This window comes from Gopherus evgoodei, chromosome 9, assembly GCF_007399415.2.
Source record: "Gopherus evgoodei ecotype Sinaloan lineage chromosome 9, rGopEvg1_v1.p, whole genome shotgun sequence".
NCBI classification, from domain to species: Eukaryota; Metazoa; Chordata; order Testudines; family Testudinidae; genus Gopherus; species Gopherus evgoodei.
In genome coordinates, this window is record NC_044330.1 from 20,722,267 (window position 1) to 20,794,355 (window position 72,089).

Below are 72,089 nucleotides of genomic sequence, written 5' to 3' on the forward strand. Positions count from 1 at the left end.
ACAGATGTTTTGGAGCATAAGCTTTCATGGGTGAATACCCACTTCGTCAGATGCATGTAGTGGAAATTTCCAGGAGCTGGTGTCAAGTCTTTCTAAAAGATAGGAGTTTCTTTGGCCTGAGTTATACAGGAGGTCAGACTGTATTATCATAATGGTCCCTTGTGGCCTTAATAGCTAATATTCTCTTGACTATATGCCATCCCCTGGTGAAGGCCCATGTGGCCAATGTTTGCTATCACATTTTGTAGCTTATTGGAGAGTAACTGAATCTTGGTTTTCCATGCCTAGACAATATTGTTACAGGATAGAGCAGCTCTGAAATGTTAAATATAATGTTTTGCAATCCCTCTCCTCTGCTCATTCCAGTTAATCTGCTCACTTTAGCATTACACAACCAAAGGTAGTTTACCTACTGCAAATGTATCCAGCGTAATACTAATTGCGCGAGAAGCACTTGTGTCAAGGGAAGACTATACAACTGAGCCTCTCACCAAGTTTAAGTATGATCATTACCATTACACACATGAATTCTCACTGGTTTCCATGGTAGTCATGTCCCATAGAAAGGGCTGCCAATGCTGATTGGACGTATTCCTGGAGGTTGCATCACATGACAATATTTAAAGATTAATCTTTAATCCTGGAGTCTTCCAGGACAATCCTGGAGGATGGGCAACCATATGCAGAAATTGGCCAAATGTAATAGACTATACTACAAGGGATTGGCTATATGTATATATAGTATATTTCTAATATATTTTCAGGCATGACAATCTTGAAGTTCTTGTCAGATTTGATATATGTTACATGATTCTTTTTGTTGGGAAAATCAAACACAAAAGGTAGAGTTGGTTGAAATATTTTAATTGAAATTGTTTCATGGTTAAAACAAAAGTTTTCCCAGAAGTTCTGCTTTCTATGAAAAAAATATTTACTCTTCCTCAAAAAATGGTTTTCAGATTTTCATTTTCTGAAACAAATCAAAATTTTCTAGAGGAGGGAAAACTAAAACTAAAACATTTTCAGCTCACTCTGCTAGAAAAGAATGGATCGTTGTACTCTGTTAAGTATTTTTCTCTAGCCTTGCATTTCAATTAAAATTAACATGATCTTGGACCTTCAATTTGGTACTGGTGACCACATTTTCTCTTACGCATGTGGGTAGGACTATATTAGGTTGTACTAACATTTTAAAATGGAATACATGAGAGAGGTCTCATTGAACTGGAGTTTGTTTACTCTTCTTCCCCTACCCCTCGTCACCTTTCTTATCCCTTTCTCCTTGTATTTAAACATATTTCAGTTTTAATAAATCTCCTCTCAAGTCATTTTAAAACTAATTTGCCTCCTTTAAGAACTCCAGTAAAAATATATGTTTTCTTTCATAGCTGCTCTTTTATTGTGTATTAAGTTAGCTCTTTTTGATTGCAACATACTGTCCTTGATAACTATTATATGGTTAGAGATCATTTTTATCACAATACAGTATTTGGTGGAACAATGGTGTATTGTGATTTGACAACTTTAGAAAAAATGTTCTGCTTTCCTCAATGTGCTACATAATTTGTATATTTATCTCCTGGGAAAACATACAACTGGAACTTTACATTTTTTAGTATTAAACATATTGGCTCATTCTAGGGCTTCAGGAATGGCACTTTCAATCCTAACAATATTGGCTGAATGGCTCAATGGCACTAGCAATACAGAGGATGTAGGCCTACATTTTCAAAGGGGCTTGATTTGCAGAACATGCTACTACCACCTGCCCTGTGAAATGTAGCCCCTTCAAGTTGGGCACCCAAGTCCTGAGGCATTCAAAATCAAGTGATAGGCTTTTATGTCAAATGCATTTTAAAAGAGGTAATGTATTATGTATTTACTCATTCTAATCATAATTAGACCGTTTTAAATATTCCATATGTATGAGATATACAGTAAACACAATGCAAAATAGCTAGATCAACACTTAGGCCTGTTTACAATGAGCCTTTAAAAAGGCACTGAAGTTGAGGTCTCATACAACTCTGCAGTTGCATAGAGAAATCTATATTTTCACATGCAAAGTCAGTTGTGTGTGTACAGGATGGGTAAGTAACGGTGTGTACAATTTCCAGTTGTATGTGGCAAAACTGACAAACGCTGGTGCAGATCTAGTTCCCAGATGCTCAGCACAGCATAGCTAAGGGGAGGCATGCATTTATTTCTGATTCTTGTCTGGCCCCAGTTACATCAGCTTCCCATACCCTGAGGAGCTGGGGAGGGAAGCACTAGCTGGGACTTCCTTTCCCCATCTGGGCCTATACACCAGCAGTAGCAATGGCAACCAATGCATTGGCCCCGTGTTAATGGAGAATTACCTTCACTGGCTACAACAGAGCTGCATCCATTTACCCCTGCAAATAAATTGGCACAATATCTAGAGCTATATAAAATAGGCCTGATTCCCAACTGCCTTGCATCTTTTTCAGTCACATACATCCATGCAAACTGAGTGTAAAACATTTCTAAGTCACATTGGAAGCATTCAGCACATGGATAAGGTGAAAGGATTTAAAGAATTAGGCTTGTAGGCTGAAATCCTGGCCTAAATAAAATCAAAGGGATTTTTGCCAATGGGGACAAGATTTCATCTGTAGTTTTTATCAGTGGGGGCTGGATTTCATACAGTTGTTATAATTCAAACAGTATTACAATATATGTCAGCAGTGCAATATATCTGAGATGTAGTAACAAGCAGTGCAGCAGTAGTGCTACACATTGTAACTTTGACCTTTTTAATGCTCAGTATTTTGACTGTATTCTACTTGTTTCTGTAATTACTTAATTTTCTTCATCTGTAGTATATAGGGTCAAGGTCAGATAATTATATTTAGCATACAGAACAGGTCAAACTATCAGACTTTCAAAATGTACAAAACAAGAACAAAACCTTCTTGGACAAAAATTCAGTGACATCATGCCCTTGAGAAAGGTGATAAAAGGAGTATAAAGTCATTCAATAGTGGGATAGTCTTAGCTCCAGGTTTATGACAAAATAGAAAAGAACCAACTTAAATCACTCCCATTTAAATCATAGTACACAATTCTATCCTTCTCCTCAAATGCATTATCGAACATATTAGCAAATGCCACACACAGACACCCTAACGTTTTACCTACACATCTTGATTCACAGCAGAAAGCATGACAAGTCAGAAAGGTTCTGTAATTCATCATGTTGTCACCATCATTTATTATCTTACTTTAATTATATATCAATGGGATTCCCGAGAGAATATATGACAGCCTTAAATTGCAGGAACATTGCCAGTGGTGTTTGACTAACTAGGTTGCTTGCTTGCTCTGTTCTGTCTTGCAGGCTTTCCCATGTGCAAACTATGCCTTCACCATGTGCACTCAACTTCACACACATGCTTAAAAGCAGATAGGTCTGTGATAAGTAAGCTAGATCCTCAATTGGCATAAATTAGCATAACTAATTTACAACAGCTGATTATCTGGGCCACTTTTTTCCCTTCAGTGCATTATTTACATAATAGTACAAAGTTTTTATAATATTCTATTCTAATCTGTGGTATCCATATGATGCTCCAGTTCCACAGCCTTCTTTCTTTACATAAATGTTATATGTAGCACATGCTAGTAGTTTTATATATTTGAAAGTGTAAGTCTGTCAGAGGATCTAATTTAACACATTTCTCCTGTATTCATGTAGGTAATCTGCCGTTTGATCTGCAGTAGCAGTACAAGTGAATCGGTGAATGAGTCCATCGATGAGTCCCTACGCATCACGATAAATGATTAAATGCAGGTGTTAATGGTGCTCACAGCCATTTTCATTGTGACTCTGTCGTCAGCACAGATGAACTCTTATATTTATATTAAAGGGTTCTGAGATAGAAAATGTTTGACCCCAGAATACAAATATCCTGTTTGCCCTTCTCCACCCTGCTTGGGGAACGCATCTCAGAAGGGATGGGCATGCCAGGGAAGTCCACTCTCTCTGAGGCTGTCCCCTAAACTGCCCTTCCAGCCTGCCCCAGCTTCCTGTCTGTTTCTCCCAACCTGCCTTATATTGAGGGGTAGAGGCAGTGACCCTTCATCCCCTTCCTCAGAGTCAGAGTTTAATGCCATAAGGGGACCACTAGATCTAGTCTAACCTCCTATGTATCACAGACTACCAACACTACCCATCATCTGCACACTAAACCCAGCAACTGAAATTAGATCCAAGTATTACAGCTTACAGGAGACTTGTGCCACACACACAGAACCGGAGGGACAAAGGCTAACCAATCCCACAGGCCTCTGCGGAGGCAAGAAATTGGTTAAGTGAGACATACCTAGATGATCCTGCCCAAGGCCTCACGACACAGAGGAAGGTGATATTCTGATGTCTGAGCCGGATGGCTGGTATCCTCGATCTTGAAGGCTCTTACAAAGATGACTGAACCCCCTTCTTTGGAGGGAAAGTATGCCCACCATCCCACCCATTTTAGAAAAGATCTCCAGCACAATACAATTTTTCCCCTTAGAGCCAGAAAACTCTGGAGTGTCCCTATTCTAGGGACAATATAAGGGCCAGCCAGGTCATGGGGACCAGGAGTGTTTCTGTATAGTGAAGCTAAAGGCTACAAGGGGAGCAAGTGGAGTGAGGAGGCATTGCACTTTTTATACAACTAGGGTCTTAATTCTGCAAGCCCCTTCAGCATATGGAACAAGGAGAACAAGACCTATGCTCAGCATGAGACAGAGTGGCTGCAAGTGAAAGAATAAGTACAGTTCCATAAGCTGTGTGGCAGAGATCCTCAAGTCCCTCTTTCACCCACTGTTTCACTCTAGGGATGGTGGCGCAGACGCGGTCAGAGGAAATACGGCTTAATGCAATCTCCAATATACAAATGAGGAATTATACTAGGGCCTTGCTAGTGGGAAGGATTTACTCAACCAGCACACCACACCACTCTTAAGGTAAGATTGAGCCCCCGAGATTCCTGTTTTTGGCCAAAGTTTTCCCCAGGCTATTGCAATATTCTGGGAGCCAGCTGCAGTGTCTCTACCTCTGAGGGGGCTGCTTTTCAGTGAAGAGTGAAGTAATTCTATCACATACGCAGTTTTAAAGTACTTTGGGATCCTTGGTACTGTAGAAATAATAGACAAATTGCACTGTATGCATTCTGAGCTCCTCAGAAGTGCCATAAAAATGGAAAGTATTCTTACATTATAGAACAAAGCTCTGGAAACTGGTCAAAATTTGTTTAAAATTCAGCTGCCTTTCATCTTCCCATGATTAAAATCTTTGTACAAAATAACTGGCACGTTATCTGTAGTCAGCAAGACAGATGCAAACCATACAATGGCTGGAAAAGAGAAATGCAGAGCTCTGCTGAGCTTGGTTTGAAATGTGCATACAAATTTTGCATGGCAGAACCAGTTCACACAGGTTTGTAGTAGGCCCTGAGTTTCAAACTGAAGGGGAAATGGTTTTCTTTGACTCTATCTAATTGTGAGCCAATAGGGCTGAGGTAAAGTGAGTTCACACATACATTTCTTCACGGAATTGCAGCAGCTTCATATAAACCCTATAGGCACTGGTGGTATTCAAATGCAGACCACGGAGCTAAAGGACTAGCAATTGTAATTGGGGCTCAATAGCGAGTTATTTTATTCCAGGTAACTAGATGAAGACATGTTCAGATTATATCTGCATAGAGATTAATAGATTCCTACTAATTCTCATCAGGTTTACTTGACCTAGTAGTTCTATGAGCCATATGGAAAACTTTCGCACAAAATGTGAATTTGGAGTTTGAACCACCAGTGAAAAGCAGTGTCAAAATATGTATGATATTCCAGGTAGGTCAACTACAAATGTGCAAAAAGCTTTGATGGACATTGAGAATACACGATTTTCAGAAAACCCTGGCAGCTTCACAAATGCAAGTCAAACTTGAACGGAAGCTGCTTTCAAGCACTTTTATAATTTGAGCTGCACATCTGACACTAACCAACATGAACACAGAATACAAAAGACCCTGAAAGTCAATAACTTACAGTTACAGTGTACAACCCTTAAAAGGGCCAATAATGAAATCCTTGCGCACGTTTATTTTATTTTACACACGTATAGTATTATCATCAGTATTTTGTTCCCAGTGTCCGTTAGTTGTGACTCAGATGCAGAAGTCAACCATACATTAACACATTGAAGAATGGGACAGAGGGAAGATGGTAGGATAACTAATTGATTCTTTGCTGCATGCAGACAGAGAGACAGACAAGCATCTTGTCTTTACTTGGTTTAGATAAAAGCAGCTATACAAGTGAAAAAGAAATGTATTTTGAACTATTCTTTAGAAAGACGTGATACTCTTGCACAAGAAAGGCACAGGAATCAGAAGAGTTGTAGATTTACATATACCTCTACCTTGATATAATGTGACCCGATATAACATGAATTCAGATATAACACGGTAAAGCAGTGCTCAGGGGGGAGGGGGACTGCACACTCTGTGAATCAAAGCAAGTTCAATATAACGTAGTTTCTCCTATAACACAGTAAGATTTTTTGGCTCCCGAGGACAGCATTATATCTGGGTATAGATACATTATGTTTATTTTTAATTTCAGCATGTATGTTAGCTATGGAACTAGCATGGTGGCTAGCTGATCAGTAAGAAATTAAATGGTTTTCAGAGGTTAATTATTGTACAGAAAAGTATTTGTAATTATTGTATATTGGGCATTGGAAGATTAACAGGCCCAATTCTGAAACTTTTGCTTGATTTCAGGGAAAAAAAACAAATCAACTAAGGGTTCATAGATTGTTACAGATCTATGGTAACAACTATATTCTCTCATTTCTATAGTGGAAGTTCTGTCTGACAGAAGCCAGTGAAGTGCTCAGCATGCATTTATCTGTACACAGGATTTAAATGAGTAGACTCTCAGTTGTGTGGCTACATTACAGGTGCATTCCTCATAAAATGTACTCATGCCTCTACATGCAAATACCACTAGAACTGACCCTCTGTCCCTGAGCCATCCAGTTCTCAGAAAGTGTCTTGGGACTAACTCTATCACCCTTACTCATACTTCAATGGCACAACATGCAGAGTAAGCCATGACCAATGTGAGTAAGCATGGCCCCTTGAAAATATGCAAGTGTTAAAGTACATTACTGTACGCACTTCTGGTAACTTTGCTTCTGTGCTCAATAAAGAAGTTCACTTAATATTGTTTGATTAGAGATTGTGCAAATATTCTAAAATACTTAAGGCATTATATTCAAGGGCTATTTTAAGAAGCCTTACATTGGGAAATTAATAAAACTAATATGTTTATTGCTGATAGCCAATTAGCATGTTGCTTTCTTCAGCAATAGAACAAGATTAAATATTTGTGGTTTTTTGCATTCATTCCCACTATTGATATATCAATGAGTGAAATAGCAACAGGAAGGGGCATAGGGCTGTTTGAAGTCCTCTGTTTACCGTGTTTCTAGCTTACAGCTATGAGTTGTCAAGAGAGAAAGATTTTCTTCATGTGAAAAAAGATACCTTGTATCATCCTCTAGATATATTAAGGCATATGTGTCACCAGGCACAGTAACTGTAACTAGACTGCATTTATCAGTCACCTCCTTGGTGAATATATTTTTATTAGCCAGCCAAAAGATTCAAACTTACCTCCGTGTCCAAACTTGGGGGACAATTACACTAGCTGTATTACGCAGGCCATAACTTAATACCAGGACAGCTATATTAGCTATGGAATACATTGTCAACAGTGGAAACAAGAAAAAAACTTAGTAGCTGAATGAGAAGTTCTGTCAGCAGATGCTTTGTCGTTCATCCCTAAACAAATAAAATGGGCTCGGTGCAGTTTGATAGTAAGCACTGTCAACTCCCATTGCTTCCAGTGGGAATGGAGAGCTCTCTGCTCCTCCCAGGAGATGCTGAACCTTGCAGAATTGGACCCTAAGTAAAACATTTGATTGCATACAAAACAATTTTAAATTGCTCTGTTAGCCTGAAATCCTCAGAAAATCTGCATGTTAGAAGAAGCCATTCATAGGCACTTGTACAACCTTCTGGAAGCAGCTAGTACTTAATATTCTGTCTTCAAACACAGAATGTAAATGTATAGCAAATTTACATGACTATTTTGAAACAATATACTTTTTACTGTAAAAGTGTCTTGTACTGTATGTGTTTCTTGAAATAAATCAACTTAAATGGCTTTTTCTGAAACTAGAGATCAAAATAAAACTACATGCAATTGGGTTTGAGATTGTTTTGTCACATTTTTTGAAAAGTTAACTTGTGCCTGGAAAGCCTATTTACATGAGTAAGTGAATAGCAATCTGTTACATTTTGCAGCAAAGCATTTTAGAAACTGTCAGAAACCCCAATGGCTAAAAGTGATACATAAAATCTCACCTTTTTAGTGCAAAGAACAAAAATTTGTAAAGGAGAGGAAAATTAGGGGCCAGATTTGGGCCCTCACTCACCCCACCCTACCTCCCTTTGTGCAGATTGAACAGTGCAAAGGGGTTGTAAAACTGACTTAAACAGCCACCTTAGATTTCCCCCGGCAAGGGAGCATTTCTGCATAGTCCTCATAGTTGGCTCTAAGATATCTCCAGGGATATGTATGTGTCAGGACATGAGGGTTAGTGTGTTGCTGGCATCTTGCTTCATTGTAACTGTTACCATGGCCCACTATTACCATCCAACTCCTTGATACTTCTCTAACTTGCCAATTAAGTCCCCAGTCAGCCCTATGCTCAGGGAAGAGTCTGAAAAGTGGGAAATCACTTTTGTGCCCTACTCAAATTTAGTGTTGAGCACACAACCTCCAGACCAAGGAAGAGAGTTCTAGATCAACCACTGATTAAGACTAATCTTCACTTCAGGGAGGCCTTGCATGAGCATGTGTGCTTATGTTTGCAAAACAATGCAAAATTTTACATGATTAAAAATGACGCATAAATGCAAGATACAGTATTTTAAAGATTGCCATCTAATTAAACATCACAGCTGAGCAAGATGATGGGGATGGGGCAGATTTTACATATACAACTGCATGCCTAGTATGTATGTTCAAGTATAACAATTACATGCCTAAAATATTTTGGAAATCTCAGTGATAGCTACACCAAAATTCAGGGGAATATTACAGATTGATGATTGCCCACTTTTTCCAATCCTTACCCACATTTCTAAAAATGTAGTTTTACTTTTACACTAAAATGTATGAAATAAACATAAAATTTCATATGCAACGGGCTGTACTAAGTTGGATGCAAAGAAGATAAAAGGTAATTTAATTAAAAGTAAAAATAAGCATCCTTCCTTTTTTCTGTATATGAAGCCAAAATGTAATTATCAAAGACACACTGTACTGGATGTTGTCTTTGCAAATATATGTGCCCAGCATTGCAAACAGTCTGTTTCCTAGTATTGTAGATCTATTTTGGTGTCCATTTGTAAACATTTTATTTAATTGATTTTCAGTCTTCAGAGTCAGTTTCTAAGACTTTTAAATGGAGTTAATTAAAATCCATCAACTTAAAAACAATTATCTTCTGCTCACTTTATAATAATTTTAATGGTAAAATGTTTGGTTTGTTATAATTTCCATGTAACTTTAACATGGCACAAAGTAATTTGGAGAGAAGTTATAGTGGTTTAAACTTACCTCAGAGAAAGTGTACTTTTATTAACACCCTAACATTAGTTTAGGCCAAACTGAAGGCAATTAAGTAATGGTCATTTATGTATATTTTATTGCTTTCATTTACATCAGAATTTTTGCTATTCACACTTTATATACTGCTGTGAATTCAGCACTGAGATACAGTAGGCTGTAGAATAAACTTCCTAAGGAAAGTGTTGGGCATGTCATCATCTGGACACTGAAAATTACAGCGGATAAAACACTAGACAAATTTAGTACTGTGTACTGTCGTACAATGGCAGTGAGAAGGAACAGTCACAACAAGTCTTATCCATTCCTACCTTCTAGGATTCAAACAGAATCCTGTGACAGTTCATTACCATCACAAAGAGCTGACTATAAATAAGTAAAACTGATTGGTCTAATTTCAAATACAATAATAAAAGGTAAATGCTAGCTCAGTTGTTCCCATCTTGTGGAGATGCAAAGCCCAAACTAAAGTGGAACAGAGAAAGTTGTATTGAACTGAAGGGTCTAGGCTTTGAGATTTTAGAACCTCTGTGTTCCACAAAGCACTACTGTAATGTGGCTCTCTGTGATCCTTAACCCCACTAGAGTTTAGGAGAAATGATGAAGCAGGTGCAGTTTGTTGGGGAGATTTCATTCCCCTGCAGCTATTGTGGAAGTCCCCAGAACAAGACTCCTTTCTTCGTCTCTGTATATGGTGGGGGGGCGGGGAAAGAGACTCACATTTGATCATAAATGGTTCAAAAGTAAGTTAGTTTAAGACTATAGTCAGTTTTGAACATGGTAAAAATGTACAGAGTTAAGGAACATTTGTAGAAGTTCATGAATGTGGTTGACACTCTCCCACTGAAGTGAAAATGAATCTACCTATGGAACAAACAATGCAAACAGTCATGAAAGCAAATCAAGATTAAGAAGGTAAAACATTCATTGCTCACAGCTCAGCATCCTCTTTGGCAACACTGTGAAGCTGTAGATAGCCTGTGAAATCAAATCCAACTAGGGAACATGGTGAATACTCAAAACTAAACAAGCAGGCCTGAAGACAAGACTTAAATACATTCAAGTGAGGAGAAAGAGAATCAAAGCTATATCCAATTTACCTCTTCCCCACTCTAAAAATGAAAGTTTTCATGTCATAGAATATCTAGTCTGACCTTTTGTATATCACAGACCACCAATGCCAGCATGTGCACACTAAATCCAACAACCAAATCCTGGAAGGCAGACAGTACTTTTCAAACCTGGGCCTGCATCTCCTTCCATGCAGAAACAGGGCTCAGCCTCCTCTGAGCTCACTATCCCCCTTCTTGTAGACCTTGCAAAGGCCTCTGTTAGTGTAAGTATCTGCATAGGGATAGGAAAACATGGATGAAGCTGGAGGAACGGAGGAATGCATATTATCCACCGTATGGCTTCACAGGAGTTTACACAAGCCTTTTCCACATCCTTTTCCACAAGCAACTTTCCACAGTGAGGATCCCCTTTTAACAGGGTTCCCAGGGCAGCTCTGGCCGGTCCTCATACCACAGATCCAGTGGAGTTGTGCTACAGGACGACAGGACTTCTGTGGAGCCACAGGGTTCCTCATCCAAATATATCAACCTCCCATTGCTGCCCCAGGATCCACATGCATACCAGGAGCTCTGAGCATACCAAAGCCTTGTTATGTGAAGATGCTAACTCTGTCCCACCGCATACCTAACCAATCTGAACATTATGGAGAATGTCTTCAAGTTTCCCCATCAGCTGAGCCTCCTCACGTGTTTAACTGCCAGACAGGGGTGTAGGATACATTGGCCTATCCCACTGCCCTTTCTCATGCAAGGATGCCCATTGGTTTGAGTTTTAGGATTGCATGTTGGGCCCATGGTATTTTTGATCAGATATTGGATCGACTTTGTTTTATACAATGTGTTTGGCTTTTTTTTTGTTTTCTTGTTTTGTTGTTTTTTAAATGTGAATGATTCCTGCACCTACAGTTTGAAGACAGGCACAATCTTTGAATAAAGGGAGTATCTAGATAATTAAATATATGAACATAACAGCTCCTTTTCAAATGGACCTATCTATAAAATCTGGGCTTCAAAAGCAGAGGAGATCCCACAGACAGAGAGCAATACCATGTAAGCAAATGGTAGAATATTTAAATCAATCATTTTCTTTGCACAAAACCAGCCAAGAGATCTCTCAGAGGAGTAACATGATCAGGAATTGTGTTTCTCATGAACAATATGGAACTGAGATACACAGCAGGGCAATCAGTTAAAAAAAAAAAAAAAAGAGTCAGGGTAGAGACCCAAGCAAAATGTAAAATAAAAGTGCACTATTATCCTGGCACTTCTAAGCCTTGGAATTTTTTTCTTTTGAATAAGCCTCATTACTCTAGTTCCACATTGTTTTACAACGTAAAATGCTGCCTTCTTTAGGGAATCAACATATAAGAAACTTTTGTTACAGTAAAAAAAGGCAGTTTGGGAATGCAAAAAAAATTCCTGGCAAATCAGGCTAAAGCCTCTGAAAAAATTAAAAGAAATTAAAAGTCTAATTAAAAGTCTGAACCAAAAATTGGGCTTTGCCCCTAGACAGGCGGCAGCCATTACAGTGGGTGAAGGAGAAAGTTGTATGTACAGCACCCCCAACTGCGAAGAGAGCACCCCATGGGATGATTATGAAGAGGAAAGGGACTAGGAGAGGTAGGGGCTAGCTGAGGAGCCCACTCGCCTTGTTAAATTGGTAGTGGAACAAAGCCTGTGCCCATGAGAAGGGACAGTTCAACCAAAAAAAAAAAAAATCCCACAGAATCAGGCAACAGATAAGAAAACTGAAACACATATTAGAAGCCCTAAGGGCATAGTGGCAGAAGTAAGGAAAGGAGTAGGTACAGACATGGGAAATTCAGATCCCTAAAATAGTACTTAAAATGGTAACGTCTGAGTTAGAGGTGTCATTTTGGAAAATAAGCAAGTAATTTAAGAAAAAGTAAAAAAGTTAACTGCAGAGGCTAAAAAATTAAGCAGTTAAACTTTGTAAAAATGTCCAATAAAGTTATAAAAAAATTTCTTGGTTTCTTTGCAGTCAGTCATTCTAAAGAAAAATGACGCCTATGCCAAAAAAAGTGTCTGTAAATAATCCAGGCAAAGAAACTAATTAAAACTATTTGCTTATGAACAATTTAGTACATTTGCTAAAAGACTGTAAGGGGTTCTATTGAAACTTAACTGCCCCAAATGTATAAAGGAAGGATAATTTATATACGGCTGTGTAAAAACAAAGCAGTGTAAAAGAAATGTGCATTTACCCCAGAACATGTGCAGCGTATATTGTAAAAGGGGTAAAAACATACTTTAAGCAATAATCTGCCATCCCCAAAAGGGTAAACACATGTTTTTTGTCTTTCAAAAAAAAATAAAAACTAATACAGTTAAAAATCAACCCAAAATACCATAAATCTACTGTCACAAAAATTGTGTTGTGTGTTCTGTTTTGTCTCGTGTTTGTCTCGTTGCTAGCACAGTTGGCTACCCCAGACCTCAAGCCAGTGGGCTGGGAAGAATAGTAGTGTTAGCAACCCACTAGTAAATATATGTAAAAGTATGTACTGTGTTTACCAATAATCACATTTACTGTTTGCCACAACCAAAAAAGTCAGCTTTTTCTAAATCTGCACAAAGATATGTAAAACCTGTAAAGTCAAAGAGGCCACTTTATATAAGAAAAAGGCCAATTGTAAGGGATTCGTCATTAAAAGACATCTGAGAGGGCAAACTGAAAATACATTATGTTGCAAAAGCTGGGGAAGAGGGCCCACACTCCGGATGAAAAGTGGGTGGGTCTGTACCCCATTGTAAATCCCATCTCCCTGGTAGTGTACCAGCTTCAGATACCAGGCACACTAAAATGGGTGCATGCCAATCAGCTCAAAACAGGTTTTTCCCTAGGTTTCCGGTCATGGTATCCTGGACCTCAGTTGTGGACCTGCCATCTGCTTTAACTATCCAGGTTTCCATCTGTTCATGGAATTATCTGGATAATTATAATTATGAGGAGGAAAAATACCGCCAAAGGCTCTCCCTGATTCAAGCTGCGGACGGGGCCTGAGCCATAATGTGGCGTAAGGCTGGAGGAATGTAGGCAATGCATAGTCCAAATAAACACAGTAGGGCCACAGCAAAATACCTAGTGGATGGCCCTGGACCTTCCATAAATCCCAGAGGAACAAACCCTCGTCCTCATGTGGTGGCCTGGGGAAGAATGGGAAACCCTTTGGCAAGCAATAGCAGTCCCTGATCCCTGGACGCAATATTGTTTTTGTGACCTCCTAAACCCAGCAAACAACATCCATAACAGAAACCAAAAAGGGCTGTAACAAGACGGCTAATAACAGTTTTTGCATGTGCCTCAGTTTCCCCAATAGGTGCATTTACATTGTTTTTTCTCTCTTTTTTGCTTTAACAGAAAAGGCCCAGGAACACCCCAAACAGAGGTGGTGGGAGTGCTCTTGTTGCTTCAAGCCTACAAAATCCTTTATTTAGTACAATGTATGTCTGGTGGCATATTTTTACGGGACTCCTTTGGTTTCTAATGTTTTTGCCCTCCTTTGTTAATTTTACCATTTTCCAAAATTAGCCATGGTGAAAGAAAAGGTCTATTGTCCATTGGCAAGGGGGCAGTTGTGGCACGTCATCCTGGGAATGTGGTACCGTGTATTACCTGGGTATTTTTCCAGGGGCATATCCCTCCCCACTTGGGTCCCAGATGGGATTAACCCTGAAAACTCCATACCTGGCAAAACAGCACTGCCTAGGACTATATTGTGCCCCATCTCCCTTTAAGCCCCCCTTCCAGAAAATTTGTTTCCACCTGGAAACAATGGCCCCTACCTTTAAAGAAAAAATATCTCTAGCCATACTGCCAGCTATTTATAAATTTATAAATAAATATCTGGAAGCAATGGCTCAAGTAAACCACCAATAAAAAGGTATATGGAATGGTTGTCAATGTCACAAAAAAGTTCAATATGCCATCCGAGTCAATGCTCCACATTGACAACTGGCATCAAAATGTGTATTGGTCCCCAGATGGTATAGGGTTCAAGTTAATCCCCGCAGTTCCAAATGTTGGTATATCACCCACAGATCCACACACACCTCCTGCCAGTGTGGGGAAGTAAATATTACATGCCCCAATTTCAGCATCCCTTTAAAAGTTGTCACCTCCTTCACTGAGCCCTTTGTCTTCAGAAAATAACTTTAAAAAGGCACCTCCACATCTCCCCCCACCAGCGGTGGGAGCAGATTTTAGCAGCCTTCCTTCCCAATTGCACTGGTGGGGAAGGGGACACCCTCCAACTTGCCCTCCTTGCTCAGATGTTGTCCTTGTCCCCCCTGTAAAAGGCAAACCTTAGTAAGCTCCTTGGGGAATGGGGACAATTCAGCAGATAGTATTTAAAATATTCAGCAAGAGGGCCATAAGAGACAAACTGTTGGGACAACTAGGAAAGGCCATGCAACTGGTCACAAACTGGTTACAGTGGCCACCTCTGTCCTCAAACATACTGATGAATTGGCCCTCCACACGTGAAATACCTTGTGGAACTAATTAAGGCTGGGGACCAACTAGCGTGAAATTTGGTGTGCTCTCAGCTCCAACAATATTTGTCCCAACAAGTCCATACCATCCAAAAAATGTGCTCCATAAAGCCTGGACTGGGAAAATATATTCCCATTCAAATTCCCCAGAAGCAGTGGTCTTTTTGCTGTTCTTAAAGCCTCACTAACTGGAAGTGCACAGGCATAGTCTGCTCCTTCACAGCCTTCGTCCCATAAAAGAAGCGTGGGCCTCCGCTATAAAAATCCAACTGGGTCTTTAAAAAGGGCTGCCTCTCAAACTGGATGGTCCATCGTGACGTGTGAAAGGTAGCGTCCCCCGAGACCACAGCTAAGCAGTATGTGCTAACTGCATCCTCCAACTATCAAAACATATGAATTGCAAAGGGCAACACCTGGCAACTATGCCTATGAAACCCCCTCAAATAAGGTGTAAAAAAAGGCAGTGCCGGGCTGCTTTTATAAGTTGGGTCAACACATCTGCTGGAAAGGGAGGCATCAAAATATTCCCTCACTAAGGCACGTATTCACCAATACCTCTGCGTGTGTTTGGAGGACCACCTACCCCAGGGTGCCCCTCAGTTTGCTGTTACACTCAGGTGCAACATTTTTCAAAGCACTGGCTCATGGTTGTGCAAAGTACAGTTAATATTTTAACTATATCATGTTTAATTTTTCATAAATTACGCCCAATGTTTCTCTTCCATTAATGCACATCCGGAAGCAACTCGCTGTATTCCAAACAAATGCCTCCTCCTTTACAGTGTGGCAGCACAGATTCAATTTTAAAAAAAGCTTTCTTTGCCACAGCTATCCAAATGTGGCATGTATGTCAACAAGAAAATGTGTTCTGTGATGTTACTAATAAAGCCAAAAGCCACTACTGGCTTGTGTATGCACTTGTTGCTGCCCTAATAAATTTGATTTTGCTATATTGCCGTTCGTGTAGGAGGCCAATAGTAACACTGGCCACAGTGTCGGAGGGAGGGTAAAACCCAAAGCTGTGACCCCCACAACAGAAAGTTGATTCAAGGTTGGTGGGGGGGAACATCACAGTAAAGTTGTCCCATGGGAATGCCCCCGTCACAGTAAAATTGCCCCCCAGGGGGTTACCTGGGTAAGCACCAGCATTGTGTATAGTGTACCACAAACTAAATATAAATCAACAATTCAATACTTTTGGAAAAAAAATGAACCTCATTCTGGGATGTATTAGCAGGAGGGCTGTAAGCAAGACAAGCAGTAATTCTTCCACTCTAATCAGCAATAAGGCTGCAACTGTAGTATTGTGTTTAGTTCTAGGCACCACACTTCAAAAAAGATGGACAAATTGTAGAAAGTCCAGAGAAGGCAACAAGATTGATTAAAGGTCTAGAAAATATCACCTGTGAAGAAAGATAGGGGGGATGGTTTGTTTAGTCTGGAGAACAGATGACTGCAGGGGGGGGGGACCTGCTAACAGTTTACAAGTACATACAACTTGTTATAAAGAGGATGGTAATAAATTGTTCTTATCCACTGAAGATATGACACGAAGTAATGGGCTTAAATTGAAGCAAGTGAGATTTAGATTAGACACTAGGAAAAACTTCCCAGCTGTAAGGGTAGTAAAGCAGTGGAACAAATTATCTGGGGTGGTTAGGGAATCTGTCATTGGAGGTTTTTAAGAACAGGTTTGACAAACAGGGATGGTCTAGAGAGAATACTTAGTCCTGCCTCAATGCAGGGGGCTAGACTAGATGACCTCAATGTCCCTTCCAATCCCACATTTCTATTATTCTATTCTGTCATATTACACTAAAAACTGCATTAAAAGAATGTTATGGTTGCAAAACCAAGCACTCAAAAGTTAAGAAATGCCACAATTCCCTTTGCCTGCTGAACCTTGATTTGGCCCATGTGCATATCTGGATTATGATACAGTCTTTAAGTATGTGAGCACATACTATTTTTCCCATAATACTCCTACCTCATTCAGTGAATGCATAGTTATTGAATAAAATATCTTTTTATCTACCTGATGCAAGGTTAGGCCCCAGACCCTATTTTATGTAGAAACCTTGCATTGAATGCAAAATTATGAATTTTTTCATGTTGTTTCTATGGTACTCTCAGTGTCTGAATGCTTCTCACAGTTGGTAGGAGACTAGCTTTTGAGACACAAACAAAAATTGGTCCAATAAAACAGTGGTTCTCAAAGCTGGTTCACTGCTTGTTCAGGGAAAACTCCTAGCGGGATGGGCCCGTTCGTTTACATGCTGCATCTGCAGGTTCGGTCGATCGCGGCTTTCACTGGCCACGGTTTGCTGCTCCAGGCCAATGGGGGCTGCAGGAAGAGGCATGGGCCAAGGGATATGCGGGCCGCCCTTTCCGCAGCCCCCATTGGCCTGGAGCAGCGAACCGCGGCCAGCGGTAGCTGTGATCCGCCAAACCTGCAGCCACAGCAGGTAAACAAAGTGGCCCAGCCCACCAAGGGCTTTCCCTGAACAAGTGGCAGACCAGCTTTGAGAACCACTGCAATAAAAGATATTACCTCACCCACCTTGTCTCTCATGCACATGAATTAATTTATCTTCCCCATACCTTTGTGACAATAGGTGATTACTCCTATTTTACAGCTGGGAAACAGACACAGATATACGAAGACTCAAATTGTCAAGAGAGTCTACTAATTTTGGGTGCTCAAATTGAGACATCTATGGGCTGATTTTTCAGAGGGCTCTTCAAGTTAATAGAGCTATCCTGATTTAAACCATCCAAAGATGTGACTCTTAAATGTGTATATATATTAAAGAGGAAGGGGAGAGAAGGTACATGCACAAAGAAAAATGAAACCCCCGCCCTCGTCCACCAAAAAACAAAAACAAGAACATGTCACTCTGCTTATGTTTATCCGTTTCCATCCCTTGTTTATTTAGATTGCAAGATCTTTGGGGCACAGATCTCATATTATATATTTGTACAGCAACTAACATACGCCACCCTGATCATAATTGGGTCCTCTATTCATTACAACAACAAAGATTAACAATAGCAAATGTCACACTAAGCTCAAACAAAGCTATTTCTAAGTTTATGCAGTTTGAAAGTAAGGTCGGAAACCATAATGCATCCATCAAAGTCAATGACATACAAGGAATATAGAGAATGGTAATGAGATATTCCTGTGAGCTAAAATTCATTCTTTTCTGCATATAGAAAGTTAGATTACATCCATTCCAAACCATAATGTCAAAGACAATCATGCAGCAAAGGGAGAGTCAGCACTGGGTCAGTAGGTACTAAAAAATAGATGTGGGAGTTGTCAGCATAAATGGAACACTAAAGCCTATGAGCATGAATAATAGTGCCCTAAAGTAGTATATAAATATGGAATAGAATGGAAACCAAAAGATCCCCGTGTGACTATGAGCAATTTGGGACACACTAGAAGCATAAGGACAAATATTGCATAGTAAGAATTAGCATCTCAAGCAGGATAATGTATTACCAGACTTAATACAAAATCTAACAATGTAGAAACCTCATGGCCAACAGAACAAAATGAACTGGAAAAAAATATATATATACACAAGCACCCCAATTCATGGACACAACATATTCAACTATGGACAGGTTATCATAGTTGATTAAGCACAGCATTGTCTATTAGCAGGCCATATATTCAGCACATTTCTTTACATTTTCAAGGCTGTACAACAAATCCCCCCCAACTCCTTAGTGAAGGACACCTCTCTCTCTCTCATACCTCCCCCTCAAGTTATGTTGCTTACTCAAAGTCACATTGTGAAGCTTCACCGGAAGTCAGAAATTTCTGGCTCCTAGCCTGCTGCTCTGTCCACCAGAATGCCAGTGAATCCATGATTAGGTTTGTGGTATTAAATCTGAGCATTTATTCCCATCATCTGATCAACATCATCCATGACAAATTCTTATTTTAAAGAAGTGTGGGGGTAGCAAGATAAACCCCCAGCAGTTGAACTCCAGAGGGAAAGGCGGCAAAAGGGGCTACAGAGCATACGTAACAGAGAACCCATGGCTCCACAGTTGTTTCCTCTCATGATTCTTCTGAATGTAAAGATGGCAGACTCAGGAAACAGTGCACGATGAAGGTTTTTCTTTGTTGAATGTGAGTGTATGTAAGCTATTTATCATCAGTGAGGCAAAGTAGAAGCACGGCAGGATGGAAAGGAGTGCTTTGGGTTAATGGCCAAGTGTTTGCTATAGATATTTACTGTTTTCTATTTTGCAGAAGCAACCCAATGTTGTTTGAAGAGCACAGATGAATTTTTATCAGGTGAGTGGCACTCAAGATAAGAAAATGAATGGTTCTAAACATAGCATCTTGGCTGGCTTCAGCTCATATCCTTAAGTATAATGCTTACACTGTATTCCACTTAGTTCATCCTTATCCTTGGTTCCTTCAACTGAAAACTGAAGAGATAAGTCCTTTGCCCTTCAGCTGTGTTCTTACCATCTCCACTATGCATCGGCCATCATACATGACAATGCCACCAATAAGATGGTGTTGATCTAATGGATATAAACCAGGTTCAGAGATGGGAGTCCTTTGCAGAAGATGGGTCAAAATGGGTCTGATTCTGATACCCTTATTCAGGCTGAATAGTACTTTACATCAGATATGGTCCCATTGAAGTCAGTGAAACTACTTATGGAAGAAATTGCTACTTGGTCTGATTCAGAGTGTCAGAATCAGACTCAACTACAGAAGAATACTTTGAAATTATTGTAAATGAGGAAAAAAGGACAATAAGACAGAATAAAATTAAATGAGACAGAAGAGGGTGCTAGTGAAAGAAGAGAAGATTCAAGGAGATAACCCTGTCAGAAAAAGGGGACTTGATAGGGATCTGATAGTTAACATGTTGAGTTTAAATACAATTTAAATGCTCTTAAGTGTAATTCATTAGCAAGTGATCAAAGAATCAACATGATGAAAGTCAGTGAAAAGAACACATGCACAGTAGGTAACCAAGTCTGAAGGAAGTTCAAAGAATTCCCAGTGGATTTCAGTAAATTAATAAATAATTTTAAACGGGTGATTAATAAGTGAGAGTAGGAAGACTAAAGGAAATGACATGAGAAGACAGGGTGTTAAAAAAAATAGAGATAAAAGGTCTGTCAAAGACAAAAATGGACAGTCCTAATAACCCTAACAAACAAGAAGCTGAACAGGAATCTACCACAAAAACCTAACAGGAAATCTGTTTAAATTCCCTGTGTGGCAAATTTCAAGACAAATCTCTAGAAATCTGTCTTCGATACTTAGAGACTCTATTACTGTAGAGTATCAGAGGGGTAGCCGTGTTAGTCTGGATCTGTAAAAGCAGCAAAGAATCCTGCGGCACCTTATAGATTAACAGATGTTTTGGAGCATGAGCTTTCGTGGGTGAATACCCACTTCCTCAGATGCATGTAGTGGAAATTTCCAGGGGCAGGTATATATATATGCTAGCAAGCAAGCTAGAGATAACGAGGTCAGTTCAATCAGGGAGGATGAGGCCCTGTTCTAGCAGTTGAGGTGTGAAAACCAAGAGAGGAGAAACTGGTTCTGTAGTTGGGAAGCCATTCACAGTCTTTGTTCAATCCTGAGCTGATGGTGTCAAATTTGCAGATGAACTGAAGCTCAGCAGTTTCTCTTTGAAGTCTGGTCCTGAAGTTTTTTTGCTACAGGATGGCCACCTTAAGGTCTGCTATAGTGTGGCCAGGGAGGTTGAAGTGCTCTCCTACAGGTTTTTGTATATTGCCATTCCTAATGTCTGATTTGTGTCCATTTATCCTTCTCCGTAGAGACTGTCCAGTTTGGCCGATGTACATAGCAGAGGGGCATTGCTGGCATAGGATGGCGTATATTACATTGGTGGATGTGCAGGTGAATGAACCAGTGATGGTGTGACTGATCTGGTTATGTCCTGTGATGGTGTTGCTGGTGTAGATATGTGGGCAGAGTTGGCATCGAGGTTTGTTGCATGGATTGGTTCCTGAGCTAGAGTTGTTATAGTGCGGTGTGCAGTTACTGGTGAGAATATGCTTCAGGTTGGCAGGTTGTCTGTGGGCAAGGACTGGCCTGCCACCCAAGGCTGTGAAAGTGTGGGATCATTGTCCAGGATGGGTTGTAGATCCTTGATGATGCGTTGGAGGGGTTTTAGCTACAACCCATCCTGGACAATGATCCCACACTTTCACAGTCCTTGCCCACAGACAACCTGCCAACCTGAAGCATATTCTCACCAGTAACTGCACACTGCACTATAACAACTCTAGCTCAGGAACCAATCCATGCAACAAACCTCGATGCCAACTCTGCCCACATATCTACACCAGCAACACCATCACAGGACATAACCAGATCAGTCACACCATCACTGGTTCATTCACCTGCACATCCACCAATGTAATATACGCCATCCTATGCCAGCAATGCCCCTCTGCTATGTACATCGGCCAAACTGGACAGTCTCTACGGAAAAGGATAAATGGACACAAATCAGACATTAGGAATGGCAATATACAAAAACCTGTAGGAGAGCACCTCCCTGGCCACACTATAGCAGACCTTAAGGTGGCCATCCTGCAGCAAAAAAACTTCAGGACCAGACTTCAAAGAGAAACTGCTGAGCTTCAGTTCATCTGCAAATTTGACACCATCAGCCCAGGACTGAACAAAGACTGTGAATGGCTTGCCAATTACAGAACCAGTTTCTCCTCTCTTGGTTTTCACACCTCAACTGCTAGAACAGGGCCTCATCCTCCCTGATTGAACTGACCTCGTTATCTCTAGCTTGCTTGCTAGCATATATATATATACCTGCCCCTGGATATTTCCACTACATGCATCTGAGGAAGTGGGTATTCACCCATGAAAGCTCATGCTCCAAAACGTCTGTTAGTCTATAAGGTGCCACAGGATTCTTTGCTCCTATTACTGTAGTGTCCAAGCATTTCACATTTTTATTTTGTATTTATCCTCAATACACCCTTGCAAGGTAGGACATTGTTATTCATCCCACTTTACAGATTGAGGCACAGAGACTAAGTGACTTATCCAAAGTCACAGGAAGTCTGTGGCAGAGTAGGGACTTTAACCTGGGTCTCCGAAGTTCTAGACAAGTGCCCTAACACCATCTTAATATCATAAGAACAAATATACTGGGTCAGACCAAAGGTCCATCTAGCCCAGTATCCTGTCTTCTAAACAGTGGCCAGTGCCAGGTGCCCCAGAACAGAACAGGTAATCAAGTGATCCACCCCAGAGACATCATCCTTGCCCACCCCAGCTAACTTTCTCTCTCAGGGGTCTGAAAAAACACCGAGTGAGGAAAGTTTCATTGCTATAAAGCACCAGTGTAGACAGAGCAAGAGCACACGGCTCCCAGCACTGGTAGCTACACCCCCTGTGGGGTTTTTTTTAAAAAAAAACACACACGTGCTGTGACTACAGAAGCCACGTGACAGCACTTTAACATTGCCAGTCAGACTAGCCCTAAGAAAGATTTCCAACATGGACATTTCTCAAGGACTACTTACTGGTTTTGCCACATGCTAATATGAACTTTGAGTTAGAGCGAGCTTTAAGACAAAATTCTCACCTTATTTGTGTAGGTACATGGTGGGGGCAGTGTTTTAGAACTAGGGTGATCAACAAATATGTCTCTCCATCAGTTCTGTTTCTACCAACATACATTTGTGGTGCCTCCGACATTAGACTGTTAACCTAACTTCAGTCCCAGAAAAGAGAATCATCATTCAAACAATATATTGGGGAAGAGTCACAGTTTTTGTAAAGGGAAATCACATCTCACAAATCTACTCAAATTCTTTGAGGGTGTCAACAAACAGATGGACAAGGGTGAGCCAGTTGCTATACTGTATTTGGACTTTCAGAAACTCTTTGACAAGGTCCCACACCAAAAGGTTCTTAAGCAAATAAGCAGTCAAGGAATCAAAGGGAAGGTCATTTAATGGATCAGTAGCTGGTTAAAAGATAAGAAACAAAGGGTAGAAATAAATGGTCAATTTTCACAATGGAAAGAGGTAAATAGCAGGGTTTCCCAAAGATCTGTACTGTTCAATATTCATAAATGATTAGGAAAACAAGGTGAACAGTGGGGTCATAAAATGTGCAGATGATACAAAATTACCTAAGATAGAATTTCAGGCAGTGCTGGATTTAACTCTCACTAAACTGTGTGACAAAATGGCATACAAAATTCAGTCTTGACAAGCGCAAAGTAATGCACATTGGAAAACAATCCCAAGTACACCTCTACCCCACTATAACGCAACCCGATATAACACAGGTTCGCATATAGCACAGTATCAGCGGGGCTCCGGTGGTCTTTAAAGGGTCCAGGGCTCCAGCTGCTGTGGGGAGCCCCAGACCCTTTAAATTACCGCTGGAGCCCCACCGCCACTACCCCAATATAATGGAGTTTCAGCTATAACGCGGTAGGAATTTTTGGCTCCCCATGACTGCATTATAGTGAGGTAGAGATGTATAGATAGAAAATATAGGGTCTAAATTAGCTGTTACAGCTCAAGAAAGAGATCTTGGATAGTTCTCTGAAAACATGTGCTTAATGTGCAGTGGCAATCAAAAAAGTAACAGAATGTTAGGAATGGGATAGATAAGATGACAGTAAGTATCACTGCCACCATCATATGCCCATACTTTGAATACTGCGTGCAGTTCCAGTTTCCCCATCTCAAAAAAGATACATTAGAAATGGAAAAGATACAGAGACAGACAACAAAAATTATTAGTGTTATAGAACAACTTTTATATCGGGGAGATGAAAATTTAGGTACTATTCAGCTAAGACGACGACTACTAAGGGGAGGAAGTATGATAGAAGTTTATAAAAAACATGTATGGTGCCAAGAAAGTGAATAAGGAAGTGTTATTTACCTCTTCAAACATAAGAACCAGGGGTCACCCAATGCAATAAATAGGCCGCAGGTTTAAAAACATACCTAGGGAAGTGTTTCTTCACACAAGACACAGTCAATCTGTGGAATTTATTGCCAGGGGATGTTGTAAAGGTCCAAAGTACAACTAGATTTAAAAAAAAAGGGTAAATTCACAGAAGATAGCCATTGATGGACCTATTAGCTAAGAGCGCCAGGGATGCAACCCTATGCTCTGGATGTCCCTAAACCTCTGACTGCCAGAAGCTGTGGCTGGACGACAGGGCCTGGTGCAGTCAATAAATGATGTGTTCTGTTCATTCCCTCTGAGGCACCTGGCATTGATGGAAGACAGGATACTGGGCTAGATAGACCATTGGTGGAACTCAATATGGATGTTCAGATTTTCTTATTATTGCTCTCTAAGAGGTGGGTAAGTAGTAACTCCCCAATCCACAATAAAGGAATGAAAATAGAACAAAAGAGTGGAAGCATCAGGAAAGGTAAAAACAGGGCTTGATTAGTGGCATGCACTAATGGGGAAGAAAAAAATCAAAATAGCATAGCAAGAGTATATACAACTAAAATGAACAATTGAAGCAAAATTGCTATAAAATTAATCAAAAGCAACAAATGTTTATTTCCAATAATAATGCTGAAGTCAAATAGCAGCAGTTGTGGCTTCCCTTAATCCCAAGGAGTAATCATTCACACCCCTGAAGAGCAGCATCTCCTCCTGGAAGTAGTAATTTTCACACCTGTAGAATGGCATCTTTCATACGCAGGGGGGCTATAGGTCTCACACACCAGCTGTAAATAAACTGTTCTCACCAGTGGAAACCACTCAAATTAGGATCATGGATTGTCTTACTCACTTGCAGCAGTAGCTCATATCTACTCACTCAGTCGCTGCTTTTCACACAACCCAAGTTTCATATTACTTTTCTCCTTCACACTCCCTACCCCCTACAATGTTTTTTTCTTCCTAGTGGGGATGGTTGCCTCTAAGTGCTAATGCCACAGCCTTCCACCTCTTCTTGTAATGTTTCTGAGAGATTTTAGCACCCAGCTCATAGCACCCTGCCTAAAGCAATTTAGCTGCTCATATGGTGGTTGCACTGAAAAAAATGCATCTCCACTGTGACAAAGAACACTGACAAACAATTGACTGACAGTCAGTGACAATCAGCCTGAAAACAAGCAAAGAAAGCATAGCTCCATGTTAACAAGAACATTCAGAGGCAGCATTGCCAGCCCTTGCTATTGAAAACATCTTACACCAATCTTCCTGTCCAGGTTGCTGCTGCAAGCTTGAGCACTAAATGTCAGTAAAAAGGTGCCAAAGTGTTTTAGGATGTGTGCGGTAAAAACTTCATATCAAATTTTGCGTGAGTGACACTCAGATACCAGAGGGTCTGTAAGAACATTTACAGTAACAACTCACTGTTAAACTTCAGCAACACATCAATCATCCTACAATCAATAGCACAGGTTCTTAGCACATTTTCAGAAAACCTTTTCATATAACTACAGCAACAAACTCCATCTGAGCTGCAATCAATATCACAAGGTTCTACAGCATACACACTGAACTTTTTCAGTGAAAATGCAGCATCATGGTTACCAGGCTTGCTCCACACACCCCCCCCCCCTCTCTCTCTGAGTGCCCCCTCCTCAGGTCTTGGCCCTCTAGCCTGCATCTGTCTCAGGCTGCAATCTCTCTTTCACTTTTGAAGTGCACCTACACTGCAGTCAGTCATGTGATTTGCAACTCAGGCTACACAAGCAAGTATGTACCCATGTGTGCCTGTGGGGGTGTAGCAGGCTTAAATAGCCCATGCCACCACATCCCCACCTGTTTTGAGCAAGCTAGCTAAATTAACAGGGAAAGTGTTGCAACAGAGAGCTTCATTTGCATAGTTGACTTACCCACAATTCCTATAGTGACACAGTGAGTCACCATAACTTAATATGAACTTAGATGGGGAGGTTTGTGGGTTCCCAGAGAGGCTCTAAAAGAAAGACCTCTTACCCTATTTCCTGGCTTATTTCCAAGCAGCCAGGATTCTGCTCAAGGGTCTTAAAGACTCTTGGCTTCCTTCTCATGGGAACTTTGCTTCAAGAGATGATACAGAAGACAGGTGCTGCGTGGGCTTTGGTGAGCTTCCACCTACCCAGCACCATAACACTGAATCTCTCCACTGGATTAGGCAGCAGCACCTCCAAGCAATAGCTCCCTTAAACAAAATCTGTAGAGACACTTGGACTAGTACTACCCACTGATGAAAACTGTGTGGGGGGTATGTCGAGTGGATTAGGTGGTGCGATCACAGGCCTAGGAGTGTAGAGGTTTATTTTACTCTTTATCTGCACATCCATTCTGTTAGGTTTTCCCAAGTTCTGTTTTCCCCAGCAAAGATATCCTTGTACACTCTCAGAGTGCTTGGGAGTAGAGAAATGCTGCCTGTTAAGAGAACCCAGAAGGGAATGATTAGTTTCTGAGGTGGGGGCTTAGAATGGTTTAGCTATTTGTCGAGAGGGACCCTAGATACATTCAACCCATCCATGACTGATGCTGCTAACTGCTTTCCAGAAGGGTGATATGTATAAACCATAACACTACAAAAACAATTGACATATTGTTGCTGCTATTTAACAACAGGAGCTACAAGTATCCTACAGTTGGCATTTGGGGAGAGAATGGGGCCCCAAAGGGACTTTTTTCTTCAGATTTCTAATCTCATCAGAAATTAATCTAAAAAATAAGTTTATGGAATCAATTTTATCCTTATGGAGAAGTCCTATGCAATTCCATAGAAAACTGTTCTACAGATGTTCTTGAACTATCTATAAAATTAAATTAAGAGCCCTATTCCTGCTATATAGAATGGTTCATAAAACCTACAGACAGGGCATCATTGTCTATTAAATTCTTTAGGATTATAGAATACTTTGAGAGAGAGAGACAAGAGAAATGTTCAGGTAATTAAAGAACAAGCACATCTTAAGCTTTCCAGTTAAAAATGTTTTTTAGAAAGAAATACAAAATATGTATCTTGCAGTATTCCCCGTTTTATCACATTAAATAATAGCTAAACACACAATGCCAGGTGCTATACTAGTCATGTTTACATTTAATGGAAAAAAAACACATACAATCAAGATTTTCTATTGTGACCAAGAATGAGGTCATATCTTTTACATACCGAATACATGGATTATAAAGAAAAAAGGTAACAGAAGAAATTTCTTCCCTACAAATTCTGAGAGTAAAATAATATAAGATTGAAACATGGAAACCCATTTTATCCAATATTTGTGGAAAATGACATGGAATTTATTTTGTTTGATTTTTTCCTATTACAAATAATCCATGTTGGATTCCTGGAGGCTTGTTCCAAGTCACAGCTATGTTCCTTCACATCAATCATGAGACAAAATATATACATGCATATATACATAAACACTGAATATGTGTGTGTATATATATACACACACACACACACACAAACCATCTTATTTTTGTCCCCCTTTACCCTTTTAAAATTTTCTAGAACTCTCAGCTGTGGGCACTTTTCACTAGCCACAGAGATAAAATTACTGTAGGTTCGTTATTATGGTATGTGTAGAACACCTCTAGAAACAACCAGAAATGCATGTATGTATTTGCATTGCAAAATCTGGCCCAAAATGTAAGACACTACAGTGGCAATGGCCAATGATGACCAATATAAAAGTGCTAGGTTAGATAGCTACCGCTTCATTTTAATGTAAATGTCAACAAAAGTCGCCATCTAAATATAATGTGTACTGGCTGCTGTAGAAGGAATGGAGGTAAAAAAAGTCCTAAACTGTCAATGATTTGCTTAAACTCAAAGTGGTCTAACATCCTAGGGCCAAACAAATTCACTTCCAAGTTCCACCCATGACCCTGATGGATGTGTTCAGGTCCAGAACACCCAGCCCCATGCAGATTGCTGCTCAAGAAAATCCTGAATCTCATCATGAAACCTCAGACTTTTCTATGAGTCCAATGTCCTAAATACAGAAGATGGAGGTAAGGATTAATTTGCAGGAAAGAACCCTTTTCAAATTTATTTTATAGCCCAACCTTCACCCCCCCACAAGAATTCTAATCCCACAGATAATCAATCCCCTGCTGTCAGAACAAAGCACAAGAAGTGTGTGAAAGAAACTTTCATTGATTTCAACTATGAAAAACACATGAACATTTTGCATTGAGTAGGTCATGTCATGCAGCGCAAACCGTACAATTGCTTCCAAGTCCAAAAAGGTACCTCCATGTTCCAAGAAACCCCATGACATCCTTGTAAACCTCTCTCCCCGAAATAACAGTTGAACTTGGCATTGCATATGCAGTTATTACCCTCTAAAGCAGAGTTGATGAGGTATTTGTAGAGGTATGGCTAGAACATGGAGAGCCATATTTCTGGCCAATGCTGACTTTGAGGCTCTGGGGTTGACTAAAGAAGGACTACCATCAGTTGATGGGCACTGCAACATGTAGCCCATTTTTCTGCCCCTAGATCTACTCCATAATTCATTTTGGCCACAAAGGCCACCGCTCCATTGCACTCTGATGGATTAGAAACTAAAGAGCATATCTACTGACCTGCAGTTTCAGTAGTAACAGACAAAATTCTGGCCCTATATTTTATTCAGAGGGCATTTAATACTTTACTGGGTTAAGTATTTGTTAGGCACAGTTATGGACTTGTTGGGCTCAATTAACCATGTGTGTCTTTTACTGTCTCCTACAATAGACAGACAATACATGCTTCTCCATACATTCTGTTAAGGATAAGGCAATCAGCTCCCATCAATCACAGAAAAATGTGGCTAGCTGTGTAGAACACAAACTAAGCTGATCCCTCATCCCTGAGATGCTGGCAGAATTTCTATATGAAAAAAGTAACTATAGGGCTCTAAATGGACTTTGGATATGGATAGCTGGATGGCAGCATGGTTAGAGTGTAGAAACCCCCAACCCTGAGAGGACTTACAGATTTTCAATAATGCCATTGCTTACAGTCCCTTACAGAGTACTGAACCTGAGACTATTTTTATCTAAAAAGATGAGCCTCTTTCTTCAGCTAAATTATCTAATCTATTAATTTGGAGGAAGTAGCAGACTCATAAGCTTCTTTTCATAGATCATCCATGAGAGGAGGGGAAAACCCACTTCTGCCCCCATAGATCACAAATTAATGTTGACACTATCCGTATAAAAATTATGCTGCTTCTCTCTGCCAAATGAACAATTCTCTATTACCAATTCTGAAGGGAGTAAAGGGGGAGCTCAGGAAACGTCGTTTCTTGCAAGAGCTGTGCTGCTATAGAGCCAGACAGGGGAAAGGAGGCAATCAAGAGGCAACAAGACAACACTCAGATGACCAAACCTGTATTCCCTATTACCAATTCTGAAAGGAGTAAAGGGGGAGCTCAGGAAACGTCGTTTCTTGCAAGAGCTGTGCTGCTATAGAGCCAGACAGGGGAAAGGAGGCAATCAAGAGGCAACAAGACAACACTCAGATGACCAAACCTGTATGAATGGTGTTGCAACAAAAGGAATTGCAGCAGGCCTAATTCCTGCAGATTCACAGAGAAATCCATGAGCTGCTTCACTCTGCTTGGACTTGATGCACATTCTGGCAAAGTTTTTATTCAGAAATATAATTTCAGAGTCCCAACTGGACAGAGATGTATATTTTTCAACCAATGCACCACAAGCAAGGATACAATGTATGAAATGTGTGCTGGAGGGACTTTCCCCACAGAGCCATCTGAGTAAATTACAGAGAAGAAATTGAAGGAGTTGCTGTACACCAAACATTGAACCAATCAATACAGAAACTTTAACACATCTTAATGAAAATGTACCATAAAAGATAACTCTGCAATATTTCAGCTTGAGCTTTTTGCTGCTGTTCCCAACTATTGCCAAAAGTTATCACCTTATGACAAAAAACACTTCCCAAAAGGGCTAGATTGTGTATTTGTGTCTACCTAGTAAGGGCAGAACTAAGCCGGGTCATCCAAGGAAGCCAAGATTTTCAAAAGCAATTAGCGATTTTAGGTGTCACAATTTGTGTGTGCTCTGATTAATGGAGCATGGGTTTCAGAGTGCAGGTGCTCTGCACTTTCTGAAAATCAGGCACCTTGAAAGTCTCTCAGGTTGTGCAACAAAAACCAAGGAATACCAAATCATTAATCACTTAAAATCTGTCAATTTCGTGGAAAGGATAAGGGGTGTGATTTACTTCATCCCATTTCCAGACATATCTTGCTCCACCCTACATAACCAGACAGCTCCAGTGGCCAGTTAATGACCCTTGCATTCTTGAGGACCAGGGCAGCAATCTGCATAGTCCTAATAGGGCCAGAGGGACAGGAGAGGATATTCTAACTCCTCTGCAGACCTATATTAGGACTAGTGACAATCTAGACCATAATAAGTAGTCTACTCTCCTGTCACTGCATATAGATAATCTCCCCATAAAGTCAACAGCAAAACTCCTCCTTCACATCAGTGAGAACGATGTGGCCATTATTTGGCACAGGGCATCTTTGTGCTCCAGTGGTTAGAGCATTGTTTGGATCTGGGAGTTTAGTTCAGCCTATTATAGAAACAGGAATGTTTTTGTGAAATCTGAATCCAAGATCTATTGTCTTCTTCTGACCCTCATCCTCCTGGAGTATTTCTTCAGGCCCCTTTCTATTCCTTATGTGTAACACTGAAAATAGATTTCATTGTGAAACAGAGGATTTGCTGAGTCTGGCTGAACAGGAGGAAAACAAATTAGAAATTGTTAGAAAAGTAATGCAAAAAAGCAAAAAAAGCAAAAAAGAAAAACCCATTTAGAAACCAGCAGGGAACGAGGAGGCAAGACGCCTCGGCTGGCTTCATGCAGGGAGTAGGATACCCCTGTCAACCCCATAGCAAATCATCAGCCTACTTTTTCCTCTTCCTTATCACGCAAATTGATCATAGTATTAGACTTTCAATTGTGATGCAGCACATTTGTCAAGACTAGAATATAGATTTTCTGTATGTGGCAGTTCATGTGTTTCTTTGCCAAATACTTTCACCACTTTCCTTCTTGGTTGTATTATTTAGTTTAATTCTCTCAACAGCCTAACCCTAGCAGCTATGGGTACCATGACAGCAACTACAATATCATCATAAGAATTTCAATAAAAAAATATAAAAAGCCAGTCATATCCAGTCAGCTCAAACCTGCAGCAAAACAATCTGAATAATATAGAGTAAACAAGTCCTCTGTCATAGCTCATATTCACTCCCAAATGCCAGATAAAGAAATAGACTAACAGCATGCTCTGAAGGTCAATAGATATGAGCTATTTTGGCTGAAACTGAGGAAGTGAATTGTTGAGCAGAAGGTCCTTCTTGGATGAAGATTTTCTGCAGCCTCCACTTTTTTAAAATCAAGGTGCACTGGATGAAACAGTAACCATGACTGCACCCGGTGTGACACAGGGAGAGATGCACTGGTGTATCACAAGCCATTTAGGGATATACCACTTAAGAACAAGAACTCTGAATTCTGCACCAGGTTCAGTTTCCAAATGATTTAAGGTGTGGCCTCACCAAGTGCAGCAGAAGTCTAATCACAAAGACTAAGCACTCCACAAAAGAGATCCTTACAACAGATCCTCTGATTCCCTAATACAACCCTATGAGATCTCTCAAACAGGACAAAATAAAACCACTCAAGAATAGACCTGTTCAATCCACATGTGTGCAAAGGAGAGAGTCACCACCACTTTATGGCCAGTGTGAACATATGCAGCCTGCCAGATCTAATATCAGTGGAAATCTGATCATTACCCACCTAAGAGAAGATGAGTGACTGAACCAACATGAACAGGGCCGGCTCCAGGCACCAGCCGACCGAGTACATGCTTGGGGCGGCACCTTGTAAGGGGTGGCCAATCTTGGAGTGGCGGGGAGCACTCGGGGATTTTTGTGAGTTTTTTTTGGTTCGGCTGGGTGACAATTGGGGGGGCGAGGTGTTTTTGTTTCGGCAGGGTGGTCCAGCGGGGAGGGGGAAGGGAGGATTGTTTCAGCAGGGCAGCACTCTTTTGCTTGGGGCACAAAAAAAAAAAAAAAAAAAAAAAAAAAAGTCAGAGCCGGCCCTGAACATGAAATGTTTTGACATCACATTCCCGTATCTGTAACAAAAGTAACAAAGGCCAAGGAAATGTGAGACAGTTCTGTGTCTGGATGTCTCAGCAAAACCTCCTCAATAATCTTATTCTAAAAGGGAAGTTTCAAGACTAGTCGATGCTAGCCTCAGCCTACTAGCTCTTTTCCATGCACCAGTCACCAGCAGGTACTGGGTACTGTATGTGTACGTGTGTGTGCGCACACCTTGTCCAGTACCTGCTGGTGACTGGTGCATGGAAAAGAGCTAGTAGGCTGAGGCTAGCTATTTTTTATGTATTTACACACACACACACACACACACACACACACACACACACACACACACTCTACACCAGCTCTGGAACTAGTACTTTCCCATTGCTCTTCAAAAGCTAGGAGGGACATGGATCCAAATTAGAACTGGTTCTTTGCAATTCACATACCTCCAATATGTAATGTAGTAACAGTAAATGACACTCAAATAGAGAAAATTTAATGTTTCCTCCCTCAAGATATTGCCTTAACCAAATTACCATTAAGATTTTTTTATTTTAATTTAAAATGGAACAATTGACCAGGTATACCAGTGCCTGACCTTGCACTCTTGGATCACACACATCTCAAGCTACATGGAGTTTATCACAGGTGGTAGGGTAAACATTTTTATGGAAAGATCTTGTTTAAAAAGTTGCAGTTCATCACTGGGTTGTTCACTTGAGTGCACCCTCCAGCCTAGCTGGGTTTGCCACAGTTTTGTTGCTCCCTGTGGCTCGTTTGCCAGCCACAAACCTAGAACAGAGGCCATTCTACATCTGCACCCTTATGTTGGGTTTCCTTATCCACTACATAGATCTAATGACCCCACCCTTTGGTAAATCCAAACTGAATTTTTCAAACAATGCAGTCTTGAGTTGATTATTCCTTATATACAGCCTGCCTTTAATTTTTAAGTGATTCACTTCCACTTATCAGATATATACAGATACACCACAGATCTGAAAATACTACTAAAGCTTCTTAAGAGTTGCAGAATGGATTGAAATTGTTATCCCAACGCACTGGCTCTGCTATAATCACTCTGTAGTTCCATACTTCAGCTTGAATGTAACCAAGGCCTAACTTTTAAAATGTTTAGTCCCTTTGAGTTCAAAGGGTGCAGCCATGCTAAACAAAAAGTCTATTCTTGCCTCACTTTAGCTGACAAATGATAACTAATAGGTGGTAAAATCCTAGTGAAGAAAGCAAAGAGTTCATAGATCTCATACAAGTTAGCAGGTTGAGATACAAGACCATGGGCTTGTCTTCCCTACAGGCTAAAATCGGCATCAGTGTGATTGATGCTCTTTGCCAGGTCTGGTGAAGATGCGGTAAGTCAACGGGAGAGCACTCTCCCATCGACTTAATCAGTCTACGTCAGTAAGGTGGAAGCTACGTCCAAGGGAGAGCATCTCCAGCTAATACAGCGCAGCACCAACAGTGCTTTAAGTTGATGTAAACTATGTCCATTTAAGTTATGTAACTTGCATAATGTAACTAGTGTAACTAACTTACAGTGTTAGTGCAGAAAAGGCCTAAGGCAGATCCTAGGGATTTATTAACCTCCTATGCTTATTAGTCCTACAATTGCCTTATCTTCATAAGAATTTTACCTCATGTTAGTTACTACTTGTTAACTAGCATGAGGTAAGCACATACTTTTTTCCTCTACCCAAGACGAAGCCGAAGTGAGTAAAGTCAAGCAAGTTGGAAAGTGTTTGCAAGATAACGCCTCATGAAATGGTGTTCTAGAAGGTCAATTTACAGATACTTTAACCAAAACTCACAGGGTCATCTTATTTGAATGCAATTGTACGAATGCCAGGTATTCCTTTTGCAGACAGAAACAGAGGGTAGGATAACAGATGTGTCATCTTTCCATTTCTGCAGAAACTACCATTCTGCCAAGTGGTTGCAAAAATCATCCTCCCCATCCCAATTCTCAAAATAGCTATGTTTCCCCTCATCCTTCTAAGTCCTGCAGCTGATTCACCTGAGATTCTCTTCCTTGCCTCTATTTCTCAGTAGCTTCTCCACAAGAAAAAATTGCTTTTTCTGTGCTTTTGCAAAGCTATCACCCTTAAAATACAACATGCAAATCAGTGAGGAAGGCTTCTGAATTTGGATTCAGATATTTACAGTTACATGTTTGAAAACAAACAGCCATTTCACTTAATTCTTACAAAAAATGGACTTGGGGTTCTGCACAAGTCTAATCTAAAGCCAGTGAATGTCCTTTTATATCCCTAAATCAAAGTAAAGTCTACTTATGAGAGCAGGTGGCAACTATGTGCCAGATTCTCAAGCTGGTGTAAGTCAGCTTAGCTCCAGGGCCTCTATGTATTTGAGTTTAAAAATCAGTGAATAGATTTTTCAAAACCATTGATTCTCTATGACAACACTGATTCCATATTTTTTACTTGGTATTTTCTCTGTTTTGGAGAGAACTGAGAAGTCTGGTTGCCAATAGTGTGTACTCTCCTCTCTCTCGTCTCACAAGGTGACCATTAACCAGTTCTATAAAATTAACATTCTTTATTCTTGTAGGTGGGCAGTTAATGTGTTGTATAAAGTTAACTGTGTTGCCTTGATTTTCCAGCTAAGTTCATAGGTGTTTTACAGTGATTTGTATACACAGCACCTGATTTGTGAGAGTAGCCTGCTTTAGCAGCTGTTATTAACTTAGAAGCCATGCATCAGTATCTCAAAAGGTCAAAGAAGGACAAACTGCATTGACAGTAAGTCTCAGTGAATGAAGGAGTGTACACATGAGCCACTAGCAATCTCCTATTTTCCCTACTGTGTATATTAAACCTATACCAGAAAAAACACCCATCAGTTTTGTATATCAAAGACTGGAAGTTTATTTACATTAAAATAATAGAAGAAAATACAAGGAACTAGCACTAACAATAGTAATTGCTGAGATTTTTATAGAAATTTCTGTAATAAGTAGAGTGTGCCAGTTACCTTTATCTGAGGACTCATTCCTATCTACAAAATAAGCACCTTTATAGCCTTAATGTAAGTTCATCGAAAAGGAAAGGACCTTATCTCCTATGTATAAGGAAACAATCCCTTAGTTTCCATGTCAAGGCTTCCTTATGATTTATGTGACTTGGTTAAAACAGAGGATAAAAGCTCCTATAACTCCTATCTCAGGTTTACAGGTCTCAGCCACAGAATTGCAATGAAGAATTCACATTATCTCCCAATTCATTCAAAAATTGTCATTAATTTCATGAAGAACAGACCCTTGTTGAAAATCTCTTCAAAAAAAGCTACAGCCCCAAACGGAATCCTCTTAACAGAGCATTATGGACATAGTCCCAGGATGGGTACTGGAATATTAGAGGTATGCTCCTGAACTTTGTTCTTAGCCTTTAGCCATTATCCTCCATTCTTGCTCAGGGAAGGCAGCTGTTCTGCAATATTTTGCCCTTCTAAAATCGGGTATTTTCAACTGGAAAATCCAGAGAGATGACCGGTACTAAGAACAGTTTAGCTTCTATACTGTTTACTTGACTCAGAGAATGCAATAATTTGCAGCTTTAGCTGTACTATCGGTGGCAGCATAGCTAATATCCGAGCCGTACTGTGGTGCAGGAAAGAGAGAATGTTCCAAAATCTGTTACTTTTCCCAGAGATCTAAATGTAGAGTTTTTCCAAGGCTGCACAGTTCCCTGCCCACACAGTGATATTCCGAGCAAGCCAGACTGCCTCAACACACCAGCTTCTATACCTAACTTCTTTCTTGAAGGCTATGAATGTTATTACCAGCAGTTATCTCAACTTCTTATAAGCAAGCACATTTATTCTTAAGAAAATTGCATTATAGAGAAAACATTAAAAATAAAAGTTCATTTACACATACTAAAAGCTTACTGTAGGTCACTCATCAGCCTTATGGAGTCTCAGTAGGCCAAAGTCCTACTGACCCTTCCCAGGAAGAATTGAGCCCCTCCATGGACACACAGCCCTGAGTCAGTTTAAATATGGGCTTGATCTAAAAGTTCACTTTGGATGATCCAGTTTGAACTCATATGTGAGCCTCTCTATGGAGATCTTACAACTTGCGTTAACTTGCCTAATTACCCACCCACCAGCTGTTCTTAGTTCCTGGAGGAGCTGCGGCAATCTTTCACCAGGGAGCTACATACAATCCCTGGCCCCTAATGATAAATAAAGTTGATACAGTAAGCTCAACCAAAAGATATTGTAGAAAATTGCCATATCTGTCACAAGCACACACAAGCCCCGGAGCCTGATCTTTCTCTTCCACCAGTGTAACTCAGGAGCAATTTCACTCAAGTCAATGAAGCTGCACCAGTTCAGTGCAGGGAAGACTCAGTGTTCTCTCAGTGGAGAACTGAGGAACACTCAAGAACAGTGTGTTCTCTCAACAGGATAACATGTATCCAACTAAATATGAAGAGACAACATGAGACTGAATGACAGGGAGAAAAAAGGAAAGCATAAATGGAAACCTAGATTAAATTCACTGGCAATTGGCAGAATACTCACATTTATTTCAATATTAATACATAACTAGAGATTTGCCACACTTGAATTTGATTTCAGAACATTAAAAGCAATGTACACTGAATAATTTAAACTTTTCTAATGTATTTCCCAGAATGGAACATGCTCTCATGAGGGATGAACTGAAGAATTGGTTTACTTGGTATAAATGGACTGTGGTAAAGGAAGATTTCCAAACTCAGCACATCAATGCACTTTAGAATTTCAGACTTCATATAAACTATTTTAATTATTTTTCTCTAATGCAAATCCCTTGTTAAACCACAATTATATTCAATTATTATGCCTGAAGAATCTGGATCACTGGAAGGAAGCAAGAAGCATCTAATATGGAAAAAAGGCTTCAAAAAATTAGGCACAAGCAGGAAAGAATAAACCTGTTCCTTAATTATTTGAAAAAATAAACCAAATGTAATATAAAACAATTAAAGTCTACCCAATTTTGATTATTAGCATCAGAATGAACATTAAGAAATTAGTCATATTTCAGAGCAAAGGGCATTATTTAACAAACAATAAACATGCTCCTTGGGTTCCCTTTGTATGCAAAATGAAGATGCAATCAGCATAAAAAGAGAAGAACTAATCATCCGAAATTGCACAAATTCTGCACCTTCCACATTCTTAAATCCAGCATTTGAGATGCATCAGTATCAAAAATCAACTTCATTTGGAAGGGCTGGGGAAGCAGAAAGATTCAGTTAAGTAAAGATAAAATCCCTTGTTCTGATTAGCAAGTCAGATATAGATTGGAGTAGTTAACATGGGAGAGAAATGTATTACTGTTTTTCCCTTGGAAGTATGAGACTTCTCAGGTTGCTTTGCAGGAGATCAGAATTCAAAAGGGGAGAAGATCTAAGATGCTTAACATGCAGTGCATTAGAGGCTTGAATTTTTGGATTGCGAAACCTACAATCAGTACTAATCAGGCTATAAAAATATATTAATGAAACTAATTTACTAGTATTAGGAACAATTATATAACACCAACAGCCTGCCAGGTGTTTTTCAGCTACAATAATTAATCTGCCCTAATATAACACTTTACATGTTCCAACTATTTGTACCCACCATGATAGATTAAATTTGTTGCTGTCTTGGAGAGGCGGCAGGCCATACAAAACAGCGATCCAAGGGCTAGATGAAGCAATAGCATTGTGAAAACAGCACTTCTTGGTTAAAGATGTTACAGAAGTCCAACCAACTAGACTTAGGTAGTTAAATGAAGCCAAAAGGCAGCTCAGATTAGAGAACCCAAGCTCAGGTTGGAGAACCCAAGATCAGGTTGCCTTGAGGCTGCTTGCAAGGCATCAGCTGAGAAGGGATGGTGGGAATATCATTCCTTTTGTTATAATGAAGTGATCAATTTGATAACCATTGAAGGAGAACAGAAAGGCAGAGGTGGTTCTCTACATTCACTGATTACTCTAAGGAACCTGGATTCCTTCTACCAAAAATAGCAAAGAGCAGATTGCTATTTTTTTTGTTTTCTCTGTGCATCTGGGATATACAATACGTGCATTGTGGGTCAGCCCCTGAATGGGAGCCAACCACTAATGATTAATACAGAATTGAAGAGACAAAAAAAAAAATCCCACCATTCAGTTTCATACTGAAGAAACCTAAATGACAAATCCAAAACTAGAAAATGAATCCTCATTTCTGATTAAGGGAAAACAGCATGAAATCTAACAACATGTGGAGGGTTATTCCCTATACGTAACCACCATGGTTGATGGGTTATAGCAGTTATGTACCTAAGCTGCTTAGGCACTTTTGAAAAGAAAAAAAGCAAGTGCCTATCTGCATTTTTAGATGCATAAATATCTTTGAAAAATCTGATCCTAAATTATTACTCATTCTGAGGAGGATATTGCAATCTGCCAGTGTATATGCTGATGAAAGCTACAAAGCAATAAAACATAATGAGACAAGGAATAGTGACAATTAGAAAAACAAGAGGCTGGCAAGAAGTATTTTTGAGCAATCTATGGGTTCTCACATCCCCTTCCATATAGGAACATAAGACTGGAAGGGAACTCCCAGGTAATTGAATCCAGTTCATAAATTTATGAAGTTCCATCTTAAAACTACTTAGTTTTTTTTGCCACCACTACTCCTTTTGGAAGGTTGTTGCAGAACCTCACCTCATACTCTTCTGTCTAAAACATTCATGCCAGTTTTTTGTTCTTGGGACACCACTGTCCTGTGGCTTAAATAGCTTGTCTCTGTTCTGAGTGTTTTCCATTTGGTGTATTTATAGAGAACAACCATATCCCTGCTCTCAGCATTCATTCTGCGAGGCTAAATAAGCCAAGTAGTTTTAGTCTCTTCTTGTAATATAGGAAATACACATATTAGGCATCTGAGCTCCTTTATGCTTATACACATTGGAAATCCAGATTTCATGAGGTTGACTCAGCAGTCACACAGACTGCTGCCCTATATTACAAGCAGGAACTTGTTTTAAGAAAATTCAACCATATACAGTCATATAGCAGCCTCTTCCCCACAGAAATTTTAGGCATGCTTTCTTATGATGTCTGTTATGTTTAAAACGCTAGGAACTATAGAAAAGTCTTGCTGCTACCTAGTATATCATTATAGCAGTTCCTTTACTCGAGAGCCTCTTAAAATCAATAAAATGAAGATAAGCACAGAATGTTATTATTAAGTGTGCTCACTGTTCAGTTGCTGGCTACCTTTTGTAAGGTCAGTTGGTATGCAAATGCTCTTAGGCTTCTTAATGTTCTTGAGTCAGAAGAAAACCACGTTTAGCTTTTTTAGTCTGTGTGAAAAGCTGTAGCTTGAAAATGACATTTCCCTCCCTACATCATTTCTGAGTCCCACCTTATTAGGAAACATTGGCACAAATTCTGCCTGAGGATGGGTGCACAATAAGGTACCAACCCAACTCAATCCTGATGGGCAGACAGAACAATCTATTATCAGAGATGGCCAAACCTTCAATATGGATCAAGACAAACTCAGTGGGAGCATGTAACAAGGATATAGGGCCTTTTTCCAGTCACTGAAAGTTCCAGGACACATTTCAAACAAACCCTCTTATCAGAAGCTCAATTTGCTCAATAAATAATGCCGGCTAAACACTGAGAATTGATATTAGTGCTTAGAATGCAAATGTACAACCATAAAAATGACATTTTTAAATGTTGGTATTTCATATATTATTTATTTACAAAATAATTACATTATAACTTGCATTGTAGGATGTAAAAGATGCACCAAAACATGTAAATGGCACCCAAGCTGATTTATTAATTGGATGCTCACTTTACAGAATAATTTGATGTAAAATGAATTTAGAAAATCTAAGTAGTGTAAACATCAATCCCTCCAGTGCATGAAAGAAAGAATAGGTATTGTGATCCATCAGTCCAATTTAGTTCTGGAAGCAAATAGTATGTAGACATTGTAGGGCATTTTGGATGCAAAGATACTATCATTTATACACAATGTGTATATTCAGAATTATAGCCAGAGTTCCCTTAAAAAGTGTCAGCTGCAAGCAGCCTTAATCAGAACTTGTATGGTTTCCCAAATGATTATTTAGACCACTCTGTTATCCATCAAGATGTAATTTTTATAATTTTGGAGATGCAGAAATCCATTATTCTGTTTAAAAATACAAGATTAATTCTATTTCAAAATTATACTAGGATGGTAGTTTCCCAACCAATCGGCATGCAAGAATCCTGTGCAGTTTCTGAAGACTAAACAGTTTATTTCACAGCTAGGAAGTTTCCTGAACTCAGGTTCTGTTTCGTTTGCATAATCAGTATAAATTTTAATACAGAATGCTGTATTATGCAAATCTTTGTCCTCTCATTAGCTGGACATTCTTAGTCAATTATTCTTTGAATATTCATATTTATCTACTGTGAATATTGGACCCTCTGCTTTGACTTCCATGCTCAGTGCTCAAGCTGTTTGCCAGAAATAAACAAACCATTTCAGTTTCTTACTCCCTTCAGGGCAGACAAAAACATTTCAACATTTACAAGAAAGGGACAAAAAGCAAAAGACAATAGGTCTATCAAACTGCTAAAAGGAAAAAGTGTGTGTGGGGGGGGGGAACTTAAACGTTTATTGAATCTCTCCTTCAAGCCTGCTCCTGCTCCTACCACTGATGTCAGTTTTGTAGACGATTTGAATGTAAGCAAGAAGTCTCTCAGGTAGACGGTAATGAGTATTTGAGAGAGTGATAAAGCCCATGCAATGTTAAGACTTCTCATTTTTTCTGTTTTTGCTTTTATAAAAAGGAGCATTATATTTGGGTACATTATATTTGGATATATATTTTAAAATAGCTGAGTTTTCTTCAGAGTTACAGAGGAAGACAAGTCAGATTTATGGGCTGCGTAGCAGATTGTACATTTACTTCTTTTGCTATGCTGACAAAGTCATTGTGTGCATTCATTCGAAGTCCAGTTTACAAAGGTTGAAGACATTTTTCAAACTCATTTGATGTCTAACTATCAGAGTACCAGCCCAGATTTTAAGAAGCCGCTATACATTCCCTCATCACCCACACTACAATGCTATATTCTTTCATGTATCTGCTGAGTGTATGGATTGATCCACTGGCCTCCATTTTGCTTCACATCATTCACCACCCACTCACCACAGTCATTAACTCCATGCACACACTCACCAGCAGAGCAATCATTTTTATGTGGCCCTGTCACATGGAGGGATGGCTCCTGCAGAGCATAGTCTCTGTACACCACTTTTGTATCTCGTCATCTGACCACATTCTAGACAACTTGATATATTTTAGGAAGCTAAGTGTGACGCAGGACCAGAAAGGATAAATGACCCAGATTCCACCTTTACAGATGTTAGAAAATTATGTAAATGGAAATTAGGGCCATTCCACGGTAGATAGTTTAGAACTTTGAAATGCAAACCTATACTGTTAGAAATTAGAGGGGATGCTAATTGTATGTGTGTACTCCTATCTTGTTAAATGTTAGATGTAAACAGACAGCTCCTGTATATCACTATAGCTATTGATTCAGAGATCAAAAGGGAACATAAACATTTAGATCAATCTTTGGTGAAATAATGTCATTGTCTATGTGTCTCTTTAAAGTTTGAGATAGACAGCCTAATGGATAAATTGCTTCACATTAATTTGTGTAGCTAATTACCAGTGATGCTTAGGAAATAGGTCTACTTCAAAAGGCTCCATAATTGCTTATTGTTCTCCAGATGACCTGTCAAAGGCGGCCTGGAACTGTATAAAGGTGCCTTGGGTCCCGATCCTTTTCATCTCAGATCTGCTTAAGCTTCCCCTATATGAAGCATCAAATTGTAAGGCTGAGATCTCCAGTCCTAATCTAGATTCACTCTGATTCTGAGCATTGGATTATAACCTATTCCGAAAGAACTCTTTGGAACTACAAACCTCACCATCTCTATGAATCTAATCTTAGAACTGTACTCATGTCTGTATGTACACTGATATTTTAACCAATACTCTTTGTTAATTCATTTGAGTTTAGTTAATAAGGATTGACTAAGTATGTATTTCGGTAAGATCTGAAGTATTCATTAACCTGGGAGTCAATGTGTCTGATCCTTTGAGATTGGTAGAACTTTTTTATATGATAAATAAGATTTTCAGTATTCCTCATCATATTTGACTTGGTTGTCTGGGTTACTTTAAGGGAACTGTGTTGGCGGCTTCTGGGTAACCAGTGAGGTATCACAGAAGCTGTTTTGTGCTGGCTTGGTAAATCTAAGTATTGGAATGTCCACCATCTTTAGGGAGTCTCTCCCCATTCTTTGCAGTTCACCCTATTGAATGACTTCAGTTGGCTCCCCTAGGATCCCGGTCACACTATGATAGTGTCTCAGAAGAGATTGTTCTCTTAATGAGCTATGCTGTCACGCACTACACACTCTTCCCTTTTGCTTCTCATGCTAACTGTTAGAACATGTGATTGTTTTAGCACTGGCTTCCTCATTCTGTATGTCCCCCTCTGCCACCTAACTGCTAAATTTTAATCACATAATGCCAGAGGATATAGGCGGGGGAGAAATTTTGGAGTGAATGGCCCATATGCTCAATCTATGAGTACTCACATTCAGATGAAAAGCACCTCCGCCAATATTCATGTAAAAGGAATTTGTCAAAGAGATTCAACAAAAGAGGATATAATGTATGAATTAAGAGTCATGATTCACATATAGCAAACATGCTTGCACACAGATCTTCCCATTATTCGAACAGGTCAAAAATGTGAACTATAACTAGTTACATACTTCAGAAGTTTAATGAACTGAAGTTTGTAAGGTGTTTGTACATTTCATCAGAGTAGATCAAATCTAAGGGTATGTCTACACTACGGGATTATTCCGATTTTACAGAAACTTTTTTTAAAACAGATTGTATAAAGTCAAGTGCATGCAGCCACACTAAGCACATTAATTCAGCAGTGTGTGTCCATGTACCGAGACTAGCATCAATTTCCAGAGCGTTGCACTGTGGGTAGCTATCCCATAGTTCCCGCAGTCTCCTCTGCCCATTGGAATTATGGATTGAGATCACAACGCATGATGGAGCAAAAACAGTGTCGTGGGTGATTCTAGGTAAATGTCATCACTCAGTCCTTCCTCTGTGAAAGCAATGGCAGACGATCATTTCGCACCCTTTTTCTCTGGATTGCCCTAGCAGATGCCATAGCATGGTAATCAGGGAGCCCGTTTAGCCTTTTTTCCACTGTCACCATGTGTGTACTGGATGCTGCTGACAGATGCGGTACTGCAGTGCTACACAGCAGCATTCATTTGCCTTTGCAAGGTAGCAAAGATGATTACCAGCCCTTTTGCACCATCTGCTGCTGTCATGGGTGCTCCTGACTGGCCTCACTGAGGTCAGCCGGGGGCACATGGACAAAAAAGGGAATGGACTTCCCAGGTCATTCCCTTCTTTATGTTTTGTCTAAAAATAGAGTCAGTGTTGCCTAGAATATGGGGCAAGTCTACTAGAGAACCAGAGCACAGCCGCTCCGGGTTAGAGCCCCAGAGATCCCGCAGAAATGATGAGCTGTACACCATTCTAAGGGATGCCCTTGCAACAACCCCACCCATTGCTTCCCTCCTACCACACCCCTCCTGGGCTACCATGGCAGTTATCCCCTCATGTGTGTGATGAAGTAATAAAGAATGCAGAAATAAGAAAAACTGACTTTAATGAGATAAAATGAGAGGGAGGCACCCTCCAGCTGCTATGATATTCCAGGCAGAACATCTCCATTACTCATTAAAAGGGTGTGAGGAGGGAGAGGAGCACAACCTCCTGTTGCTATGATAGTCCAGAATCTCCATTAGACATGGAAAGGGGCGGGGAGAGGAGCTCAGCCTCCAGCTGCTATGATGAGGACGGTTACCAGCCCTATTGCAACATCTGCGAGGACTGAATCTCCAGGACACACACCCTAAAGAAGGGAATGACTGGGACTCATTCCCATTTTTGCCCAGGCACCCTCGGCCGACCTCACCAAGGCCAGCCAGGAGCACTCACAGAATGATGATGAGGATGGCTATCAGTCATATTGTAATGTACTGTCTGCCATTGGGGAGGGCAGGGGAGAGGATGCTGCTGTTTAGTGCTGCAGCACACTGTCTACCAGCAACATCCAGTAGACATACAGTGACATTGAAAACAGGCGAGAAACTATTTTTCCCCCTTTTCTTTGAGGGGGGAGTGGAGGTAAATTGACGACATATTCCCTGAACCACTGGCACCAATGTTTTTGACCCTTCAGGCATTAGGAGCTCAGCCAAGAATGCAAATGCTTTTCAGAGACTGCAGGAACTGTGGGATAGCTCTAGTCCTCAGTCCCACCTCAGCAGAGTGGTTGCTGCTTGCTAACAGGGATCCTCCTCAGGCAGGATTCAGGCTGCGTTGGTCCCAGGATTTCCCCTCATCACAAAGGGGTGCAGGGCTCAAGGTGTAGGTTATACAACTACCCTAACATCCAAACTGTAGCCTCCTAGCCCAGCCTCCAGTCACACACTCCGCAGGCAGCAGCCCTGGACTAGCAGCACTGACCATGTGGGGACTGGTCTCACCAGGGGAGCTGGAGGTGAACCCAGCCTGGCTGGGGAAATCTCAGTAAACATATCAATTGGGAATCATCTCTGGGGAAGGAAAACCCAGCTGAGGAACCTGCGGTCAGGTCCCTAGAGGCCAGTTCGCAGGGGAAACCCTGCTTGCAGGCCTGGGACTCACCAGCTCCCCACACAGCCAGTTCGGCCCTTCCCCTGGCTGGCTCCAGCCTCTCCTCAAAATGGCTTCTCTCCTCTCTTCATCTCCCTGGGAGAGGCATCTCCACTCCCTATTGGTTGCCGGGCAGACTGGGTTTGCCTTGGCTCCTCCTCCCTGAGCTACCAGCAGGCAGAGCTCCGGGAATCTATTTAATCTCCTTGGGGGTTACACTCTCCCTGGGCGAAGTCCTTGCCATCCTCGGCAAGGGTCATTTAACCACAAAACAGCATGCAAGGTCCTCTTCATCAGGTAATAATAAACATTGCTTAGTGGACAATAAATGTCCTTTACCAACAAGTAGGTATTGCCATGTCCACATACACTATTAATTTAAAACATGAAATTGTTATTCAATGTACATTTATAACATTCTTACTATATTGAAATAAATGACTTAACTTTGGAGTCTCCATTGTTAACTATCAGACAAACAATAATAGGCCACTCGCACCCATCTGTTTACTAAGTGCAAAGAGACAGAGGTAGAGGTCCCTGGAACATAAGTGAGTTTCTGTACAGGTTTTTGCTCTCGTTCTGAAAGTCGAAGTACAGGAGCTTCTTCATTCTCAGGGCTCTCAGCAGTAATGGTAGCAGGACAATCAATGATTTCCCTCTCTGCAGGTTGCATGGCTTCTCCCATAGCCTCTAGAAGTGGAACTGTACTAGCTGGTAAACCACTTGCCTCTTCAGGCAGTGCCAGCAGGCAGGGGTTATCATGCTGTATTGTTGACTGATGGGGGACAAATGGTGCAGCTTCAGGGTTAAGAATTTGAGCTAGGAGGCAGCCCAGATTCTCCCTCTTTAATAGTTTCTATCTCTGGTAACAGCTCATAAAGCATAGAAGATGTTGGATAATAGGGCAAGAATTCCTTCTCACTGCTACTCTGTGAATGAGGATCATTTTCTCCAAGGGAGGTTAAAGACTCGCTGCCTGGCTCCTCAGCAGATTCAAGTTGTGCAGTAAGTCTTCTTTCTGCAGGAACTTGCTTCCTTAGACTGGACAAGTAATGGGTCACCGGGAGGGACCACATTCACTATTGTTCTCTTCACCTATTAACTGCCCCACTGGCAAGAGGTGGTTTTGGTAAATAGTCTTACAAACATTTTTTCCATTTTCCATCCTAAGGCAGTATACAGGCAAGTCTGGTAACTTAACCACTATGTAGGAGTCTCCATTCCACCAGTCAGCTAATTTGTGCTTTCCAGTGAGACCTAGATTTCAGATTAAGACTCTGTCTCCTACCTGCAGATCTTGTTCATGGACCTGACTATCATATCTCTGCTTGTTGGCAAGGTTGCTTTTCCTGGCTGCTTGAGAGGCCAGTTTATAAGCTTCCTGCAAGTCACATCTAAGACTTTGAATGTACTGGAGATAAGTTGTTTCGTTAGCTTCATCAGAGGATATTCCAAAACATAAGTCAATTGGTAGCCTTGCTTCTCTATCAAACATGAAATAAGGCGAAAATCCAGTGGACTCATTTTTAGTGCAGTGTAGTGAGGCGGCATGGCTCCCCTCCAGCTCAGGAGGAAGAGCCCAGCTAGAGGCCAGAGTGGGTGGAGCTAAAGAGCTCTGGGCCCGCCCCTCAAAGGCTCAGGCGCCGACCCAGAACTATAAGGCCGGCCCTCAGAGCTCAGTGAGGGCCCAACAGCCGGAGCGAGCAGACGTCCTTCAGGGAGCTCGAGACTGGGAAATTCCTGCTACCCAGGGCAGCTGCCCAGACTGGCCGGAGCTCCCCACGCCCACTACCCAGAGGAGCCATCGGGGCTCCCCCGCAGCCACTACCCGGAGGAGTTGCCGGACCTACCACCCAGCCCTGGCCGCGACGAGCCCATGCTCCTGGACCCTGCAGAGGCTGACATCAGGACCCACGTAGCCCCTGAGGGGGAGTACAGAAGTAGCCCAGGGGCAGCCAATCCCAGTCAGGCTGCAGCCTTGCTGGAGCCTATGTCAGTGTGTTGCGGCCAGGATCCCCACTGACTGAGCAGGGGATCGCTAGCTGCTGCTAGGGCCCCAGGCTTGGACGCAGTGGAATGGGAGAGTCTGCGTCCCCCCTGCTACCCATTCCGGGGTGACAGACTCCCCCTCTCGCTGGCCTGAGGAGGCCAAAGCGGGTTATTTTTGCTGCCCCGCCCTGACCTAGGTCCAGGGCCTTAACTGTTATTGTTGCTCAACTCTGCCCAAGGGCCTGAGCTTCCTGACTCAGTGTTTGCTGCCCCGCCCTGACTTAGGGCCAGGATCATAGCCGTTAGTACAGCTCAGCCCTGCCAAAGGACCTGAGCCCCTTGCCTCACAGGGCTGGCGATTGCCACAAAGACTGCCGGGCTATTTTCCTAGATCCACCAAGGTGTAGCAAGCCGATGTGGTTCCCCTCCTCCCCCCGGAGAGGGTTGAGCCCTGGCTGCACTCATGTACATGCAGTTATAAGCATGCACAAGGTGATTGACATGCTCACTCCATCTGGTCTTTTAGGATGGATGCAGAGTTCCCAACATGTTTGCAAAGTCCGGTTGAATCTCTCCGGTTGTGGATCTCCCTGAGGATGGTAAAGAGTGGTTCTGGACTTTATTCCCAGGGGTTTTGTCAGTTCATGAATTAGTCTGCTTTCAAAATCTCTTCTCTGGTCAGAATGGATTGGGGCAGGCAAACCATAGCGTATAAAGGATTTGTCCCATAAAATTTTGGCCACTGTACTGCTTTTTGATCTTTTGTGGGATATGCTTGGGACTACCTTGTAAAATGGTCAGTAACTACCAGTATACTGGAGTGGTTTTATCTATCAAGCTCCAACGACAGTCAATGCACACCAATTGCATGGGTGCATCTGTAGCGATGTTCACCATAGACACTGCCCTTTTTGGCAGGGTCTTCTGCTTAACACATCGAGAACACCGGTTGCAGTGGTCTTCCACAGATGCTGTCATTTTGGGCCAATAAAACCAGGCTCTGACCAATTCCAAAGTCTTGTCTACCCGCAAGTGACCATGGTCATTGTGCAAAGACTTCAACACCATCTCCTGGTATTCTCGGGGTAAGACCAGTTGTTTTTACATATGGCCTTTTATAGTCTGGATGGCCCAGAATAACAAAGCCTTTGTTGATCACTAAATGACCCCACTCTTAAGAGAGGAATTGTGCCAAGGGGAAGTTAGCCTTGGAGATGGGTTTTTCACCCTTTTCCACAGCTTCCAGTATAGGCCCAATGTCTGAATCTTTCCACTGAGCTCTTCTCAATTCAGTCAGAGTTAACTGGGGCAATTCAAAAGGTCTTTAGCCCAACGAGGTTGGCATAAATTGTAGGTACAGCCTTGTCAGACACCCCCAGTGTATCAGCATCTCTTTCCTCATTTACATAAGGGGACTGCAGTTTTCCTATTATGGTCTTGCAGGTGGCACGAATAGCAGGAGAAGGTATTTCCATCCACTCAGACTCTCTCTCAAGTGAGTTTGAGGATGACGGGACAATGCATCTGCATTGGTTTGACCCGAAAGGTAATCCAGCTTAAAGTCATAAGCAGCTATCCATCGCTGACCAGTAGCATCTAGTTTAGCTGTGGTCTGCACATAAGTGGGTTATCAGTTTTTACTACAAAAGGTCGTTCCATCCAAATAATCATGACGTTTGTCCACAACAGCCCATTTGAGAGCTAAAAATACAAGTTTGTGCACGGGATAGTGTCTTTCCAATGCAGTCAGCCCTCGACTGACAAAGGCCACGGGTTTCCATTGATTCTCATAATTTTGATAGAGAACTGCTCCTAATCCATCAAGACTGGCATCTATGTGAAGTTCATAGGGCTTGGTAGGATCTGCAAAGGTTAACACTGGTGCAGTAATGAGTCTCTCAATAAGGGTATGGAAAACATTGTTGCATTCCTCAGTCCAACGGTCCCCAAAAGGCTCATTCACCTTGAAATACCTCTCAGGAGGACTTGTAAACTTATGTTGGGGTGATCTCTTCCACATTGGGGGGTAGCCTCTTGTCAAATTGGTGAGCAGTCTCATAATGGAGGAGTATTTTTTTTTAATACAAATCAACGGTAATATCCGCAGAAACCTAGGAAAGACTTTGGGTATAGGCCAGGTGGTTAATGCCTCAATCTTCTCTGAGTCAGTCACCACACCTTCTGCTGACACAATATGACCTACATATTTTACTCGGGTCTGACAAAATTGACATTTATCAAGTGACAGTTTCAACCCATTACCTTCCAGGCGGTCTAACACTTTCATTAGTCAAGCTTCATGCTCTTCCAGAGTCTTTCCGAAAACAATTAAGTCATTCAAATACACCAGCACTTCTAACAAATCCATATCCCCCACTGTCTTTTCCATCAAATGCTGGAATGTAGCAGGCGCTCCCAAGATACCTTGGGGCACTCTCTCAAACTGATAGAATCCCAAAGAGCAAATGAAAGCTGTTTTCTCTTCATCTTCAGAGCTCATCGGGATGTGTCTTAGATTTACAAAGCGGCTACTAACGAGAACCATCTGCTTCCTGCTAGGTAAGCTAAGGCATCATCTACCCTGGGTAGAGTGTATTGATCTGGGATGGTCCTTTTATTCAGTGTGCGATCGTGCACGTGTGTGGACTGTCCCATTTTTCTTCCACACCACAATAGGGGATGCATAGGGACTATGGGATTCAGAATTATTCCTGCTTCCAATAGTTCATGGATATGCTATCTCAAATCCTCAATGTCTACAGATGCCAGTCTTCGGGACTTCTCCCTAAAAGGCCTTCCATCTGCCAAACGAATGGTGTGTTCCACATGAATGGCACATCCCACATCCCATTCCTCAGTGGAAAAACACATTAGCTCTCTCACTTAGCTGTTTCTTCAGTCGGTCTTTCCAACTGGGAGATACAGGAGAATCACCAAAATTAAAGAGATCAGGATCCAATATGCCTTACAGATCTTTCTAGATGCAGTTGCAGGGCTCACAACACTCTCTACCCTATACAATTGTGCCAACACCATTCCTTTCCTGATGGCTATGGGATGGTTGGTTTCGTTTCTTACTCTTACCACAATACCAGCTTCCTGGATCTGTGGTAAGGATAATAAAACTCTCTGAACCATCAGACCACTAGGGAGGTTATCTCCATCAGAAGGCTCCATCATCACTGTAGGAGGAAGGCTGCGACTGTGCTTCAAGTCAATCTCACCATGTAGGGGTATGGACAAAATAGCTTTGGATACTCTTACAACTTTCCCTAGTGAGTCATCAACAGAGCTATCATGGTCATAATACATCCTGGATTTGCCCAGGTTCGGCTCTAGCCGTGAAGGGCGAACCATGCCTGGGGTCTTCTGGCCCAAAGGACCACAAAGTGGTGAAAGACTGGAACATGTTGCTGTTGGCATTCCCTATTGATTGGAACCATCAGAACTTTGCATCTCAGGACAAATCAAAGCCAGGAGTATCACATTCCTGGAGATATCCAGGCAATTCTGCAGGAAAATTTAGTCACTAGTACATACCCATCGTACGGATAATTAGCATTGCTAAGGCCCCATATCGCCAGTACCTCTAGAGGATAGATCTTCACTTGAGGCAGGAATTGCCAATGGAATTCTCTAGTAATAATGGTGACTTGAGAGCCACTGTCCAGCAGGGCCCTACAAGGAATTCCTTCTACCATCACATAAACTACCACTGCTGGGCCTATCAATCCCTCTGGGAATGGGCTCCAGCAAGGCTGTTCATAACACAAAACTTAGTGGAGCTCTGCCTGTGATGGCTCCCAGTATGCTCCCTTTGTCGTTGTGCTACTTTCTCTTCATTCCTCGGGTTGTCACACTGGGTGGAAATATGCCCATCCTCACCGCATCAGTAGCGGAATCTCTTGTTCCTTGGGAGGATCACCAAGGTCTTCTTTACAAGTTCTCTGTTGGTGTCCCCTCTCCCTGGGCAAAAAGGAGGGTACTTCCTTTCCATCAAAGGTGGTGGAAGAATTTCACTAGGTGACCCCTGAGGCATCTTATTTGTCACAAATTCAGTGAGCTGTGCTGTCAAGGTTTTAAGCTGTTGGAGGTCCTCAGTGATGAACAGGCAAAGGTCATCCTTCAGTTTGTTAGGAGCAACAGTCCTGCTCAATGAAATCTTCTAAGAGTTCTCTTTTCCTCCTCCTCCCGGACTTCTCGCAGCAATTTATGGAATTCTGGAGGGCTGTCCAATTGGTCTACGAGTTTCAATTTCATAATTAGTAAGTCATCATAAATGGCACCTTGTATGACCTGTTCTAGTCATACTTGGTGTTCCTTACTTCTTTCAGTGCCTTTACAGCGGATGCACAATTGAAGGGATGGTTCCAATCTGTGAAGACAGGAAGATAGTTTTTCACCCAGCTGTTGGTAACAGGACTGAAATTGAAAATAGAGGTCTTCCCTGCCTCTAGGCTTCCAAAGGCATCCTCCATTGCAGAGAGAGAGTGTCATCAACAGTGGCAATAGGCTTGCTGGCTTTTAATACACAGATTACATTCCCTGCAGGTCCCCACAGGCTTTCTGCCACACGTTTCCTCTTTTCAACCTCACTACATTGCCATTCCTGCATCACCTGATTTAGTTGAGGCCAGTCATCTTCCCCTACAGGCACTGGTTTAATACCTGAAAAGAACTTCAGCTTTCTGTAAGGGCCCTGATTCATATGCTGTCTTTATGGACTCCCCTATTGCTTATCCCAAAGCAAAAATTATTTGGTCCGTAGAGCTGGAGAGGCGCACAGGACTATTTCCCAAAAGAGTCCTTAATTCAGTCATGGTCTTCCCTTCCTGCCTAAGAATTTGGACTGAAAATTGATAGTTTCAGATGGTGGGGCAAATGGGGAGGGAAAACGTGATTGTGCTTGTATGGTCACCTTCCACCCATCCCTCTCTCCATCTGGCAGAATTACATGGGGAGTCACCACAGTAGACAGTATATTCTTGCTCTCTACAAGAAGGGATAAAGTAGCTTCCTCTTTTGCTTGCATCTGACTCCGAACCACACAGGTTCCCCATTCTTTAACATTAGCAATCTCTTCTTCAGTTTTTCTAATTTCCCATTCAGTGGGTACATTCGTGAGCAGGAAGCGGCGTTCAGGGTCAGCCCTCTCCAGCTCACACCAAGTCACAAACCTCTTCTGGTAATCCATATTGGGAATTTACTTAATTTTCCAGGAAGACAGCAGGGGTGTATATAAGGTCTGAGTTTAAAAGATGGGATCCCAGCGGTGCCTCCAATGTAGTGACCCTCTCCAGCTGATTACCTCCTTTAATGGCAATCCACTTACAGGTTCTGATGGACAGGTCTGGGTTCTTTTGATCCCGCCACCCACTCAGCAAGGTGAATCTTTTTTCTTCTTTGTTATGAAGTTATTTGGCCGTGCCTCCAGCCTCCTCGCTCCTTCCTGGCAGGGTCACCAGGGCAGTTTGGGCAAAAAATTCTACCTACAGAGGAATCCCCACTTACTTGCCAGATAGTTGGAGACTTCCAAGAAATAATACAACATAATATATTCAACACAACAATTATATTAAATAGGCAACAAATACAACATAAAACAGAGTGAAACTATTTTTAGGGTCACCAGTGCCCACACTGAAAATACCCATGACTTGATGTAACAAATGTTAAATTAGTGTCCTGTTGGTAAGCATACTTTGCTGGGGCCCTTGATGACGTATAAAATTCTCTGCAGTGGTTTAGCAGTGTGGCTGACTGGGTTCAGCACAGCCCAAAGGACTGACAAGTGGGAGGAGGTGGTGAATCCCTCCGCAGGTGTAACAAACAGCAGGTTATAAAATTCTCAAACCCTTACTCCCTGGCTTGAGGACACGGTTCAGGGAATAAGGGTCCCCAAAACAAATCCCCTGACTAATTAACTAAAAGCTGGTGCACTCACAAACTCCATGAATGACCTTCAGGTTTGAAGATGACGCTGGACTCCTCAGTCACTGCAGAGTGGCTGCTGTCTGCAGACAGGGATCCTCCTCAGGCAGGATTCAGGCTGTGTTGGTCCCAGGATTTCCCCTCATCACAAAGGGGTGCAGGGCTCAAGGTGTAGGTTATACAACTACCCTAACATCCAAACTGTAGCCTCCTAGCCCAGCCTCCAGTCACACACTCCGCAGGCAGCAGCCCTGGACTAGCAGCGCTGACCATGTGGGGACTGGTCTCACCAGGGGAGCTGGAGGTGAACCTAGCCTGGCTGGGGAAATCTCAGTAAACGCAATAATGGGGAATTATCCGTGGGGAAGGAAAACCCAGCTGAGGGATCTGCGGTCAGGTCCGTAGAGGCCAGTTCACAGGGGGAACCCTGCTTGCAGGCCTGGGACTCACCAGCTCCCCACACAGCCAGTTCGGCCCTTCCCCTGGCTGGCTCCAGCCTTTCCTCAGAATGGCTTCTCTTCTCCTCCTCCTCATCTCCCTGGGAGAGGCATCTCCACTCCCTATTGGTTGCCAGGCAGACTCTGAGTTAGCCTTGGCTCCTCCTCCCCAAGCTGCCAGCAGACAGAGCTCCAGGAATCTAATCTCCTTGGGGGTTACACGTGATTAAAAAATTGTGATTAATCATGCTGTTAAACAAGGGAATATAATTTAAATATTTGATGTTTTCTACATTTTCAAATATATCTATTTCAATTATGACACTACAAAGTGTACAGTACTCACTTTAGTTATTTTTGCACTTTCACAATAAAGAGATTGCACTACAGTACTTGTATGAGGTGGATTGAAAATTTTTACAGTGCAAATATTTGTAATCAAAAATATTAAGTGAGCACAGTACACTTTGTATGAAATAGATATTTGAAAGTGTAGAAAAATGTCCAAAAACATGTAATGCATCTCAATTGGCATTCTATTGTTTAAAAATGCAATTAATTGTGATTCTTTTTTTTATCCGATTTTCAGTTAATCGTGAGAGTTAACTGCGATTAAAGTTGACAGCCCTTATATAAAAATTCACACTTAGAGCCTCAGAGGACAGCTGGCAATAAGATCTCAAATAGTTACTCCTAACCTGGTGAATTAGGCATGCTGGAGTTTAGGTGGGAGGAGGGGAAGAAGGGAAATGTGACTGAGGTCAACTCTACTGGACATTGGCTGTAAAAAAGAATGCAAGTAAAATAGGAGCCTGATAAAGTCCCCACTACCACAAAAAAGTGATACAGATTAATAAAATTGCCTAAGCTTACAGCAAAATTAGACAGGAAGCAAAAAGAAAATATTCAGGCAATATCTATTGAAGCCAAAGTATGCAAGACTAGTCTTGTCTTCAAATGCTCAATGGGACTATATATGGTAGTAAAATAATTATGTAAGAAAGTGTTCTCAGGCTTGAGACCTTAATCCTCTGGGGTATTATTCTCACTCTACAGGATATAAGTAATTCTCAACAGAATGGTAACAGATTCTAGAGAAATCTAGAGTCCTTGTGGCACCTTAGTGACTAAAATTTATTTGGGCATAAGCTTTCATGGGCTAAAACTGACTTCATCAGATGTATGGAGTGAAAAATAGAGAAAGCAATATAAACATTACAGCATATGAAATGATGGGAGTTGCCTTACCAAGTGGGGGGTCAGTGCTAATGAGGCCAATGCAATCAAGGTGGACATCGCCCATTTCTAATAGTTGAGAAGGTGTGTGTATCAGCAGAGGGGAAAAAAGTTACTTTGTAGTGACCCATCCACTGCCAGTCTTTATTCAGGCCTAATCTGATGGTGTCCAGTTTGCAAATTAATTCCAGTTCTGCTGTTTCTCATTGGAGTTTGTTTTTTAAGTTTTTTGTTGAAGAATTGCCACTTTTAAGTTTGTTGAGTGTCCAGGGAGATTGAAGTGCTCTCCTATTGGTTTTTGAATGATACAATTCTTGATGTCTGATTTGTGTCCATTTATTTTTTTTGCATAGAGACTGACTGGTTTGGCCAACATACACGGCAGAGGAGCATTGCAGGCACATGATGGCATATCACATTGGTAGATGTACAGGTGAACGAGCCCCTGATGGTGACAGATGTGTTAAGGTCTTATGATGGTGTCCTTTGAATAGATATGCAGACAGTTGGCAATGGGGTTCATTGCAGGAACCAGTCCCGGGTTAGTGTTTTTGTTGTGTGGTGTGTAGTTGCTGGTATTTGCTTCAGACTGGTCTCCCAAGGTCTGCGAGAGTGAGGGATCTTCCTTCAGGATAGGTTGTAGATCCTTGATGATGTGCTGGAGAGGTTTTAGTTGGAGGCTGGTGGCTAGTGGCAATCTGTTACTTTTCTTCGTTGGGCCTGTTCTGTAGCAGATGACTTCTGGGTGAGCTTCTACAATGCATCAGAATCACAAATGTAGGACTAGAAGGGACCACGATAGGACATCTAGTCCAGTCTCCTGCACTGCAGCATAGCTAAGTATTATCTAGAGCCCAAACCATCCCTAACAGGTGTTTGTCTAAGCTGTTCTTAACCTCCAATGAGAGAGATTCCCCAACCCTCCCTAGGTAATTTATTCCAGTGCTTAACCACCCTGACAAAGTTTTTCCTAATGTCCAACCTAAGCCTCCCTTGCCACAATTTAAGACCATTACTTCTTGTCCTGTCCTCAGTGCATAAGGAGAACAATTTATCATTCTCCTCTTCATAACAAGCTTATATATTTGAAGACTGTTCTCAGGTCGGCGGCCCCTGGTCTTCTCTTCTCTAAACAAACCCAGTTTTTTCAAACTTTCCTCATAGGTCATGTTTTCTAGACCTTTAATAACGTCTGTTGCTCTCCTCTGAACTCTCCAATTTGCCCACATTTTCCCTGAAGTATTGTGCCTAAAACTGAATACAATACTCCAGCTGCAGCTGCAGCCTTATTAGAGTGGAAGAATTACTTCGTTTCTTCCTTACAACCCTCCTGCTAATACATTCTAGAATATTTGCATTTTTGCAACAGTATTGAAATGTTGATTCATATTTAGTTTGTGGTATGCTATAACCTCCAGATCCTTTTCTGTAGTACTCCTTCTTAGGCAGTCATTTCCCATTTTGTATTTGCGCAATTGATTATTCCTTTCTAAGTGTATTACTTTTCATTTGTCCTTACTGAATTTCATCCTATTTAATTCAGTTAATTCGTCCAGTTTCTCAAGATAATTTTGAATTCTAATCCTCTTCTCCAAAGTGCTTGCAACACCTCTCAGCTTGGTATCATCCGCAAACTTTATCACAATACCTTCTATGCTGTTATCCAAATCTTAAGATATTGAATAGAACTGGACCTAGGACAGATCCCCATGGGACCTGAATCGATATGCTCTTCCAGCTTACAATGAACCATTGATAACTACCCTGAGTATTTTCCAATGAGTTGTGCACTCACCTTACAGTAGATTCATCTAGGCTATTTCCCTACTTCGCTTATAAGAAAGTCATGTAAGATTGTATCAAAAGCCTTACCCATGTCAAGATAAATCACAATATACTGCTTCATCACATCAATAAGACTCGTTACCCTGTCAAAGAAGGATATTAGGTTGGTCTGACATGATTTGTTCTTGACAAATTTATGTTGACTGTTACTTATCACTTTACTGTCTTATAGGTGCTTATGAATTGACTGTTTCACTATTTGCTCCATTATCTTTCCAGGTTCCAAAGTTACTGACTGGTCTATAAATCCCTGGGTTGTCATTATTCCCCTATTTACAGATAATTATATTTGCTGTTCTTTCCAGTCTTCTGGGATCTCTCTCCTCCAGAAGTTCTCCAAGTTAATCACTAATGGCTCAGAGAACTCTTCTGCCAGTAGCTTAAATATCCTAAGATGTATTTAAGAACATAAGAACAGCTGTACTAGGTCAGACCAAAGATCCATCTAGCCCAGTATCCTGTCTACCGACAGTGACCAATGCCAGGTGCCCCAGAGGGCATGAACCTAACAGGTAATGATCAAGTGATCTCTCTCCTGCCATCCATCTCCACTCTCTGACAAACAGTCTAGGGACACCATTCCTTACCCATCCTGGCTAATAGCCATTAATGGACTTAAATTCATGGAGGTTACCCAGTTCCCTTTTAAATGCTGTCATAGTCCTAGCCTTCACAACCTCCTCAGGCAAGGAGTTCCACAAGTTGACTGTGTGCTGTGTGAAGAACTCCGTTTTATTTATTTTAAACCTGATGCCTATTAATTTCATTTGGTGACCCCTAGTTCTTGTATTATGGGAATAAGTAAATAACTTTTCCTTATCCACTTTCTCAACATCACTCTTGATTTTATATACCTCTATCATATCCCCCCTTAGTCTCCTCTTTTCCAAGCTGAAAAGTCCTAGCCTCTTCAATCTTTCCTCATATGGGACCCATTCCAAACCCCTAATCATTTTAGTTGCCCTTCTCTGAACCTTTTCTAGTACCAGTATATCTTTTTTGAGATGAGACATCTGTACCCAGTATTCAAGATGTGGGCGTACCATTGATTTATATAAGGGCAATAATATAGTTGTCTTATTATCTATCCCCTTTTTAATGATTCCTAACATGCTGTTTGCTTTTTTGACTGACGCTGCACACTGCGTGGACATTTTCAGAGAACTATCCACAATGACTCAAAGACCTCTTTCCTGATTAGTTGTAGCTAAATTAGCCCCCATCATATTGTATATATAGTTAGGGTTATTCCCCCCTCCCCTCATGTGCATTACTTTACATTTATCCATATTAGATTTCATATGTCATTTTGTTGCCCACTCACTTAGTTTTGTGAGATTTTTTTAAGTTCTTCACAGTCTGCTTTGGTCTTAACTATCTTGAGCAGTTTAGTATCTGCCAACTTTGCCACCTCACTGTTTATCCCTTTTTCCAGATCATTTATGAATAAGTTGAACAGGATTGGTCCTAGGACTAACCCTTGGGGAACACCACTAGTTACCCTGCTCAATTCTGAAAATTTACCATTTATTCCTACCCTTTGTTCCCTGTCTTTTAACCAGTTCTCTAGATATGCCCTTAGACTTGCTTCCCATGGGATCTTACCCATAACACTCTGAGTTTACTGAAGTCTGCCTTCTTGAAGTCCATTGTCTTTATTCTGCTGTATCTCCTTCTGCCATTCCTTACAGTCATGAATGCTATCATTTCATGATCACTTTCACCCAAGCTGCCTTCCACCTTCACATTCTCAATCAGTTCCTCCAAATTTGTCATAACAGAGCTAGCTTACATGGACATTTTGGTTTACAGGATTATTTAAAACAAATACATAAATAAAGAGCTATCTGATGTGCTAAAATTCTCAAAAGATGTATTTGTGAGCATAGGGTTTTAACTTGCTCTCACTGAAGACAATGGGAAATTTGCTATTGACTTCAACGGGAATAGAACCAGATGCTTGTTCCAGACTATCTACATGAGACCCACACTGAATGGGCCATCTCTTGTTCTCACTTATTGACCTCAGTGGAATTGCATGATGTAAGTGAGTAAACTTTGGCCTGTTCACTTCCCCTCCCCTACCCAATTTGGAAAAAGTTAAAGAGATTAAAAAATATTGAAAAGGAATTCATGAAATGGTTATGACAACTACATTTTAAAAATAGGTTGTATTGCTTAATATTACATTGAACTGCAAGGATAGATGAGCTTAAAATGTGTTCTGTAATTAACTCCCTGAAGAAAAATCTATTTGCATGCAAAAAGAAAGGGATTTAGTTAATAGCCAAATATACTTAAACTGATATATCAATATTCATGGGCAACTATTGCTTCATCTACTATTGAAAGCAGGGAGCAAAACACAGTAGCTGTTTAATAATGCACAGTAAAAACTATAGGTCAGTTCTGGAAAGCAAATGAAGAATAATTCTGTGGATTCTTAGACCTCCATAGTGCTGAACACGCCACAGTACAAAAATTGTCTCATGGACAATCCATGATTCAATCCATGACTTCCTTCTCATCCACACTCACAAATAAAACCACCACCTGGTGTAAGTGACAGCATTCTCTTTATATCAAATGTACTTCTTGGCTTTCTTTTGACACTGCTTAGCAGCTGAAAAATGCCAATATTATGCAACCAGCTGGCTTCTGTCCCCCATTAGGAAGGGATCCAGGGACTATGCAATTAAATAACTTATGACTTATGCAATTAAAATGCCATGGGTAATTTAGATTTTAATCAAGATATAAGGGTCACCACCCTAATTTACAAAGAGTTCTATAGAATCTTTAGTGATCCGTAGTCAGGTTCTCAATGTTATTTCTCACATTAAAAAAGGACCTCCAGCAGCAGTCTCAAAATACCATGCTGACACATTAGTGCACGTCATTCAGAAGGTGTGCCACTCTTGATTTGGATTCAGTACTAAAGATATTGATCTTTGTCACAACCTCCACTTTTGCAGCACAAACATGAAGAAAGTGAATGAGAGGGAGAGAGAAGTGTTAAAAAACTCAAGCCATTCGAAGGTATGGCCAATGAAATATATACAAGTTGAAAGACTAGTTCAGAAAGTAGTATTTTGTGCTCTTAAGTGTCATAATAAAGCTGTCCATGAAAGTAGTTTACTGTGATGGGCAATGATCAAGAAAATTATATCCCACAGCATCCACAATTTTGAAGTTTATAGAGATCCTACTACTCGTTCTGCAACCCTTTCTGAAATACTCTGTAGCGGTAAGTTGTGCTACACTTCCAAAAGAGTGGCAAGAACTGCTGCGTAACACACACATGCTTTGGCTCTAATCAGAACTATAAGTTCTTCATTTTGATACACAGTGAATTGAAAAGAGTTTGGAAAACCCCTCTTTCACAGTAAACTTAAGTCACAAAAATGTTCTTGCACAGAAATGTTTGCCCTCAAAAACCATCTCTAAATTTGTTCCAGGCACACACACACAGATTTACCATCTCTTGATTTTCTATTCTCTCATTGACTTCAATGTTTTTGACCTGCATAATATAGTTGATCATGGAGCCATGCCCCAAATTTCCCACAGCCATTCACAATTTCTCCATTCATATCCATGCATTCCAAGTATAGATCTGAAGGCCTGTAGGTCCATCCGGATCAACAGAGCTTTGTGTCAAAGGATACAGTGGCCAGTTAAGAGTGTAAAAGCCATGCACTAGCAACCCAGTTTTCCAGCCACTGCATACCACCAACTCCTATTAAAGCACTAGCAGGTGCATGAATGCTGTGGCCCGAGTATAGTGTTCCTTGTCCCTAAATCTAGAGTTGTAAAGTTACCTAGAGGTGGTCAGGAATTTCAGTGATTTTAGAATTAAAAATGTGGATACATCGAAAACATTTCAAGGGAAAAGGGTTGTTTTTTTTTTCAGTAAATTTGTTAACTAGAATTTTTTTTTTAAAATTGTTGAAACATCCCACTTGAACATTTTTAATTAAACTAGTTTTCTGGTTTGAAAAAAAACTGTTTTAAAATTTAAGCCAATGAGAGTAAAAAAAAAATGGTCAAAATCTGAATCAAACATCTTGAAATACAAGAAATATTTGTGGGGATATTCAAACATTATGAGCTATGATTGAAAACATTCATCCCTCAAAATGACTCTTTCAAACAAATTGCTCTCAACTAAAGACAAACCCAGCCCAGGAAAACAACAAGTATGAGCCCCTGATTTCAGAGTATGTGGGGAGAGGAGTTGATTCAAACTACATCTGCACTGGCCTTGTAAAGGCAATTACTTTTCTAGATGGCTATAAATCAATATCATGAACGCTACTAAGACTTAAGTCATCTAATAATCCTGTTCATTTCCCGAACTGGAAAGGGCCTTGTAGAGATGCAGGTTCAACCCTGCAGTGCCTCTGTCTGTCCTCTGGCCCCATGTCCCTCCTGGACCTGGTGCCCTGTTGTCTGCCGTGCTGCCCCCTGGCAGTAACCCCTTTTTCTCAGGGTCTCCCCTCCCCGGGGAATGCCCACCACCTATCCCCACCTCTCTTCGGTATAAGGCTACTGCCAGTCATTGCCTAACCCCCATGTCCTGGGGCAGATTGCATTATCAGCTGACTCATCGCTGGCAAGGTGGGTTTGGATCTGCTGCCTTTGCCTACCCCTGGGCTGCCCTCTGCAACCCCCAGTACCTGTTGCCTTGTGCTAGGCCACAGCCTGGGGCTTTCCAAGCTGGACCTCCCTGGCTCCTCTGCCTTTCCCCAACCCTGCTTCACTCAAGTACCCTCTATCTCTAGCTCCCTGCAGCCAGGAGCATCTCCCTCTACAAACAGAGAGACTCTTGGGCTCCTGGCTTCCAGCCTCTTTATACAGGCCAGCTGTGGCCTGATAGGGAAGTGGCCCAATTGCAGCCACTTCCCAATCAGCCCAGCTTGGCAGCTCCCAGCCACAACCTTCCCCCAGGGCTGTTTTTAGCCCTTCAGGGCAGGAACTGGATCACCACCCTGCTACCAGGAGCACTCTGTCTGCTTGGGCTGCCCTGCTGGCTGAAGCGCTCTCCTCCCTTTCTCTGGCTGCCTTGCTGGCTGGAGCTTCTTCTCCCCTCCCGGGCTGCTGCTGTTGCTAGCTGGAGTGCTCCTCTCTTGGACTGCTGCTGCTGAGCGAGGGGTGGGGGGGCCTTGCTGGCCAGCCCCCACTCCTCCACCTCAGGAGGGAGGAGCCAGGATCCCCGCTGTCGCTACCACCTGTGCAGGGTCCTTCCTGCCTGGCCACCGGGGTTGCTGGAGGAGCTGCTGCTGGCGCTGTGTTTGCCTGGGGAGCTGCTGGAGGCTGGAGGAAAGTGAGGACTGAGAGGACCACCGGCTGCTGGGGGAGCATACAGGACTCTGAAGACCGCCGTGGAGGGGGCCTTTCAGGACTGAGTAACTCTCTGACTGTGCTCTAGTGGTGGAGGTGTAGACTGTCGGTGGGGGTACAGGGGGTATGGCGTGGAGCCTGCCCCCCGGTCAGTGTTCCCACCCTCCAACTACCCCCACAGACCGCTTATCATCTGCCTTGGTTCCCACGTCTGGGACTCGGCTGCTTGCCTGGCCAGCCACGCCCTTTTGCCACCATTTGGGCCTCCAGCAACAGCCAGCCAAACCTTTTTGCCTTTGCACAAGTGCTCGTGGGTGCACACACACCCCCTCCCCAAACTGACCCCTTCCCCTCTGCAACAGGCCCCCTAGCCTTTCCCCTTGTTGCCTGCCCCATTGCCCCTTGTAGTATTTTGCCCCCCACCCCAGCTTCAGTTTGTCTGCCCCGCCCATCTCCCTTTGCAGCTTGTTTGTCCTGCCCCAGCCCTGAAGCTAGCCCCTTGGTCCCTCTGCCCCACTCCCAGCCTGGTTGCTCCCCTTCCCTGCGGCCCCTTCACCCTGATCAGCCCCTCCCCTCGTGCACCCGTGCCCCTTTCGTGCACTTGTGCTTCCCCCCCCGTTTGAGTTTTCCCTCTTGCACTGCACCCCCCCAATTGCTATTGTATCCCTCCCCTCCCCTAGTGCAGCTAGAGGAGCTGGTTTCCATCTTGTGTCGGTGACTGACCCCCCTCTACCCCAAGTCCTTCATAGTCTCCTTCTCGGGCCCCTCCCCCATTTTGGCACCCTCCTCCCCTGCCTACAGCCTAGCGGGGAGGAGTGGTTGACCTGCTTCCCCTCCCCTCCCTTTCTCCAGTGTCTCCCCTCCCTCCCTACTCATCACAGCGGGGGACGTGGCGGGTGGGACCCCTGGGATGGCCCCTATCCCCCCTGCCCCTTCGACAACCCCCCTGGTCTCCACCGCTACCGTCATTGCCGGACCACCTGCCACCGCTCTAGCTGCGGTGCCAGCAGCGGCGGATGACGGGGTGTCCTCTGCTGCTGCCACGTCCCGCACCCCCTCTGCTTCTGGGGGACCCCCCCAGCTGGCAGGAAGGGCCAGGGCAAGAAGAAGGGAAAGGGCCCCGCTAGGAAAACTAAGACCTCCATGGCAGAGCCTGCCACAGCTGCCACGGCCCTGCCACCAGCCACGGCGCCCCTCCCCGCGGTTCCCTCCACCAGCTTTGCGGGTGCCCCACCCCTGGCTCCCAGGGCATACGCTCAAGTGGTGGCGGCCCCCCCGCCCGCTGCTACGTCATCTCCCCAGCCCGCCGCCTCCGCTACCATCTATAGCAGCCGGGACCCCTTCCCCACCTTGACCAGGAAGAACGGCGTCCGTTGCCTCCTGGTTCCCGCCTCGCCCCACGTGGAGACCTACGTGCGGGCATTGGCAAGGCCCACGGCCATCATGGCAGCGTCCAAAATGTATGGCAAGGTTGTCTTTTTCCTTGCCTCGGAGGCCGCTGCCCCGGAGGCGGTGGAGAAGGGCCTGGCGGTGGAGGGCGTGTTCATCCCCTGGAGCTGCTGGAGGACCTGAGGGTCTGTGTCGTCCTGACCTCTGTCCCCCCCAGCGCCGCCCTGTTGCCCTCCCTCTCTACCGTGGGGAAGCCCATTTCTGTCATAAGCCCTCTCCCCTTGGGCTGCAAGGACCCCGCCCTCCGTCACGTCCTCTCGTTCTGCCAGCAGATGCAGCTTCAACTGCCACCGGCGGCGCATGGTGGAGAGGCGCTCGAGGGGTCCTTCCTGGTCCCCTATCAGGGGGCCCATTACCGGGTGCACTATTCTGCGGGGGAGGCCTGGTGCTACCTCTGCCGGGCAACAGGGCACGTCCGGAGGGACTGCGCATTGGCCTGGCTCGGAGAAGTGCCCAGGACCCCTGAGCCCCGGCAAGGTGCCGGCCCCGTCATCGCCAGCTCCCCTGGCCGCCCAGTGCCCAGGGCCGCCCCTCCTCCTCCTCAATCCATCACTGCTCCTGCTCGGGCTGCAGGGGTACCTCCCTCGGCATGCCCAGATGAGCGGGAGAGCCCCGCCTCCATTGCCTGCGCTCTGGCAGAGCCTGTGGAGGAGGGTGCGGCAGGGGTACCGCTGGGCGTGGGAGAGGGCCCTCCCCAGGGGGTATCTTCCCTTCCTCCGACTGTCCCACTAGTGCCCCCCCAGTCCATGAACCACCATCCCTGCCCTCTGACCCGAACCCTGTCAACCAGCCTGCGAGCGACACCATGGAGGGCTGGACCCAAGTACAGGGTAGGCGGGGCAAGTGGAAGGCTCGAGCTCCGTTCCTACCACCTGATGCGGGAGCCCCCTGTAAGACCAGAAAGGGGGCCGCTGATGCCGAGCCTTCCGCCATGCCCTTGGGGTCAGCCCGTCTGCCAGTTCCGGCCAGCGAAGCCATGGCAGCACCGGAGGGTACCCCTGTCCCTCCTCTACAACCCCTATCTGTGGAGGCCTCGGGTGTGGTCCCCCCTGCTCCCTAGCCACCTGCTCCCCCTGCAACGCTCGGGGGGATCACTGCCTCGAGCTCTAGTAGGGAGGACCCCGGGGTGGTGGGAGGCGAGCCCCCCTCCATATTTGAAGAGATCGAGGCCCTGAGTCTGACCCCGGTTACCCAGGGGGAGGATGACCCTCTGCCAGCAGGCCTCGACCTAGCCATCCTTACCCCAGTCCCCCTTTCCCCGTGCTCCCTCCTCCTGACTGCTGCATCCGCTCCCGCCTCCGAGGGTCCTCAGGACTCCCTGCCCTGCCCAGCCGTGGATAGCATCCCGCTGACGGCCGCCGAGTCCGTTGAGGCAACACCTGGTGCCTTGCGGCCAGGAGACGGGCTCACAGGAGTATCCCTCGGTGGTGTGGGGCACCTGAGTTCCTTCCCGGGTGGGGGCCCCACCAATGGTGTTACATCTCCCGCTGCCGTGGCCAGCATGCCTACCATTGAGCCTGAGCCTGAGCCCGAGCCCAGCAGCACTGGGGACCCCCTCCCTGCCCCTCAGACCCCTGCGCCTGGCTGCGGGGAGCCACCTCCTGAAAATCCGGCTCCTGCAGCCCGGGACCCCACCTCCATCCCTATCCCTGACCCCAGCCCTGCCCTTACTCTGACACCATCCCTGTCTCCTTCACCGCCCCCAATGTTATTGCCACCCCTGGGGGTGTCCCCTTCCCTTTCCTGGAGGGTGACCCCCAGGGGCAGCCTTCACATTTCACAGTCCTGACCCCCTAGGGGCTTCACTCTTCCCTCCGCCGCCCCCCATCGAGCCAGGCTCTGAGGCGGACCATGTGGTGCCGGCCCATCGGGCACCACGTCGGGGGTCCGCCCCCTGCCTTCCCATCTCCATAGGCCACAGGGCTGTGCCAGAGGCCCCACCGCTGGATCACCTGAGGCCCGTGATCCCACTCCCCCCATGCGCTGCGAGAGGAGCTGCGCGAGTTGCTGGATGACGTCAGGGGCTCCCGCAACAAGGTACGGCTTGCTCTCCAGTGCTGGGGGGATTTCCACCAAATCCTCCGGGCCGCGAGGGCCCTCACGGGGGAGGGCAAGAGGACCAGGAAAGCAGGGTGCCGTGACTTACCACCAGGTCCGCAAATTCCGTGACGCCTTGCTCACCTTCGGGGTGGGTCATGGCTTGCTGCATGGCCCAACGGGGGCTGTGGGCGTCCCTGCCGGCAAGAATCCCCCCATCCCTCCTCATGGCACTCATCACCTTTGCCACGTTGAACACCCGGAGCTGTAGGGTGGGTTTCCGCAAGAGCCAGGTGCTCTCCTTCCTTCGGGGGGGTACTCTGTGGTTTTCCTGCAGGAGACCCACACGGATCCGGCTGCCAAAGCCAGCTGGCGGCTGGAGGGGGGGTGGGGGGACGGGTTCTACTTCAGCCATCTCACCACCCGTAGTGCTGGAGTGGTTACCCTGTTCTCTTCCCCCCCCCCGAGGTGCTGGGGGTCGCCGAGGCTGTGTCGGGTCGCCTGCTGCACCTCCGAGTCCGCATGGAGGGGCTCGTGGTCAACCTTGTGAATGTCTGTGCCCTGACATCGGCCCCGGAGCAGCTGCCATTCTATCAGCAGGCGTCCGCCTTCCTCGGCTCCTTGGATCCTCGTGAGTGCCTGGTCCTGGGTGGGGACTTCAACATCATTCTAGAGGAGCAGGACCGCTCGGGGACCGAACAGTGCCTGGCCGCCGTGGACGTCCTCTGAGAGATTGTCAACCGTCACTCCTTGGTGGACGGCTGGCACAACCACCACCCGGACGATGTCTCCACGTTCACCTATGACCGGGTGGGAGCCCAATCGGTCGTGCCTCTCCTGGTTGGATCGCATCTACATGTCGCAATTCCACCTTTCACGGGCCCAGTCCTCCAGCGTCCGGCTGGCCCCTTTTTCTCACCACCACCTCGTTACCATGATGGCCTCTCGGCACTTCAAAAACAGCTTGCTGGAGGATGCGGGCTTCGTGGCGTCCTTCCAGGAGTTCTGGCTGGCCTGGCGACAGCAGCGGCACGCCTTTCCCTCGGCACAGCGCTGGTGGGATGTGGCGAAGGTGCGCACCCGGCTCTTCTGCCGTGACTACACCCGGGGCGTCAGCCGACGGAGGGATGCGGCGATAGGGCAGTTGGAACGGAAGGTCTTAGAGCTGGAGAGGCATCTGGCCGCCAGCCCCGAGGATCCATCCCATTGCAGGGCATGCCGAGAGAGGTGGGAGGAGCTCCGGGTCCTCGAGGACCATCGGGCTCAGGGCGCCTTTGTTCGTTCCCGCATCTGCCTTCTTCGGGAGATGGATCGCAGCTCCCACTGCTTCTACGCCCTGGAGAAACGGAGGGGGGGCAAGAAGTACATCACCTGCTTTCTGGCAGAGGACGGCACCCCCCTCACGGATCCGGCAGAGATGTGCGAGAGGGCCCAGACCTTCTACACACACACCCACCCACCCCTTTTCTCCCTGGATCCGACCAATCTTGCCGCTCGCAGAGTGCTCTGGGACGGGCTCCCGACACTCAGCGCGGGCAACTGGGACTGGCTAGAGCTGTCTCTCTCTCTGGCCGAGTTCTCGGACGCCCTCCGTCGCATGCCCACCAAGTCTCCAGGCATGGACGAGATGACCATGGAGTTCTACTGCGTGTTCTGGGACGTCCTCGGCCCAGACCTGGCCAGCGTCTGGGCCGAGTCCTTGCAGGGCGGGGTCCTCCCTTTCTTGTGCAGGTGAGCCGTGCTTGCCTTATTGCCGAAGGGAGAACTCTGCGATTTACGGAATTGGTGTCCCGACTCGCTCCTCAGCACGGACTACAAAACCATAGCCAAGGCCATCTTGCTGCGGCTGGGGGCCGTGCTGGAGGACGTGATCCACCCAGACCAGACCTACACCGTCCCGGGCCGTAGCATCTTTGATAACCTCTTATCCGGGATCTCTTGGAGCTTGGGTGCAGGGATGGTCTGTCGTTCGCCCTCCTGTCCCTGGATCAGGAGAAGGCATTTCGACAGGGTGGACCACGGGCATCTCCTGGGCACTGTGAGCATTCGGCTTTGGGTCCCAGTTTGTGGGTTTTCTCCAGGTGCTGTACGCTTCTGCAGAGTGTCTGGTCAGGCTCAACTGGACCCTGACCGAGCCGGTCAGCTTCGGGCAGGGAGTGCGGCAGGGGTGCCCCCTCTCCGGCCAGCTGTATGCTCTGGCCATCGAGCCCTTCCTCTGTCTCCTCCGCAGGAGGTTGACGGGGTTGGTGCTTCAGAAGCCGCAGCTGGTCCTGTCGGCGTACGCCGATGATGTGCTCCTTGTGGTCCAGGACCCGGGCGACTTGGCGCAGGTTGAAGCCTGCCAGGCTGTGTACTCGGCGGCCTCCTCCACCCGGGTCAACTGGGTAAAGAGCCTCTGGCCTGGTGGTCGGGGACGGATGGTGGGCGAGCTCCCTCCCCCCTGCGCTTCAGGCCATCCGGTGGAGCACGGGTCTGCTGCTCTCTCTCGGCATTTACCTTTCCGCCACACATCTGTCTCCACCGGAGAACTGGCAAGGTTTGCAGGCAGGGTGGCGGATCGGCTCTGGAAATGGACAGGACTCCTCCGGTGCCTTTCCCTTCGAGGGAGGGCACTGGTGCTCAATCAACTGGTCCTGTCCATGCTCTGCTACCTGCTCAACACCCTGGTCCCGGCCCTGGGCATCCTGGCCGACCTCTGGAGGGTGGTTCTGGAGTTTTTGGCCAGGACTGCACTGGGTCTCTGCAGGGGTACTCCACCTGCCCCTGGAGGAGAGAGGGCAGTGCCTGAAGTGCGCACTCAGGTCCACGTCTTCCGCCTCCAGGCACTGCAGAGGCTTCTTTATGGTGTGGGTAGTCCAGCGTGGAGAGCACTGGCGCACGCCTTCCTGCGCCGCTTCCGAGGGCTTTGATACAACCAGCAGCTCCTTTATCTCGAACCGAGGGGTTTTCTGTGAGACCTCTCTGGGCTGCCGGTCTTCTACCAGGACCTCCTCCGGACTTGGAAGCTGTTCTCTGTGACCAGGTCCGTGGCGGCCACCGAGGGGGCAGATCTCCTCGTGGAGCCCCTGCTACACAATCCCCAGCTCCGTGTGCAGTTGGCGGAGTCCCCCGCAGCACACTAGAGGTTGGTCCTGGCGGAAGCTACCCAGGTCAGAGACCTCCTGGACTACAACCAGGGAGGCTGGCTGGCTGGATCCCCTGACACTCGCTCAACGCATGGGGCTCTCCAGACCTTGTACCCCCTGACGCGTACTCCAGGAGGTGGAGGCTGCTTTGCCGCCCGCTGCTTGGGCTTACCTCCACTGGGTCCTGTGGGAGGGCACAGCCCACCCACCCCAAGTCCTCCAGACCTTTTCATCGGGCCCCTGCCCCACAGAGCCGACCGGCCCCCCTGCCCCTTCTCCGCAAGCCGGCTGCAGGATCTGCAGCCAGTCCGTTTTCAAACCGCGCCAAGGAAACAACTCTACACGATCATGCTTTACACCCTTCAGTTCCTCATCCTCGTGTCCCACCCTCATACAAAGTGGCGGGACCTCCTGCCACCTCTGGATGGTGAGGAGCCCCAGTAGGCCAGCCTCTACTCCACCCCAGTCCCGAGGCCCACCAGCAATGTTAGTTGGCCGCTCCTTCATGGAGCCATGAGCACGGGCGTGTACTTGGCACGGTTTACCCCTTTCCCAGACACTTGCCCCTTCTGCGGCGTGAGGGAGACCCTGGTGCATATCTACTTGGAGTGCACCAGGTTGCAGCCCCTATACCGGCTCCTCACTAATCTTCTGTTGCGTTTCTGGCTGCACTTTTCCCCTCACCTCCTTCTCTACCCACTCCCTATCCGTGACCCCACAAAGTCACAGGATCTCCTGGTCAACCTCCTCCTCGCCCTGGCTAAAATGGCCATTTACACGACCAGGGAGAGGAGGCTGACCGATGGAGACTCCGGTGACTGTGGGGCTTGTTTCTGATCCATGGTCCATTCACATATCCGGGCGGAGTTCCTTTGGGCAGCATCCACTGGCTCCCTTGATGCCTTCAAGGAGCAGTGGGCGCTGTCCGGGGTTCTGTGCTCAGTGTCCCCGTTAGGTTCCCTCCTTCTGATCCTTTGACTGCACTCCTGTCCCTGTTCTTTTATTAGTTGTCCCCCATAATCAGTGGATTCTGTGGTCCTGTGGGTCCTCCCCTTAGGCTGGGGGGGGATCCTTTAGCACTTCCCAGACACCCAATAGGTACCGGGAGCGCTCTGTGTCTGCTTGGGCTGCCCTGCTGGCTGGAGTGCTCCCCCTTCTCTGACTGCCTTGCTGGCTGGAGCTCTTTCTCCCTTCCTGGGCTGCTGCTGCTGCTGACTGGAGTGCTTCTTCCTGGACTGCTGCTGCTGAGTGAGGGGTGGGGGGGCCTGCTGGCCAGCCCCCACTCCCCCAACTCCAGAGGGAGAAGCCAGGACCCCTCCACCACCACCGCTACTGCCACCTGTGAGGGGTCCTTCCTGCCTGGCCACCAGGGTTGCTGGAGGAGGAGGAGGAGCTGCTGCTGGAGCCTGGAGAAGGAAGAGGACTGAGACGACCACCGGCTGCTGGGGGAGTGCACAGGACTCTGAAGACCACCGTGGAGGGGGCCATTACGGACTAAGTAACTCTTTACCTGTGCTCTAGTGGTGGGGGGCGTAGACTGTGTTGGTGGGGGCACAGGGGGTGTGGCATGGAATCTGCCCCCTGGTCCATCTGTATTCCCCCCCCCCACCAACGCTGCCCCCTCCACCACCCCCACCGGCCACTCTCCATCTGCCTCAGGTTCCTGCCTCTGGGACTCAGCTGCTTGCTTGGCCTGCCACGCCCTTTTGCCACCATTTGGGCTTCCAGCAGCAGCCAGCCACCTATTGACTTTGCACGAGTGCTCATGGTTGCACGCACCCCCTTCCTTCCCCAAACTGACCCCTTCCCCTCTGCAACAGACCCCCTAGCTTTGCCCCTTGTTGCCTGCCCCATTTGCCCCTCGTAGCCTTTTGCTTCCCCCCTCCAGTTTACAGCTTTGTTTGTCCTGCCCCAGCCCTGAAGCTAGCCCCTTGGTCCCTCTGCCCCACTCCCAGCCTGGTTGCTCCCCTTCCCTACAGCCCCTTCATCCTGATCGGCCCCTACCCTCGTGCACCCATGCCGCTTTAGTGCACTTGTGCTTCCCCCCTGTTTGAGTTTGCCCCTATTGCACTGTACCCCCCAATTGCTGTTATATCCCTCCCCTCCCCTAGTGCAGCTAGTGAAGCAGGCTTTCAATCTCATGTCAGTGACTGAACCCCCCCTAAAGTCCTTGATAGTCCCCTTCTCTGCCCCCTCCCCCATTTTGGCACCCTCTTCCCCTGCCTACAGCCTAGCAGGGAGGAGTGGTTGACCTGCTTCCACTCCCCTCCCTCCCTACTCACCATGGCAGGAGACACAGCAGGTGGGACTCCTGGGACAACTCATCCCTCCTCTGTTGCCTGCTCCCTCACCAACCCCTGCAGTCTCGGCCTCCACCACCACTGCCAGATCACCTGCCACCGCTCCCGTTAAGGTGCCGGCAGCGACAGGCGCCGGGGTGCTCTCCGCTGCTTCCACGTCCCTCGCCCCCTCAGATTCTGGGGGAGCCCCCCCAGGCAGCAGAAAGGGCCAGGGTAATAAGAGGAGGAAGGGCCCCGCTCGGAAGACTAAACCCTCCGTGGCAGAGCCTGCCACCACTGCCATGGCCCCTCCATCGGCTGCGGTGCCCCTCCCCACTGTTCCCTCCCCCAGCTCTGAGGGTGCCTCTTCCCCGGCCCCCAGGGCATATGCCCAGGTGGTGGCAGCCTGCCGCCATGTCATCTCCCCTGACTGCCGCCTCCGCTACCACCTACAGCAGCTGGGACCCCTTCCCTTGACCAGGAAGCATGGCATCTTTTGCCTCCTGGTGCCCACCTCACCCCACGTGGAGACCTACGTGCAGGCATTGGCAAGGGTGGTGGGGCCCACGGCCATTGTGGCGGCCTCCAGGATGTATGGCAAGGTGGTCTTCTTCCTTGCCTCAGAGGCCGCTGCCCAGGAGGCGGTGGAGAAAGGCCTGGTGGTGAGGGGCGTGTTCATCCCCCTGGAACCACTGGAGGACCTGGGTGTCCATGTTATCCTGACGTCCATCCCTCCCTTCCTTCCCAATGCCGCCCTACTACCAGCCCTTTTGACTCTGGGGAAGCCCATCCCTGTTGTGAGCCCTCTCCCCTTGGGCTGCAAGGACCCCATCCTCCATCACATCCTCTCATTCCACCGGCAGGTGCAGCTTCAACTGCCACCGGCGTTGCATGGTGGAGAGGCGCTCGAGGGGTCCTTCCTGGTCCCCTATCAGGGCCCATTATCAGGTGCACTATTCTACGGGGGAGGCCCAGTGTTACCTCTGCCGGGCAACGGGGCACATCCAGAGGAACTGCCCCTTGGCCCGGCTCGGAGGAGCGCCCGGGACCCCCGAACCCCAGCAGGGTGCCAGCCCTGTCATTGACGGCACCCCTGGCTGCCCAGTGCCGAAGGCTGCCCCTCCTCCTCCTCAATCCGTCACTGCTCCCA